The 60,948-nt window shown below is 52.6% G+C and overlaps 1 protein-coding gene and 1 long non-coding RNA gene across 7 annotated transcripts; one reads left to right on the forward strand and one right to left on the reverse strand.

The window, feature by feature from the left end:
- Positions 1–7,129: 7,129 nt before the first annotated feature.
- Positions 7,130–29,661, reverse strand: LOC116586866. Of its 2 annotated transcripts, XR_004284179.1 has the most exons (4): positions 29,406–29,661; positions 17,279–17,380; positions 14,806–14,944; positions 7,130–11,133 (listed from the first exon to the last, which is right to left on the reverse strand). It is a non-coding gene; the product is annotated as an uncharacterized LOC116586866 (long non-coding RNA). The 2 variants fall into 2 exon arrangements; XR_004284178.1 differs by lacking the exon at positions 7,130–11,133 and having other exon boundaries at positions 13,481–14,944; positions 29,406–29,660.
- On the forward strand, positions 20,705–59,063 carry IL17B (interleukin 17B). 5 transcript variants are annotated; one of them, XM_032337363.1, is made up of 5 exons: positions 20,705–20,811; positions 23,885–23,963; positions 52,727–52,981; positions 55,876–56,165; positions 58,740–59,063. In XM_032337363.1, exons 1-5 carry the CDS (start codon positions 20,795–20,797, stop codon positions 58,969–58,971), a joined length of 873 nt encoding a protein of 290 aa, XP_032193254.1. In that variant the 5' UTR covers positions 20,705–20,794; the 3' UTR covers positions 58,972–59,063. The 5 variants fall into 5 exon arrangements, with proteins under 5 accessions (XP_032193254.1, XP_032193255.1, XP_032193258.1 ...); XM_032337364.1 differs by lacking the exon at positions 52,727–52,981; XM_032337367.1 differs by lacking the exons at positions 23,885–23,963; positions 52,727–52,981.
- The last annotated feature ends 1,885 nt before the right edge of the window (positions 59,064–60,948 follow it).

A 60,948-nucleotide genomic window follows, 5' to 3' on the forward strand; every position in this document is an offset into this window, starting at 1 on the left:
CAGATGAGAGAACTGAGGCCCAGAGGTACTAAGTGATTTGCTCAAAGTCCTATGCAGCATCCTGCCCCAGCCCATGGCCTTCCCACTCTCCTAGATGGTAGGGTTTGCCTGCTCCTGTCCTGTGAGCCCATGGGCTGTCCGCTGCCTTTAAATTGCTTTTTCCCACCCTTCTCCATCGGGGCCCAATGGTCTTCTGTTCTGCTCTCACTTCAGGCTCCTTCCGGGACCTGAGCAGTGCCTGGCAAGGCTCTGTCTGGTCTCAATTTGCCTGGCGGTGACCGAGCCTGGAGTGTGTGGGTTCTTTAGAAAACAGGAGCACACCTGCTCTTTCGTGTGTCTAAGTGAGATTCAACAGGTCTATTTTAGGTCCTGAGACTCAGGTTCCCGACGTGAGCTTGAACCCGATGCAGCCTTGGTGAGGCTGGCCTGGGAACTGGGGCCCATGGACAATCGCTCTCACTCTGTGGCTTTGAGCAAAGGCGCTGAGTTTTGCTGGGCCTCAGTTGCCCCATCTGGACAATGGGCATGAGAATATCGACCTCACGGTATCACTGGGAGGATTAAACATGAGCTAGCAGGGGAAGGGACTCCCTAGAGGGCAGAGCTGCTAATGGTAGGTGAGGATCCAATGGGCTGGGGTCAACAGTGCCTGGTTTGAAGGCTGTGAAGGGGAAAGGGAGGATGAATGGTGCCGGGGCCAGGCACGGCTCTCCAGTGAGGATGTGTGCAGTGGGGGTAGAGGGGGACAGGAGGAACATGGGCTTGTGAAGTTAGGCAGGGCCCCTGCTGAAGCTGCTGGGGATCCCACAAGAGCTGCTGAGTCCCCTCTTCCTCGTTATGCTTCTCTTTTTGTTAAGTCTTAATTGCTCTTTCTGCTTACAAAAGCAGTCTCTGCTCACTGTGTGAAGTTCAAACACCACCAAACTGTATCATGTAGGAGGTAGACAGTTTCCCAGATTCATGTGCCCCAGATGTAACCGCTGTTGACATTTCCATGGATGTTCTTCCAGATTTTTGATGACTAGATGCATATTTTGTAATTAAAGGAGCATGTTCCTTGAAGAGGATTGAAAGCAATGCAGAATATATAATATGTACTCCCTCCTACACCCTCATCAGACCCAACCAGTATTAACAGCTTTGGAGGGATCTCCTTGCACTTTTTTTTTTTTTAAGATTTTATTTATTTATTTGACAGACAGAGATCTCAAGTTGGGGGAGAGGCAGGCAGAGAGAGAGAGAGAGAGAGAGAGAGAGAGAGAGAGAGAGAGAGGAGGAAGCAGGCTCCCTGCTGAGCAGAGAGCCCGATGTGGGGCTCCATCCCAGAACCCTGGGATCATGACCTGAGCCAAAGGCAGCGGCTTAACCCACTGAGCCACCCAGGCGCCCCCTCTCCTTGCACTTTTAATATGCCCCGTGGTCCACAAGCGGGCATAAATGAGGAGGTAGAACAATGATTACAGACACCAGTGAAACAAAGCTGTAAAATACGTCAGTGAGGACTTGCGATCATTCTATACACACATAAAGAGAGTTGTTGCTCCCTCCCACAAAAATGGAATCACACTGTGCATATACTGCCCTGTCTGGTTTGGGAGGCAGGATTATGTGGAAAGATTAGTCACAGGGATCCTGAAATTTACATGAAATTTACACTGGAGATGGGAAGTCTTGCATTTAGATGAAAAGAACTGTTTGCGTAAGTGTAGGACAAGAGAAACCTACATTCCCAGGCTGAGTCACAGCCGCCTGTGGGACGTGGCTGCAGCCCAGGCTTGCACGAGTAGATGCTGAGCTTTCAGAATGAGGGAGATGATGGGGTTTGTGTAGCCTGGGCCTGTCCTCTGTCCGCCTGAGGCTTCCCTTCCCTTAAAGGCTTTTGTAGCCCTCACCACGGTCCATCCAGTGACCTATATGGTGTCTTCTCTCTTGAAAAGTCTGAAACTTCTCCCTTCCATGTCTTATTTCCCACCTCCCTGGAGCTCCCATGTCTTCTCGGCTTCAGTGAAAGCAACAAAGTTTGCCTATTTGCTCAAGCCATCCCCAGGAGGGTGGGTGGGGGGAATGCTGCTCTCTGACCTTCCCTCCCCTCCCACCTCAGATCCCTCTGCAGTCCTATGGGCCTTTGCTCCCACACATACCCATCTCTCCCCACCTCCTTCCTCTCCTGCTGTCTCCACCCTGACATCTGACAGTCCAGTAGCCACCCCAGAGCCAGAACAGAGATTTAAAGTCGACTCTGATCTTTTCGAATAGGTATTGTGATGAATGGAATGGTGGTATCCCAAAAGCTACGTTCAGATCTGTTCTTAGAATCTGTAAACATGGGGCGCCTGGTGGGCTCAGTTGGTTAAGCATCTGCCTTCGGATCGGGTCATGATCCCAGGTCCTGGGATTGAGCCCCGCATGGAGCCCTGCATCAGGCTCCTTGCTCTGAGGGGAGCCTGGTTCTCCCTCTCCCTCTGCCCCTTACTTTACCTGTATACTCTCTTTCTCTCTTTCAAATAAACAAATAAAATCTTAAAAAAAAAAATCTGTGAATAGGAACTTATTCAAAAAAAGGGGTTTTGCAGATGTGATTAAGTTAGGATCTTTTTTTTTTTTTAAAGATTTTTAAAATTTTGTATTTGACAGAGAGAATGAGCACAAGCAGGGGGAGCAGCAGGCAGAGGGAGAAGCAGACTTCTGTTGAACAGGGAGCCAGATGCAGGGCTCGATCCCGGGACTCTGGGATTGTGACCTGAGCCAAAGACAGACAGCTGACTGACTGAGCCACCCAGTCACCCCCAAGTTAAGGATCTTGAGATGAAGAACTTATCCTGAGTTTTCCGGATGGGCCCTGATTCAGTGATAAATACCCTGACAAGAGACAAGCATGCGCAGCGGAGATTGGACAGAGAAAGAGGAGGAGGCAATATTGGGCAGAGATTGGAGTGATGTGGCCTCTGGACAAGAAAACCACCAGAAGACAGAAGAAGCAAGGAACAGGAGCTTCTCTAGTGTCTTCAGATGGATCGGGGCTCTGCTGTAGCCTTTATTTCAGCTTTCTGGCCTCTGGAACAAGGCGGGAGGACATTTCCATTGCAGTGGGCCTCCTGGTTTGCTGCCACCTGTCACTGCAGGAAGCCAGGTGATACACAACTGTGGTTACAATAATATAAAATGTAAATGCTGGGGGGGTCTTGCTTTGCTTTTCTAGGTAACCCCTGTTCCTAGTTTCTTTTCTATTTTCCTAGGATTTCTTCATAAAGACAGAATTCTGTGAAAGGGGAGGGGCGCCTGGCCGGCTCTGTCCGTGGAACACGTGACTCTGAATTTAGTGCTTAAAAGAAAAAAAGAAAAAGAAAAAAGAAAAAGGAAGTGGGAAAGGGGAATGCATTTTGATCCCCCTCCCCCCCCATTTAAGCATTTAAGAGTGACCTTTCATAATGTATCCGGCTGTGTCACTCACCGCACTTAGGTGCAGTGGCCACACCTCCACCATGCCCCTTGAACCCAAATCTCACGCCCCCCTCCCCTCCAGGCTGCAGCCTTCCTGGTCTCCTGGTGTGAAGATCCCACCTTGTTCTGCCTCAGGGTCTTCACACCCATCCTTGCCCCAGCCTAACCCCTAGGCCCTTCTGTCCCCAGTGTCATCTGACCTCTATTCAAATGTCATGCCCCGCCCCCACACCCTCTTTGGCAGTCCTCATCCTGCCACTTCTTATTATACCACTCCATTTCATTTTCTTCCTTGAATTTGTCACAATATAAAATGGACTGTGTTGGCTTTCTTGTTTTTGTCTATCTTCTGCTCTAGACGGGAAGTTCTTGGAGCTGTGATTTGGTGTGTTCACACTTCCATTCTGGGCCCCTGGAGCGGTGCTTGGCACATAGTAGGCCCTCCCTAAACATTTGTGAAATACATACATTAACCCTGAAGGCCAACCACTTTCTAGAAACTATGACATTAAGGAAAGGGTTCTTAGAGTCCATGGAACCCCTAACATAATACTTAATATTTTGTGTGGATGTGCATTATTTTCCATGGAGATGGTTTGACAGCTTTTATTAGATTCTTGAAGGGGTCCTGATCCCAAAGATGTGAAGGGGGTCTTAAAGTCAGGGCTTGATTGTGCAGGAAGAAAAACAAAGTTAAATTCAGCTGCCAAGGTCCACTGGGAGCCCCGGGCATGTTTAGTCTAGAGGAGAGAAGCCCAAGGAAGCCAGCTCCATTGTTTGTGAATCTCTGTAGGCAGTGAAGAAACTTGGAGAAATAAGAATTTCTCCCCAACAAGGGAAGGCCCTTCTGACAGTCAAAGCTGACTTAGGGCTGACTGTTAAAGTAATGAGGTTCTTGACACTGGAGGTATGCAAGCAGATGTGTATACCCTTTTGTCAGAAATTGTTCTGGGATGAGCAGGCCAAGGAAACACACAGTTCTGGGATGCAGGAGTGGCAGATGGCTTGAGTCAGAGGGGAAAGTCTCTAAATTAATGTCGCTGTGGTTCCTTCTAGCCTTCCACAAGCTGGAGTGCAACTGACATGCCCCTGCATATCCCAGAGTGAGCCAAATTAGTGACATCCCCATATTCCATAAGTTGGTGTCCACCGTGCCTGGTCCCATGACCCTGAGAGGGACTGTCTGGATCTGAAATGCAGAGACAGGCCTAGGTGCTCTTTTCACAGCAATGACCTTGGCCTGTATAGGCTGCCAGCCAGGATCACAGGACTGCTGGGGTGTGTTATCCCCTGCAGCCCAGACTGTCCTCCTCTGGGGTTCCTCAAGCTCCCTCAGTCTCCCTCAGGGTCAACAGCTTTCTTTCAAGCCCTTTCATTTGGGACCAGAGCATTCCATTTCACTTCCTTTGTCTTGATCATCCGATCACCTCCTGCAGCAATTTCGGGGTGACTTTCTATTGTCTCCATAGGAGAGAAGCAGCTCTCAGGGAGCCAGGGATCCCTTCTCCAAGCAGGATGTAAAATCTCTCTTTGTGGAGCCAAAGATCATTTTCCTCAGGGCACACCAGAAGGCAGATGATATGGTGCTACAAGAAGGGCTCTTGGCTTCAAGGTCAACAGGATGATGGGGCGCCCCAGTGGCTCAGTGGGTTAAGCCGCTGCCTTCGGCTCAGGTCATGATCTCGGGGTCCTGGGATCGAGCCCCGCATTGGGCTCTCTGCTCAGCGGGGAGACTGCTTCTCTCTCTCTGCCTGCCTCTCTGCCTACCTGTGATCTTTCTCTGTCAAATAAATAAATAAATAATCTTAAAAAAAAAAAAAAAAAAGTCAACAGGATGCCCTTGGAACAAATAGCATGTTGGGATCTGTAGCAGGGTCAGTCCTGGTGGGCAAAGTCTCCCAGCGCTTTCTTCCCACCGTGAGGCAACTGGGAGCTGGAAGACCAGATTGGACACTCCTCTCTCCAAGGTTATATAAGAAATGATTGGCCTGGCTGTGGGGCAGGTGCTAGATGGTCCCAGGTCCTGACGGAGCTCTTTCCCAGCTATGGGGCTCTGGACACATGTCTAATGCTTGAAACCTGTTCTGTGGCTGTACTGTAAGGGACCATCACAAACTCACAGATGTGACAACACAGTATAAAACAAATTCACAGGGACCCGCACAGAGTAAGGGCTCAATAAACCAGGCACTATTATTCTTATTATTGTTAGTAATAGTACTCTTTTAATAAGTATTGCTTAAACTCTTTGGGCCTCTGTGAAAGTGAGATGACAACATGCACCTCATTGCAAGGATCAAATGAGGTCATGGAATGGAAAGTGCATTTTGAAATGCAAAATCCGACGTAAATGTGTCACTGATAATTGAGCTAATGGTCAGTGAGAATTAGTAACAGAAGTCCTTCTAAGCAAGGAGGCCTGTCTTTCCAGGGTAGGCCACGAGGGGGCACCGTCTCTCTCTTGCCCCAGTCATGTCCCCTCAGCCTCTCCTCCAGGAGGGACCAGGTCCAGGCTTCCCAGCAGGAAAAGGAGGTGTACACTGTCCTGCCAGAAGAGCCTGAGCCTATAGTCCTTGGGATATGTCACCAGACTTGTTCCCAGGGGTGCCAATTCAGTCTCCTCACAGGATGGAGGCCTGTGGCATTTAGGGATGCGTTAAAAGCTGTTGCTGCTTGAGGGTAGTGTTCAGAAGTGGTCTCAGCACTGACCTTTGGCGAGAGAAGGCGGGATCTCATGCTTCCGTGTGTGTGTGATGGAGTCTCAACATGGAAGACTCACAACATAGGAGTCCTCTGGTTGCCTTGTTGGCTGCTGTAGACCCCGCGCCCGATGCACATACGGGGTCTCCCAGGGAAGGCCGGCAGAGTTCACTGAGGTGAACAGAGAGGGTCGTCCTTCTGTTGGATACTTGCTGTTACTCCTACGCACCCCCAGCGCCCGGCCACCTCAGCCCACAGTGTGCGACCCTGTCAGGAAGGCCCACCTTAGCTGGCGATAAGTTCCCCAGGGGGTGCTGTGGGAGTTCTAGAAGGACCCACCCCAAGGACAAGGCCAGTGAGCATCTGACTGGGTCCTGTTTCAAAGTGAACAAACTGGGGGTAGGGATGAGGAGAGTGGAGTGCACAGCGACAGGGGCTCACCCTCGGCCTGCCTCTCCCCACAACTCCCTACGGCTCTCAAGTGGCCACAGGGACATCCGGCTCCTCAGAAGAGGAGGGCAGACGTGCAGGCGCTCCTCCCAGCCTGTGCTGGAGGGCAAAGGAGAGACATGAAGAGGCCGTGTGGGTCTGGGAGTTGTCAGGTAACTGGTTGTTTGCCAGGTGGTTGGACTTGTTTTCCCTCCAAATGTAGCAGAGCTTGGAGGATTGTGCTAAAGGGGAAGCGACTGCATTTAGAACGACGCCAAGTGTTGGCGATGATGCCCAGTACAGCTGGAGTCCGGAGTTCACTCTGAACCTTAACACTTCTATGGGGTGTGATTTCCTATTTGACCTGCTCAGTCACACCTTTGGGACTCAAGGGGACAGGTTGCCGCGTGGCTAGGCTCCTCGGCTGATGCCTTGGTCCCACCCCAATGGATCTTACCTCATGGAACTCTTTCCTTCCCTAACCGGCCATAGCCGGGTGTTCCTAGACGTGGCATGAAAGCTTGCTGGGGGTCCTGCCCTGATGCGGGTCCTGATTGGTATCTCTGCTGGCCCCTGGAAATGGCTGGCAAAGTGAAGGCACTTGGGGATTATCTCAGCTGGGGGTTCGTTCTGGGCTGAAGAGTGTCCTCCCTCACCCAATTCATGTTGAAATCCTAACTCCCAGTAACTCAGACTGTGGTTGTGTTTGGAGAGAGAGTCCTTAGAGGTAACCAAGGTTACATGAGGTCATTGGGCGATCCCTGATCCTATAGGACTGGCTCACAAGAGGAGGAGGTTTAGGCCACAGACACAAAACCGAGTGAGAACACGGAGAGAACACAGCCATTTACAAGCCAGAGAAAGAGAGAGAGTTCTCAACCTTGCTGACACCTTGATTTTAGACTTCTGGCCTCCAGAAGTGTAGGAAAATGTACTTCTCCGGTTTAAGCCCCCCGGTCTGTGGAACTTTGGCAATGGGCCAAACAAACTAAAACTGGCTGTTGGGTTCTCCCCTGCCTTCTCCTCCTCCCCCTTCCCCCATGTTCCCAGGAAGAAACAGGACACAAGGCAAGGGTCCATCACTTTATTAGAACCACAGGGCACAGGATGGACCACTTGGGTCTCAGTGAGGGATTGTTTTACCCTCTCCCCCACAGGAAGCCCCAGGCAGACTGCCTGCAGGTAAGACTGCTTGGCGATAAGTTCCTCAGGGGGTGCTGTGGGAGTTCTAGAAGGACCTGCCCCAAGGACAAGGCCAGTGAGCACCTTCTGGGTCCTGTTTCAAAAGTGAACAAACTGGGGGTGTATGGTAGGGATGAGGGGAGTGGAGTGCACAGCAACAGGGGCTCGTCCTCGGCCTGCCTCTCCCACCTCCTCCCTGCAGCTCTCAAGCGGCCACAGGGACATCCGGCTCCACAGAAGAGGAGGGCAGGTGCGCAGGGGCTCCTCCAGCCTGTGCTGGTGCCAGGCCCATGGGAGGGAGGGCATGAGGGTTAAAAGCATAAACACAGACTTGATGTGATTCCAGCTTATTATTAGGTGGGTGACCTGGCAAGTCTCTGAACCTCTCTGCGCCTTGGCTTCCTGGTCTTTGAAGTGGAGTGAGTGATAGCAGCTCCCTTGCTGGGCTGTAGTGAGGACTGAATGAGATGGTGCCTGGGAAATGTCTAACATAGTGCCTGGGAAATTGTAAACGTTGAACAAATGGACGCCATCATCATCATCATCATCATCATTATTATTGTTATTATTATTTATCGAGAGCAAGTCAGCTGTCTCTGTGGTCAGGCCAGCTCCACTGTATATAGAAGGAGGAGGCAGGGACCTCATCCTTCATTAAGGTCCTCAGTATGGTCTGTTAGGAGGACAGCTAGAGCCCCATGTGAGAGCCGTCTTGTTCTTCGGAGTATGGGGACCAGACCCGCAGGTGAGCATTCTGGGGCTGTGGCACCCGCCTACCATGAAGGCGGAGCTACCTACCAGCTCCATGAAAGCACTAGGAAGGGTTTTCGAGAAGGTCTAGTTCAACGGCAGGTCTAGTTCAACGGCAGGACCTCGGCCTGTGGCATCGAGTTGTCCGCACTCCTTGTGTCTATTCAGACAGTTTGTTTGTTTGTTTGTTTTGTAGTTTTTGCTTTTGGCTAAGGAATTGCCACAGGCCGCTGAACTTGGAATCAATTCTGGCTCTGCCTTTGGTTGCCTGGGTGACCCTGAGGTGGTCACGTCACCTCTCAGCCTCACCAACCACACTGACAGCTGTGAGGACAGAGCCAGGCTATAGAAGCCGGACTGAACTCTAAGTGATGGAGGCATCATAGGTAATGAGATGGTGGGTGGGAGACCGCGTTCACGGGCGCAAAGTGCCCGGGGCAAGGGGAATGGGGTGTGTGTGTGTGCTGTGTGTGTCAGAGAGGCTGCGGGGCTCCGGGAAGGAAGTAGAGGCAGGTGTCACCACAAGAGGGCGCTCTGAGCTTTTTTTGTCTTGGGGCTTTGATGAACAAAGTTATTTTCATTTTTCTGTGGTTGCTTTGCAAATTGAGCTAAGACTTATGGGTTTTAGTTTATCTAACTGCTTTAATAAACTACTAAAATAAACTCGTGTGTGTTTATTAGTTTATCAATAATGTAGATACCATATCCTGTCCCCCATCGCAAGGCATGCTGGGAAGTGGGGTGAGGGACAGGGGTGGGGACAGGAGGAAGCACATACTTTATGGTGACCTGGTTCAACCACGCCTCTTCTGAGTGCCTGCACAGATTTCCCAAGAGTACAGCCGTGGTGAGGTTCCCTCATCCAGTCTCATAGGAATGTTACGAAATGGACAAAATGGAAAGAAAAAGCAGCTTAAAGGTCAAGAACACCGTGTGCAAGCCCTCTTACCTCCAGTGTATGGCCTCTGCTTGAGCCTCATCCCGAGCTTGAGCGGAGGTCCCACGGGGACAGCTCGGGTTGGGGCAGGTGAATCCAGCTGCTAAACCATGACCTCAAGAACAGTATTTCCAGGAATCCCCATCTTAGCATCTAAGGGATTCCTGGGAAAACTGGACCGTGAGGACAAGGTGAGAGAGGGGCCTTCAGCACCAAGGCACTGCCGAGTCCCTAAGGACTGGCGACAGTCTTCTTCTGCGCCCAGCCCCATCTGCAGGAGTCAGTGTGGACGCCGCGGGGTGCAAGACCGTCTGATTGCTCCAGCAGGAGCACTGACTGGAACTTCAAGCGCCCTGGAAAGTACCTTTCTTGTAGTCAGAGGCCGTGTTGTTGACCAGAAACCATCTGGTGGCATCCCAGCCCCCCGTATCCCTCCCATGACTGCCGGGACTGTGTATGTTCTGGAGTCTCCAGCCAGAGGGAGGGTTTGAGTCTAAACCCTGGGCAGATCAGTTCGCAGTGTCCAGCAGATTCCTCCCTGGGGATCTCCAGCAAGTCTCTAGTCTCAGCTTTCCTCAGCTGTCAAATGGGAGAGGAAAGGACCTCCCGGATAAGGTGTGACAGATGCAGTCTGGGACTAGGGATAGGAGTAAGGCCGTCCATGGGATTAGTGGAAACTCCCTAGATCGGTCTTTGTGAAAAGTGACCCAAGATGAAAGGAGAAGACCAGATTTCTTTAGTATGTTCTCTTCCCGCTCTCCCCCCTCTCCAGTTCTAAAATCATATGCACTGGACTGGGTAAGAACACAAACCTGAAAGCAGGCAGGTTAGGCTATAACCTTGGCTGACACAACCATAATAGCTTTGGAAGAATGGCTTTAACTGAGCCTCAGTCTCCTCATCTGTAAAATGGGTCAATAACACTGGCCACCTCCCAAGCTCATAGGGAGGTTAAAGAAGATGGCACTTAGCCTGGTGATTCTCTGCTATTTCTTGCTTGTCAGAAACCTCTGAGACAGGCCGGTCATTTGTGTAATGTCAGGACTGGCTCAGGCAATAACCTGGAGCCAAGATTAAGCATCCGAAGAATGAGGAGCCCGACTCAAAGTTCAGGACTTTTGTCTTTAGGGACGCAAGTGTTTTTAGGAATTGTCCAATCCACAAATGACAAATAGCTTTCAGTTCTGAATCATTAGCAGCAGCTCTCCACGACTTAGTGTCGAGGAGGATTCCAGAGGCACCTCTGAACTCTTCTAGAAAGGATGCCGTGACTGATGGACAGTGTCCACCATGGGCTCGGAAAGAGAAAGCACAGGCAGGGTGTCGCGTACCAGCCCCCGGAGAGTCCCCCAACACCTCAGTTACCGATGGACCCACTGGGGTGCCCAGAGGAGTCAGGAGTCAGTCAGAATCATGAAGCCGATCATGGCATGGGTCAGACTTGAGTCCAGAAACTTCCTCGGCATGAGCGGCCCGGCGGTGTCACAGAAACTGGAAACGCTTCTATCCTTCCCGATATCCCCAAGCAACGTCACCACTTACCACATCCAGGGTGATGGTGGCAGACCAACTTCTCCCTTCCCGAGCTACAGTGCTTCATCTCAGACTCCCAACTGACCAGAGATGCAGCACTGCACCTCAGGCTGGGAGACAGGGCGCGGCTCAGAGCCGGGAGCTGCTGGCGGGGTTCCACCCTAGGCAGGAGACGGGGTGTCAGCGGGGCCGCAGCCCCATTCTTCCCAATACTGCTGTGACTTGGCTTCCCAGCCCTCTGGGACCAGCCCTCCACCTTCCCTTTCTTTTCTTTTGCTAAAAACCAGCTTTATGAAGAGGTAACCCCCCCTCCCAAAATGTACAATGAGACGGTTTTTCATACATTTGCCACTTGTGCGAACACCGCCACAATCAGTTTGAGAACACTTCATCACCCCAGCCAGAAACCTCTTATCATTCAGCCCCTCCCATCTCCCATCTGCCCCTCACCCCCACCACCCTCGGCTCTGGGCAGACCGCTTTCTGTCTCAAGAGCAGCCTGTTCTAGACATTCCAATAAATGGACTCACCCAATATGGTGACCCCGTGCCCCACCTTTATGCTCTGTACACTTGAGCCAAACATCACGTTCACAGTGCTTGATAGTTTACACCATCAAACATTAGCCTTGGCCTCCCACCTGTTCTCCCTGCTTCCACTGCCCCCTCCCCAACTTCCCAGACACCCTTCCAGAGTGAGTTTTCAAATGTAAGCATGGTCATTTCTCTTCCATGCATAAGTAAGATCGTGAAAGTGCTCCTCTTCCTTCTGGTTCATTTCTGAAACTCTCACCAAAAACTCCGATGCCTCTTCCTCTTCCCCCATACCCCTGCCTCTGGGCTTTCAGGGGCTGTGCTGTTCCCTCTTGTGCCCCCTGCCCGTCTCTTTGTGAGCTCAGTGTCTACTCAAAAGGCCACCTTTTTTGGGAAGCCCTCCTTGATTTCCTCAGACATCGGGACACCCTGGTCCATGTCCTCATGCATGCTGGGCTCTCTTTCTAATCCTGCACTACACCTGTAGGCTGCATAATCCCCCTGGGAGGGAAGGGACCCGGCTGCTGGCTGTGCTCACCCCTGAAAGCAGCTTCCAGCCGTATCCAGGCCTGACTTGGCTAGTATGCATTTCCCTGGGGATAGCGCCCACATTTGTTAATTTGGGGGTATCCTTGGGGCTTGCTGAGGTCTTTGTACATGGTGATGGGCCCAAGGGAATGCCTTTTGATGGATGACTGAATGGTCCATGTAGATAATTCATTTTCCTTTTGAGACCTGGCTTGTGTGGGAACCTCTGAGTGAGCAAGCAGAACTCCCTCTGCTCCTCCCGCCCCACCAAGCTCCCAGGGCACCCCCGGAGGACCTTCCTGCTTTGCTGGATGTCTACTGCTATGGCCTTGATAACAGATGACAGATACTTTCAAAGATATCTGAAGGCCCAAGGAGGGGTGTGTAGACTTTTCCTAGGGCTGGAAGAAAGCAAAAACAAAAAAACAAAAAACAAAACAAAACAAAAAACACCTCCTTAAAAAGAAAGTGTCTCTTAGGCCTCTACCAGAAATCTGAAATCTGGCCTTGATCCGAAGAGTGTCTCTCTTTCAGGTCTGCCATTTGGGGCAGGTCAGTCCCCATGTGCCCCCTGAGCGAGACAGCCCCTTCCTGAGGGAATCCCAGCCAAAGAAATGCCTTTCTCTAATAAGGAATTCTCTTGTAGGAAATCTTTCCAAACTGCATCTGTCTGGGGAGTGGTTCCAGTCGGGACCCACCAGGCCCACAGCCTGTCCACTCCACTCTTGGATGCCCCCCACCAACAGCCCCGTGAGAAAAAATGCTCAGCCTGCCCCACTCAGAGGTTTCAGTAAGAAGCCGGGGTCGGGGGTAGTCCCAACAAAGTGAACTTTCATGACCAGGAACAGAGCTGATAAAGCTAGTCCTGCATTCCTTGGTGCACAACGGTCTCCAAAGCCTTTCTCAGCCTGACTTTGGCCTCCCCCATCCCCAGCACCGGCAGATGGGGTCACAGAGAGGGAACAGCTCTGTGGGGTACGTGGGGTGGGGCGCCGCACTCACTGCCTGTGGAAGGCAGTGATCCGACTTACTACCTGTCAGTTTGCTTTTCCGTTTACCCTGGGGACAAAGCCTGTTTGGTGCTTTCCTGTCTCTGACACTTTGCTCGCTCCTGCTTCTTCCTCTCAGGCCTCAGGCCTCAGGCCTCAGGCTCAGGGCCTTCCAAGGCCCTGGACCAGGGGGGGAAGTGGGTTAACACTGTTCCATTTTCGCTCCGTTTCCTCTAACCTTCATCTCCTCATGATGGGCAGTGTTACAGGTTTTCACGGGCAGTACAAATGACTCATCTTAAATGTACAGGTACTGGGGTGCCAGGGTGGCTTGGTGGGTTAAAGCCTCTGCCTTTGGCTCAGGTCATGATCCCAGGATCCTGGGATCGAGCCCCGAATTGGGCTCTCTGCTCAGCGGGGGAGCCTGCTTCCCCCTCTCTCTGCCTGCCCCTCTGCCTACTTGTGATCTCTCTCTCTCTCTGTCAAATAAGTAAATAAAATCTTAAAAAAAAAAGTTATTAAGTGTACAGATACTAAGACCATTTGCAGAGAAGGGAAGAATACCGAAGCCGGTGTCTGAGAGGTGGCGGTTGGGGAAACCTCTGCGTTTAGCCTTCAGCTCAGCCAGGGAGGCTGCTGGGGCAGTGTTGTCACCTCCACGTGGAGGACCGAGGTGGAGGGGAGATGGTGCCACTGTCACAGCCCGGCTTGAAGCAGGGATGTTGAGGGCTGTTTCCAGCATACCCCACTAGGCTCCCAATGTTGTAGCAAAGATGGCGCCTCTCCTGGGTATGGCGATGGGAAGTAGATGGGGAGGCAACCCCACGGTCCAGTGGGAGAAACTCTGATGCAGGGAGAGGGGCTCCATGAGCAAACTTTGACCGGGAGAATATTATTTAGCTCCCTCTCCTCTGGGTATAGGCTGCACCGTCCTGTTCCCTTGTATCTAGAAAAATCTGGGGATGTTGACTGTTATAAGAACAGTCATTTATTGACTATTTTAATTGTGCTAATCCCGTGTCTCCAAGTCTCTGTGGGAAGGGAATTTTCCAAGGCCATGGAGTTAGGAGCTGAGCTGGGTTCCTAACTCAGAACAGCCACCCTCGGCGCCCTCATTTTAACCTCTATGCTGAATGTCTCCTCCCCCAGCCACGTCAGCAATCCTTTGGGTTTGGGACAGGGTCTAAATATTTCACTGGGACATTCAGTCAACTTAGGGCATCTTCTACCTGCCAAGGGGAGGTGGGACTGAACCTGACTGGGTCCTTGCCCTGGAGGAACGCAATCAGGCTGAGATGGAAGGAAAACATCCCTGACAAGGTCAATAGGGGGCAGACCCAAGTGGCACAAGAGAGAGCCTGAGAAAGGACTGCCAAGGTCTTAGAGGACAAAGAGTTTCCTGTCCCAGGGGGAAACTGGGAGGGCTTCCCGGAGGAGGAGCTGGTGGGTTGGGAGGGGAGGCAGAGATGCAGGAAGGGTGCCCTCTTGGCTCTCTTTGCCCTGGGAACTCTTTCTTTGAATCTTTCTTACGTGCCCAGCAGGCAGACAGTGCTGGCCCTGACCCCTGGTCTTCTTGGTCGGTAGCCCTCCTATTCCACTTGCCCCACGAGAGGCTCCTGGTCCCCAGTCAGGAGATAGGGGGCCACTTGGGAGACCTGAGCTCTATCACCAGCTGGTGTGGTCACTTCTCCCAGGTACTTCCCCTCTCTGTGGCTCCATATCCCCTCTGTCAAAGGAGATGGTCGAACAGGTGGCCTTGGTCTCTTATAGGGCAGATTCTTACCTGGTGCTGGCTGGTGGCAGGCTGGGGGGGTTGCTCCCAGAGAATGGGCCAATTTGCCCTCCCTTCTCTCCACTGTCTTCAGGAAATATCGTGAAGCTGAGACGGGGGAACCTCTGTCTTCCTGGGAAGCTCCGGGAGGCTGGGAAGGAGAAAATAAACAGTGGCTGTCTGGGTTTTCTCGCCAGGCCCGAGTGAGGAGGCCTCCTTGGCTTCTTCCCTTATATGGCCAGGCCGCTCTGGGCTGGGAGCCCGTCCCTGTGCTTCCCCACCTCCACCACCACTGAGGGCTGGGGGCCACGGCTGGTCACCTGGGACTCTGGTGCTGCAGAGGTCAGGGCAGGGCTGAAGGTGTTGGGTGGATCCCAGGACATGTCCCCAGAGTCGCCTATATAGGCTGGCCTGGCCTCTGGGTTACTTGGGGTGGGGCCAGTGGGGAGGATTTATATTGGGAGGACGGGGTGGGGGCGGGTGGGTCTCAACCTGGTCCTGACTTTATCCCCAACTCACTGTGTGACCTTGGCCAAGCCCTCTCCCTCTTCTACCTCTGTTTCTCCCCGTGTCGAAAGGGGGTATGGAAAAATACTCATTAATCCTCACAGTCAGCCCCACGAAGGGGGAGTTTTGTACTCCATCTCACAGAAGGGAAAACAGGCTTGGAGAGGCCAGCTGGACCACAGCTACCCAGCTAGAAAGGGAGCAAGGCAGGGTTTGAACTTGGGGCTGACTTTGGGGTCTGTGTTCTGATGGGCTGATTGCTGAGGCTGCTCTAAGTGATAACACTCAGACGCTTACATGTGTCATAGGAGACCAGGGGGCCCCAGTGCCCAGGGCCCCGGCCCGAAGGAGGCTGTCCTGTTTAGGTGTCCCCCGCACCTCACACAGGGCTGGACAGCAGACTCAGCTCAGGAAAGGGAAGTCGTGGAATCATTTAATAGCAGACCTCAGTAGTCAGAACTGTCCTATGGGCATCATCTCCCAACTGCCACGTCCACTCTGAGGATTGAGCAAAACAATGGATGGGAAAGCACAGAGATGTCTCTTTTATAATTGGCATTGTCTGTTCATAAGTCCCTTTTCGCTGTGAAGTGCCTGCCTTGTCTCATCCCCAGGCCAGTGTCTCCCAACCTGAGCCATTCTCGCTTGCCCAGCTGCAGGGCTGAGGGAGGAGGGTGGATCTGCTCAGGGCCTGGGCTCTGCGCCCTGGCGGCCAAGATCTCGGGAGAGGCTGCGGGAGGGGAGGTAGGGGTGGGTTGCTGGGAACAGCTCAGAAACGAGCCTTGCACAAGCACCGACATCCTGTGTGCTCTTGAGCTAGCCCATCCATCATCCTGGCATCCTGTCCGACCCGAGGCCCTCTTCCTGGGGCCTGGGGGCAGGTCTCCAGGGCTGAGGCCGGGCTGTCAGCGTGGCCGAGAGACCGCAGCTGGCAGCTCGCACGCCTGCTCAGTGTCGGGGCTGGACAGTGGGGGCAGGGGGTGGGGGATGGCGGCAAGGTGCCTGCAGCCCTCTTAATCTAATTTGTTTAGACCCAGGCTCTGAGGCTCGCTGGCTAGGGAGGGAGCGCCGCGTGTGTGCGCTGTGCTTGGAGCACCCGCTTGCTCGCAGGTATGGGCCGTGCCGAGGTGAACAGGTGTGCTGCATTATGTAAGCCAGGCCTGGGCCTCTTCACCTGTCCTACAGGGTCAGCTTCTTGCCAGAGCCATGTGTCCTCCTCCTACTCCCAGATCCTGTTGTCCACTCTTTCCACCCTCAGGAGATCTGGTGCCGGAACCCCTCACTGCAACTGACTGTCTGTGAGAGTTCCTTCACTTACTTCCCCGTGCCTCAGTTTCTCTACCTGTCCTACGGAGACTGTACCTCACCCTGCCTGCTTCACGTGCCAGGGACTGAAACTGGCAAGTGTAGAAGAATGTGATGGATTGTTGTGGGGGGCGGCTACTGCTCTGGTTTCTTGAGCCTCACTCTTGCCCAGCGCTACACACCCCAGGCTCCAGCCTGAGCTCCCGGACCCTTCCTAACCTCTGGGAGCTGGTTCTGTTATCACCAGGCTGACCGACCTTGGATTCACCTGGTCCTAGAGCCTGGCCCTGTCTACTCCTTCCCAGGGATACTTGCTGTCATTCTCCATGTGGCCCCCAAATCTGTTCTCTGTAGCACACAGGCTCTGCCTTGCTAGTTGGTTGGGAGCCTGGGATGGGGTGGACTTTTGCCTCCTGGTTTGTTTTCCCTTCTTTGATTCCATTTCTTTTCGCCCACAACCCATGCCTAGCCACCTTGAATTGCCAGCACCCCCTCCACCAGCAGGGGCCTTCCTTCAAGTCTTCCCATTCCCAAGACCTGGTTTCTCGGTCATTCTGAGGGCTGGGATAGGGAATGTGCCCTAAGAGGCAGGGCTCCTGCCTGGGCCTCCGGCGGCAGGGGTGGGGCTATAGAGGGGGTGTGGGCGCAGGGTGGGGGCGGGGGAGACACTCACGGCTCTGTTCTTGGGGACCCCTGCTGCCGCCCTCCTCTCTGGTCCTCAGGAGGGCCCTCTCCGCAGGGTCGTAGCAGTGGCTCCCACCAGCCAGCGCCTTGCCTGTGAGAAACAAAGACACCGATGGCCTCTTAGAAGGATGCTGGGGTGCCCTCTGGCCAAAGCCTACCCTTTGGGGGTCCTGACTGGGCCTCCGGGCCCCAAGGTCCTGAGGATGGGCCTGGCCTTAAGTTGGGTCCTCAGAAGCTGCAGGCTGAAAGTGCTGGGAACTTCCAGGCCCCAAAGAGCCTGCTCCCTGGGCCCTAGGCAGCCATGGTGCCACTTTGCTTGCCTGGTTTTCAGTGGGTGTCTTGTGAGGGGCAAGAAGCCCTGAGAGCAAGAGGGGCCGCTTTCCCTTCCCTGCACACTAAGGCCCCATCACGAAAGAAGGTTCTGGAAGGAAGTTTCCCGGCAGGCCTTTGACAAATGGCTCCACCTCCAGCCTCACATGTCAGAAAGGAGCTGATTAGGGACAGGTCAAAACTTGGGGTTAAAACCATGGCCAAGGCCGAAAGGACAGCACTGGGGCCACCTGTGACCACTTCCAGCTGCACGAGGCTCTCACCCTGCAAAGGGCCTCCTTCCATAATGGCAGGTGTGCTCGCAACCATGGCCAGAGGTAGGACTAGCTTCCCCGCTTAACTGGGCTTCCGAGACGCCCTGCAACGTGCCCAGGCTCGTCACTGCTAGTGAGAACCAGAGGCAAGCTTGACCCTGGGGCTGCTCATGCTCCCTCCAGCTGTCTCTGGAGCCAGAGGGGCAGCCGGCTGGTTGACCCTGAAACAAAACTCACATCGTTACGGTCATTGCAAAAGCCACTGTGCCCTCTGCTGGCCTTGCTCATTTCCAGGGAACACAAGGGCCTGGGAATGGGCCACATCTGCGAGCCAGATGGCACCACAGTGGGAGAGGGCTAAGGTCAGGGCTCCGTGCAGGAACACGAACCTGTGCCCATATCGGCTCCCTCTGGAGAGGGCTCCCTGCCCTCAGCTCCCCTTCCTTGGCTCCCTTATGCGTGTGCATGTCCTACAGCCCATGCTCTCCTTGGGCTCAAGGGTCCTGGGGTTTCTGCCATTTACTTGCAAAGAGCAGAGAAGACAGGCCCCAGAGCCAGGTGGATCTGCCCTGAATCTCGCCCCCAGCTCTTTCAAGCTGTGTGGTTGAGAGCCGGTGGCTTCACCTCTCTGAACTTGGGCCCCAACCTCAGGCTTGTCTGTGAACGTCAGATAAAGTCAAAGTTCAGTTGGTGGCACACCGTGAGCCCACGTACATGGCTGCGATTTCCATTATGAGCCCAGGGCTGGGCCCGCAGCGAGACATAGGCATGGGAGAAAGGGAAGCAGGAAGGATGAGGGCAAAGGTCCAGAGAGGCATCCAGAGAAGATGTGGAAGCTGGGGGTGGGAGCTACCGTGTGGGGCCCCGTTCCATGGCCCCTCTGTTATGTGGCTTCTCTGGGCCTCTGTTCCCAGGACGCCCTCCCACCCCCTCGACACCCCGGCTAAGTTCACTAGCCTCACACGCTCCCTACTTCCTCCCCAGGGAAGGCGGCTGCTGGGGACTTTTGAGCCAACCCTGGGAATGCAGTTGGAGGCTGAATGGAGAGTCCTGGAGGACAAGGAGGACAGGGCGAGGAAAGGGGCCCCCACCTGCCTGGCCCAGAAGATCAGGGCTGCCTCGAGATGCTCAGACTCTGGGGCAGGGGTGGTGCAGGCAGAGGATCCCCATGCCTCTCCTACACCCTGACCTTTCAGTGAGACCAAAACCAGGGACACGTAGTGACAGTGACAATAGCCATCATATCGTGACTTACACTGGGACATGCTGTAATCATAACAATAGCTTTCAAGGTGCTAAACACTTGCCAAGTACTTTCTTGTACAGAGGATTTTGCACAGTCCCTCAGGAGTTAGCTACCATTGTCATTCTCATCTTACAGATGAAGAGACCGAGGCCAGCAGAGGTTACAACATGCCTTCAAGGTCATGTGGCAAGCCCAACACACATTTCCACGGCTCCCCTGTGAGACCGACTATTCCTGCTACCTTTTTTACAGAAGGACAACCTGAGTCAGTGTCTCATGGCATTGTGTCAGGCCTGTGTTCTTTTTTACGGAAAGGCGGTTGTGAGCAGAGAAAGCATTTTTCAGTGTAGATGGAGGCGTGTGGGTCCTGGCAAGGCTGTGCATCTCCAGAAGCAAGGAGACTTCTCATTTTGGTCTTTGTTGTGCCTGTTGTCCACAGTACTTCCCCCTAGCATGCTGTCTGTTTAAAAAAAAACACACACACAAAGAAACATAACAAAGGGAATAGTTTTCCCTTCTGTCCTGTCTACTTCCCAAAGAACTAGAACCTCCAGGGTCCCAGTTTGCTGAGACTGAGTGATGCTTTTTGGATAATACAAATGCTGGTTTCTTCTGGAATGTGCTGGAAAAAGCAGCAGGTTAGACACCAGGTCACCTGTAAACAGGCTGTGTGATTGTAGACAAGTGCCTTCCCCTCTCTGGGCCTCACTGTGATGTGGTGGGAAGGGTCTGGGCTCCACGGATAGATAGGTGGGGGGAAGGCTCGACCAGGCCATTCCTTCAGGGTTAGTGTCAGCGTGAAGGAAGCTCTGCATCGATGTTCCATGATCTCATGGAATGAGAGAGAACGAGCCTCAGGGTGGAGACTGGCGCAGTTGCCTCTCCCTTTCCCTCTTTCCCACCCCACGGCTCAGCCCAGAGCAGGCCCCAGGGACCTGGACCAGGTGGATTTTCTGCAGCAGGACTCAGTCTTAGGACGTTAGTGCTGCAGGCTCTCTAGTCACGCACCCATTGCTCAGATAGGGAAACTGAGGTTCGGAGAGGAGAAGCAACCAGCTCAAAGGGACTCAAGCAAAGGCCCAGCTGGGACTGACCCTTTCTACTCACTGAGGGAGCCTAATCAGTTAGATCTTAGCAAAGGGGCCCTGGGAGGAAGGCGGGAGAGAGGGGGCCTTTAAGTTCCTTTGGCTTTGAAGATGGAATAATCATGACTTCCTTTTCTAAATATCTTTTGGCCCTTCCTAGAACCAGATGGCGGATGTTTGGAATTTATGTTGTAAATAGTGTTTAAGAAGGGGATGGGGGTGCAGATGTCTTACTTTCTCCATCCTCCCAAAGCAAGATCTGAAGGAGGGAGTTGGGGGAGGGGAGCTGGCTCCGATACTGGGGAGAAGAGCGAAGTGAGAGGGAGGAAGAGAGAGGAGAAGGGGAGAATAAAGGAGGAGAGATTGACCGAGAGTGAGGGCAAGAGGGAGAGAAGCAGGGAGGGAAGAGGGGGTGAGGGGCGGGGAGAGGGGAGGAGGGAGAGAAGGTGGGCGGAGGAGATGGGGAAGGGGCTCTCCGGCTAAAGGCTCAGATGGACTCCATCTTGAGTTCAGGAGCAAACCCTTGAGTTTTCTAAAAATAGCTCAGCCTTTCCCCCAGCGGGGCTGGCAGCAGGGAACGGGAGAGAGGCATGCTTGCCCTTTTATGGTAAGAAAAATTCAGATCCTCAGAGGGGGAGCTGGGCCAGAGCCTGTAGTTCTGGACAAAGCCCAGCCCTGGGGTCTGGAGTGGGACAGTCTGGGTGGGGGTTGTGATTTGGTAGGATGTCCTAGCCTGGGTAGCTCCATCCCCTGTGAAGCAAGGGCTGAGGTGATTGCCCTGGAAAGCCCGGGGTCCTGGTGTAGCCCTAGTGATGGGGGTGGAAGGGCTCATAGATATCTGGTCTACCCCATCTCCCTGTTTTTAGAAGAAACTGTATCCCAGAGAAGGTAAGAGACTGCAGGTTCCCTATGGGGACAATTGAGGTGTCAAGGTAAATAGATCCCAGGCTCACAAGCCCATTATTCTAACAGGCAGTGTGGTTAGTGGAGAGAGCACTGGCCTGGGCATCAGGAGACCCAAGACCCACTTCCCTGTTTGCACACAGTTTGCTGTGTGACCTTGAGCGATCTGCTGAACCGCTCGCTCTGGTCTCAGGTCTTCTCACTGGAGTAATCTGAAGGGCCTTCTTAGCTTTTGGCCTCTGGGAATTCCAAGGCTGGATGGCAGAGCTTGGGCATAGAATATGCTGCCCCAGGCAGAGGGGAATCTGTAGGCTGTTGTTTTCTTCCTGGGCCTGGCCTACTTTCCTGCGCTGGGGCCAAAGCTCAGATGGACGGAGACAGAGACGAGGCCTCACTGGAGACTGAGGTAGATCACGAATGGATCCTCTGACTGTTTAAGCTGGTTGGGGCCAGCCCTTCCCCAGACACATTAAGACTAGGAAAGGCCTCAGGCTCATGGTCATGCTCAAGGTTATGTGGAGGGTTGGGGCAGAGCCAAGAATAGAACCCAGGGCTTCCCCTCCCAGCCTTGGGCTCTTTCCTCTGCAGGAGGCCTCCCTCTGCAGCAGCCAACAGTTTGGGGGATTCTCTCTGGCCAGCAAAAGGGCCTTCCTGGGCAAAGCTGCCAGAGCTCAAACACACCATCACCCTTTGCCTACTTTTTGGAGATAGTTCTATCCTGGCGGGGCACCTCCCTCTCCCCTGATCCCTTTCCTTGGCTTTGAGGACCATACCATCGTTTCTATCTCTGGAGAGAGGCAGGGAAGAGGCAGGGAAGGAGGTACAGGGCTGGGCAGCCACTCGGGCAGTGTGATCTTGGGCCAGGCCCTCCCTGCCTTCGGCCTCAAGGTTTTGTTTGCATCTATCACCTGAGGACGGGACCTGATGTTCTTGAAGGTGCCTTTTGGCTCTAACAGGATTATGACAGGAGGAGTTTAAAATTCCATGCCAGGAATGGTTACTAAACACCTACCCAGATCACCAGGGAGAATGAGTTGGGTTTAGTACTGCTCTGTAGCTTTATAGTCCCTTGAGATGGGGACCCAGAGCCTGAGACTCCTGGGAGCCCCCATCCGGAGACCTTCTGTCTATTCTGGGAACCCGGGCTGATTCTCTGACCCCAGCTTGAACCCATAGTTCACGGAGCTCTGGTCTTGAGTGTCCAGGCATCCCTCGTGCTCACTGCCCAGGACACCGCCCGGGCCTGGCTATCCCCTTGACTCTTTCCCACATGGCCGTCTACCTCCCCAGGTCCTGTATGGTTCCTCTTCCCATCTGCCCACACCCCATCTCTCCACACTCATTCTTTCTGTGACTCAGCCCAAAGAAGAGGCTTGCTTTCCTCTCCCAGCCTCCCGCGACACCCCCACCCACTGCTGGGGAAGAGGAGGGACAGGAAAGAAAGGGGGACCAAAAATAAAGCATCTTGTTCTAAATTGGAAGTTTTCCTGTGACCCTCCTGGAATTTCCATGCAGACTCTCCAGGGCGTGTGAACAGAACTCCCAAGGACCCCGGCCCCCTCTGCCTCATTCCCGCTCGGGTGGAAGGCCATCGGCTGAGTGTCCCCCAGGGATCCAGTCTTACAACCAGGCTCCAGGTCTCCCTGGTCAGTGCTGGCGCTCCCTGGGAAGGGCAAAACACAGCAGTGGGGTGAAAGGAAGTGGGAGGGAGGAGGGTCCCCCGAGGGCCCTTGTGAAGTCAGGGCAGAACTGATGTAATCCCTAACTGGGAATCTGACATCCCAATGGCAGGGGAACTCAGTCCTTAAGGATTGTCCCAAGACAGCTAGGGCTGTGATGCGAAGACCCAGGCTGGTGGTGGGAAAGGCCATGAGGCCCCGACTCCTCTAATGTTTGATTTGTCTCCACAGTGTCTGTGCTAAGCTTGTATAACTCTGGTGATGGGGAGCTCACTGCTTCCCAATCACCTTATCTTTCTTTCAACACAGGATTGGAGACTCCTTCCTAATATCCCACTGTCATCAGCCTCTCTGGGGCTGCATGTCCCGTCCTTTCGGGCTACAAGGAACAAGATCCTGTTCCCTAGAAAACTCTTCTGAGGTTTACAGATGGTGACTACAGCCCTTGGGTTTCTTATCCCTCTTGACCCCACCCCGAGGTCTCCTGTCCCGTGATTTGACATCTCAGAGTCACCAATGCCCAAGTCCCCAGGTCTCTCCCCTGCACTGGGGCTCTTGGCCTGGTGGTATGGAGGCCCAGGGACAAACAGGCTAAGTAAAGAAAGGGCCTCCCTCCCAGAGACAGGCGCCAGCGGGGACTTCCACCGGTCCATGGAGGTTGGTTGCAGGCTATTCAAGTCACTCCAGGGCCAAATCTTCCCCTACTTTGCCAGCCTCAAACCCCACTGAGCTGCTAGACCTACCCTGTTCCAGCCAAACGGGATCATTTGCTGTTCTGAAAATGTCCTTCCGGTCCCGCCTCCACACCTTTGTACACAGAACTCTTTACCTGAAAAGCCTTCTGCTTTCTTCTCTTTCTATCCAAAGCACACCTCTGCTGCTCTGACTGCCTCCACCCCAGATTTTCTTTCCCTGAGCGTCTGGGGAACCATCGTCACGCGTGGGATGACCCGAACTCTCTCCCTCCCATCCCAAATCATGGACCATCACAGCCCGAGAGGCCCACAGGGACAGAGGAACTTACCCGAGTGTGTGGGCTGCAGAACTGGGGTCAGAGTCTTAGCCTGAGTTTTTCCCTTTCTCCCCATCTTGTTCGAGCTTATCTCAGCAGACACCCTGGGACTCCATGAGGTTGTTGGGTCATATGCTCAAGGTCTGGCAGTCTCTGGGAAGACTGGTCAGTGCCCTCTGACCCTGGTAGACCAGCTGGGGGTGGGTGCCATGGCCACTCTGACGCCATCCTGCGATGCCAGCCTCCCTCTGGGATACTTTGCCTCCTTCCCCGTTTGCCTGAATGAGGACGAGGAGGAGGATGGTATGGGGCGGCAGCTAGTGCAGCTGAGCTGTGTCCCTGTTAAACTCACAGTATATTTTCCAGTTTGGGGCTTTTCCATCCGCCTTGGAGCATGGCGTGGGGCAGAGATGGGCCATTCAGGAGGGAACCTAGGCTTGTGGCCGTTATTGGGCACTTGACGAGGAGCGGGGGGAGGCTGCTTCTTCCAGCCTTGGTCTAGCTTACTGCCCCCTCCTCAAATCTCTGATGGGCTGTGCTGGGTCGGGGGCACCCAGGACTGATGGGGCTCCCAAAGGCACTCAGCCCAGACTAAGGGGCGCTCATTGGCAAGAAATACTGTTTGATTGAGGTTACATTTTTGAGCAAGTGTGGGGAGGGAAGGCTCTATCTATCCCCTTACCATAAGAATACTTAGTCAAGAAGGAGGCACCAGGCTTCCAACGGTGCCCTTTCTAAATGCTAAGAGTCGGTCCTATTAGACCACTAGGAACCAGGACCAGTTCTCGCTCACAGAGTCCCTGGGCCTGTGCTGGGGTGTAAGTAAGGGCATGGGTTCCGGGGTCAGCCACACCTGGGTTTGAGCTCTGGCTTGTTCTCTAACAAGCTCTGTGACTTTGCACAAGCGACTAAATCTCTCAGCCTCTGGGTCCCCAGAGAGGGGATGGTACTTACCTCAGACAGCACTGGGCAGAGGGCCCAACCCTTGGGAAGACTTGGTATATGGCAATTGTTATTTTTGAGGGGACAAGGGTCATTTATCCTCCTGGGGGAAAGAAGAGTGGAAGCCCGCTACGGCACCTCCTTCCCTCCCGAAGAAGCTGCCTGTAGTACAGCAGTCCCTGCTTCTCCCCAGCTCTGGTTCTCATGGACGGCTGTTGCCCAGAAGCAGATGACCCACCTTCTGCATTAGCTTCAGATAGTCAGGGGTGGCCCAACGCTATGTCACGGTGCCGACATGGTGACATAGGCACTTTCTCTCCCAGGAAGCATCACATGGAAAATGAGTGCAGCTCAGTAGGGGATTTTGAGAGAGAGACCACGTTCCTATAAGTTTTATCACAGTGGATTGTTGTAATTGTTCTTTATATTATTAGTTATTGTTGATGTCTTACTGGGACGCATGTGTAAATGAAACCCTATCATCGGTTTGCGTGGATGGGGAAAAGCATGGTACGCCTAGGACCCAGTCCTAAGTGTGGTTTCAGGCATCCACTGGGGGTCTCAAGACTTGTCCCCTGTGGCTGACGGGGGACCCCAGTTATCATGTTTTAGCAACTAGTGGTTGTGGAGCACTTCCTGTGCTAGCCCCTATTCTGAGGGTCTCAGGAGTCTTAACCCATTCAATCCAGACAACCCCAATCCCTGACGACTCAGGCATTCTCAGTATGTCCGACATCACAGGTGCTATGAGGATCATCTAGAATTCAACCATCAGCCTCTTGTGTCTTAGCTCTGCTCTGGCAACTCTCTGACCTGCCACCCCGGTCCCCTCTTTCCCTAGGCGCAGAGTTTCACCGGACCTCTGAAAGCCCGCTGGCTCAGGGGTCGGCCTCAGTTTCCTCATCTGGACAAAAAGGGGGCTGGATGAGTCGGTCTTCATGGGCCATGAGAATGGGAGACTGGTGCTGTGCACGAAGGCATGTTCTGAACTGGACACAAGGTTTCTGGTGGAGAAGCCTGGTTGTCCATAAGCCTCTTTTGCAACGGGGTGGGGGCCGTCTCTGTGGGCTCTTGCATGCATGGTGAAGGCCCATGGGGCCTGTCTAGACAGGCCGTCAGGATACGGCAGCCACCATGGGCTCTTTCCCCTGAATTCCAGTGGATGATCTGGCTGGCGGCCTCTGCTTGGGACATATTGTGTACTCTCAGGCTGGGGATAGGCCACACAGGCAGTGCTCGCTCCTGCCCCCAGAGTCTTCTGGGTGTTTTGCCACTTGGGGCATGCTGTGTGCATTTCTAGATACCCACATGGACCGTAGTGAGCAGCATTGTACTTTCTTACCTTTTTTTTTTTTTTTTTTTTTAAGTAATCTCTAGGCCCAATACGGGGCTTGAACTCACAACCCTGAGATCAAGAGTTGCATGCCTGACTGACTGGGCCAGCCAGGCACCCTCCTGTCATTCTTTATTATACAAATTGGAAAGAGACAAAATAAAACATATTGACGTATATACTTCAAGGAATCTGACAATGTTATGTGTGGCCAAAGACGGGGACACTCAGATGCAGCCGGTTAGAGTATAACTTGGTTTAGCCACTTTGGAAAATAAACTGACAGGCAGGTACCCCGGAACCCAGCAAGCTCTCTAGGTATCAATTCCAGAGAAACTCGGGTTCCTGGGCCCCGGGAGACATAGACAAAAATAGTCATAATGACAATAATCTGGAAAAGCCTTTATCACGGTTTTTGCATGACCCCGTGGGCCTGCGCCCTGGAGACTGTTCTCTTGGAAAGCTGTGACTGAGGCAGGACCCAGGGGTAGCCCAGTGGGGAGGACCTCAGTGACCATCTCCGTAGCTCCTTGAGGCTCACATGGGGAATCAGATACAGCCCCAAGGGTCCATTGTAGCTCTGGGCCTGAACTTTCTACTCCTCAGGGCTATGCATACCAGCAATTGCCCACAACTGGCCAGTCTGGGTAAGGGCTGATTTTGCTCAAAGAGCTGCAGGGTGGTTCTTAGGGACCAGCGACAAGCAAGGTCCTTTCCTTCCTTCGGCAGCAGCGGGACTGAAGAGAGAGCAGTGGCTTTGAACTAATACAACATGGGGGTACAACTTCTGGCGAGGTCATGCTCTTAGCTTCGTCTCCTCTCTGAAGTGGGGTTCCTCGTCACTGCTCTCAGAGGGGCTGGGCTGGGCCGGCTAAGAGCAAACATTCTGGAGTTGCAGACTGGGTTCAAATCCCCTCTGTCACGTTTTCATCGTGTGACCTCAGGAAATTCTCTGTAAATTAGGGATAAGGGAACGATGCGGATTCCTGCCTCTCTGTAATCCTAGGAAGATGGAATGAGACCACCAGCCCTTCAGCCTGATACCTGGCTCCCAGGAAATCTTCTGGGTACGTTCACAAGTAATGTTGGAGGGTCTGCAGGCAGTTCTGGGATGGAGTGGTTGAGGGGCAGGGCAGGGGGTGGGAGAGCCCTGGAGAGAGAGCGGGGGCCGGGGGGGGGGGTTGCCGGAGGCAGCTGGCACAAGACAGTGTGACATTAGTCAAGCCAGTTCACCTTGGTTCCCTCACCTGTACCATGGGGATCATGATTACACCCACGTCACAGGGTCATTGTGATGACTAAGTGAAGGAATTTCCGTAAAGGCCTTCGGGATTGCCCAGAAAGGGATAATCGCGAGAGAATGCTCTCTGTACCACTGTGGTGCACAGGGCCTGGCGGAGCGGCTGCTTCCATCCCAGCCGAGGCATCCGCTCTCTGAGGGACCCAGAGCAGTGCTCTCTGATCAGGGATGCAGTTGCTTCAGCTATGTCTGGGAAGGACCCAGGCTGCTCGACAGCCTAGCATTCCCAAAACTAGGTCTGTGTGGGAATTCTCCTGGGAGCTGGAAATGAAAATGCAGATTTCTGGGACCCCACCCAGACTCCCTGTCAGTGAATGAGGGTACTGTGGTTCAGACGCCACACCGAGGGACACATTGCCCACACCATGTGCTATAAATGCGGGAAAGGAGACCTCACCGAGCCTTGTAGGCATCTCAAGCTGATTCCACTTTGTGTCCCTTCACCTCTGACCTTTGAACTCATGCCTCCTGCCTCTTTCCAGACCCCATTCTCCCTTTAGCAACTCTGAGCACTCTCTGTCTGGGTCTCATTCCCACTTTCCTCTAAACATGGCTAAGGTCATCTTGCCCCTCAGGAGGAGTAGGGTCTGGCGGTAGCCTAACACCCACCCTATTTACCCTGCCCTTGCATGCCTATGTCCCTCACTCTCCATGACAACCGAGTGATGCTAGAACCAAGACCAGACCCATTTTATAGAGGAGGAAGCTAAGGCTCAGAGATGGCAAGTGACTTGCCCAAGGCCACTTGTCTGGTAGATAAACAAGCCAGAATGGGCCCTGGTGTTTGGATTCCAGAGTCTTTTTGGACCATTATGGCCTCAGGCCTTATGTGACCAGAGTGGGGCAGGTGAGGGTGTTGGGTGGGCTGGTGCTGGAGGATTGTGTCCACTCTGGGCCCTAGATGTGGCCAGAGCATATTCACAAGAGCTGTGTTGCCTGCATGCCTCCCAGTGTGGATCCCAGGCCTCTGCCCCCACACAGCCTGCCTCCCACGTCTCCTGCCGGCCTCGGAGGCCCCCACCACACCGCATCACCCCTCCTGAAACCCTCTGCTGTCCGTCTCTCTTCATCCCACTCTGAGGCCCTGCACTCCCTGATCGGTCCCTTCCCCACCAGAGGCTGTGGCAGGGTCAGGGGTGGGACAGGCTCATCTTGAGGCCTCAGACCTGTGGGCTGGTTCTTCCCTGGCCAAGGCCCTAGTCAGAGAACATTTAGCTCCTTTCTGTCACTTGAGGCTCAGCCTCCAAGAGCTTCCGTGGGCTTCAGGCATCTGGTTGGGCTCTAAGTCTCTGGTCAAAGGGCAGACTCAGCTCAGGGACTCTGGGGGAAACTTCCTGCCACCAGCTGTCTCTTAGGCTCCAGAAGGACTCAAGAAGCCACATCCTGCATGGAGACCGTGTTGTCCAAAGGTTTCATGATACAGATGGCCCAGAGAGGCTCGGGTGCCTCTCCAAGGCCTCAGGGCCAGGCAGCGAGAGGCCGAGCGGGACTGGAGCCCACGTCCCCGTCCCGCGGCCAGCAGCCTCACCTTCCTGCCTCTCTGCCTGTCTGCCGAAGGCTGAGCTGACATAGCTTTGCCTCCCGCTTTGCTTCTTGAAACCATTATTTGAAAACAGTTTTCCTTGCCAGAAGCCCCAGGCTCTCAGAGCTGTGAAATCAAACCTCACAGAAAAGGGAAGAAGCAGTGTCTCTGCAGAAGCCGGGAGACGGGGCACAGACCCGGGCATGGCTGTGAAGCTGGGGACGGCGGGACATTACCACCCACCGCTCCCTCCGCCTCCACCGCCATGTAATCACAGCCACCAGGAGTCCTCCCGGCTAACGGGACTGCAGGTCAGGGCGGGATGGGCACTTAGAGATCATCCAGTCCAGCCCCTGTACAGATGGGGAAACTGAGGCCCAGAAAGGTGGAAGCACAGTGCAGGTTAGCAAGAGAGCAAGGACCAGACCCTTGGATACTGCATCCCCCTGGGGAAGATGCCCCAGATGCCCCCCCACATTTGCAGACCCCGTGTCTGCCACTGGTTCTTACCTCTCCGGGGATCTGTTCCAGGTGTGGCTCCTTGCAGCCTGGATGCGGGGGCCAGCCCATTTAGGGGATTGTTGTGGGGGTGTCATAGCTTCTCAACTAACTTGACCGGGCCTCTGGCACCCCTCATTGCCACGGGGCATTTTTAAACGGCTGGCACGGGGCCCCCCTCCCCTTAGCTCCTTGCTTGTTGCTCCTTGGCCGCAGACGCCCCTCTGCCTTTTACCTTATATGAGCTGAAGAGGCCAGCCTGGTGTTGGGGTGAGGCGGGTGCTGAGTCCTCCCGGGGCCCCCCATTGGCCCGAGCGCCCGCCACGTGACCGCCTCGCCTTGACCTGCCCCCGGTGCCGAATGTTGCTTTTACCCCCTAAGGAAGGAGTGGTTGACAATTTTCATATTTCTTCTAAATTTGGAGATTTCAGACAATGCTGGGAGGCTTGGCTCCAGCTGCCAGAGGCCCATGTGGAAGTCATTAAGCCAGAGAAGGGGGGCCGGGGGAGAGAGGGAGACAGAGAGGGAGAGGAGGAGGAGGAGGAGGAGGAGGAGGAGGAGGAGTAGGAGTAGGAGGAGGAGGAAGGGGGACGGAGTTCTGAGGGTTGCCAGTTGTCAGCCTGGGAACATGAGCAAACTCCCTGGGAGTTTGCTGTGTGTGAGAATTTCCTTCCTCTTTCCCAACCCTAGTGTCCCAGGACAGGAGAAGAAGTTCTGAGACTTTCTGGGAACCCCCAGTGGGGAAGACACTAGTGCTGGCTCCTGAAGTCCTGTGGTCTGGTGGGAATGGCAGGGGACGGGAGACCATGAGGAATTAAATTGCCTCTCGGGAAAGCTGGCACCCCGATAGACCAAACCTTCATCATTGTGCAAAGGAGGCCCAGGGCCCCAGACTGAAAGGGCCTGCCTGTCCCATCACACAGGAGGCCATGATGGTGTAGGACCTTGGATCTGGCTCTCCCCGCTGGGGCACTGTCCCAGTGGTGAGAAATGGCCATCTCTCACCCTACGGCCCCTTTCTCATTATGCTTCCTGTAGATTCCTTAGCATTTTTCCTGCCCGGGGTCTTTGCACTTGCAGTTCTTTCTGCCAAAAACGCCCTCTCCCCAGAATTTCCCATAGCTGACTCCTTCTCCAGCATCTGGTCTCAGCTTAAAGTCACCTCTGGGAGAGGCTTCGCTGCTCACTGCGGTACCCTCTACCACTCGCCTCGCCCGTTGCCTTGCAGGCTGATTTTATACATTTCTTGGTGTAGGCGGCCCACAGTGCCCTTGGAGAATGCCAAGACAGCTGTCCTCCGAGGGGCAGCGGCCATCATAACATGGAAAGAGCCTCTCTGAGGCCCGTGGAGGCCTCCTGCCAGTGGCCAGCTGTGCCCCGTGTCGAGCACTGCCACCTCGTCCCTGCCTTTGTTGCTCAGAGCTTTCCCATCCGTGGCCAGGCCGGCTGGACCCCAACTACCTCTGTTCACAATCTCCTTCAGTCTCCCAGACCCCTGGCCTGTACCCATCCCGTCTCCTTCCTCGGGGCCAGGATTCCTTCCAGCACATGGCCTTGTGCCACCCCATGGGGGGTGGCTGAGTGTCCCTGAGGTGGGTGGGGTGCTGAACCTGACACTAGCCGTGACCTTCAAAGGCTCCTAATCTGGTAGGAAAATCTTCACCCCTGCCTCGTTCCTTCTGAGGGAAGAATTCGCTTCATGTCAGGAGGCCTGTGCACTTGCTGCCGGCTTTGCCACGTCCTAGCTGGGAGGTCTGGGCACAGTTTTCTAACTGCTGCTCTGAACCTCCCTTTCCTCCTCTGTGAAATGGGTCAAGCCTGCCTTGTGGTGTTGCCATGGGGGTCAGGTGGAGGAGGGGGGCACCTGCAGGCCTAGGGAACAGGACAGGCCAGGCTCTGGAATCAGACTTAGGCTATGCTCAGCACTACCTTTGCTGTTTCTGGAGAGGGTGGATGGGGGTGGGCCTGGGAAAGTTATTCCTATCTGTGAACTTTGCTTTCCTCCTTTGTAGAATGGAGCAAGAAACAGTCCCTCCCTACCTCCCAGGGTTGGTGTGAAGACAAAACGATACCCTGCTAGGAAGGGGTTAGGCCAGTGCCAGCTTGTGAGTGAGGGCTCAGTAGATCTTAGATACTATTTATTAAGGGTTATGATGCCAGATCCAACAAATGGCAGACCCGCCATCACTTTGATGTCATCCCTTTCCTTCCTGAACCAAGCACACGGGTTCCATTCACGAGCCCATCCCTGGACAGGGAAGATCTCGGACAGGGAAGGGCTTGTGACCCTCCCTCCCCACCCTGCTCACTGTTTGAGTTCAGCGCTCCAAAGCACCACCAACAGATCCCAGGGTAAAGCTAAAAGCAGCCCAATAGAACTATCAAAATTAGGGAAAATCCTCTTTGAAGACTGTGAAACTCAAGTTATACTTCTGTTCATCCTGCTACTGTATAAGGATCAAAGATTTTTTTTCAAGACAGGAAAGAAAAACAGTAAAACTACCAGTGTAAGTGGCAGAGAGACCCACCATTTCAAAATCCGAGAACCCCGGGCCTGGCTGAGCAGGGAGTTGGCTGCCTGTGAGCCAGCAGGCCCTGTTACTAGGAAGTCCATCACCAGGGGTCAGGACAAGGAATTGAAGTGACCTGGAGACAGATCCTAGGACAGGAGGTGTCCCAGCACCGCAATATTTTAGAAGGCTAACTAAAGGCAGCCGTTGGTGACTCAATCCCTATAAATCTGTCTCAGACATTTTGAAGCCTGTTTCTATTTCCTCACATATACTCTCTTGGGAGTTATGAGTGCTTTATGTGTATTAACCACTCTGTGAAGTGGCTTTTCTTTCCAGACTGTGGAAAGCAGTCTTGAAATCCCTGCACTCCCAGAGGAAACAGGTCAACGAGACTCGGGTTTGGTGTATGTGAGTAAGGCGTCCTGGGAGGGGAAGGGGGCTTCTTGTTAGGAGGTGGGTGTGAGAGTGTGCTTGGTGAGTTTGCTGTCCTCAGAGTGGGGGATGCAGCTAGGGGTGAGGGGAATCCCAGCCAGGATAGTGAAGGGTTTAGACTTAGACCGGAGACTCATGGGAATTGGAAGAGCTGCCTTATCTCTACAGGTGACCAAGGATGAGATTGAGGTGCTACAATGGGGAGCTTCGGGGAGATTGGGTTTGTATCTACATAGGAAGGACTTTTTAAGTCAGTGGAAGTACCCAAGGATGGAATGGGCTAATGAGCTGTCTTGGTAAAGGGATGAGTTCTCTGTCACTAGAAGAATGGAAGCAGAGACTGGATGGCAAGTCTCTTCCATCCCGGAGATCCTCTGACCCCCAACCTTTCTTTATCCCCCCCAGTCCTGACTTCATGTTCATCTGACCCAAAAGGCACGTCTCAGAGGTGATTGGTTAGGAGATAATCATGGAAAAGGGCCATAACCTCTGAGTTCAAAATCAAGGTTCAGATGTTTTCTTTGGTGAGCATAAGACTTTTGTGCCATTGATTGAGTTTGATTCTGAGAGGAAAGTACTAGTTAGTGAAGAAATGCTTAGAATTGTAATTAAGTCAATTTCTCAAAAACATCATTTCATACACAGCTGTCCCCAGGGTATTACTGAGGTTAAAAATCCTGGCACAGAAGAAAATATATGGTATAATCCCATTTTAGTAAAATTATGTACTACAATGGGATATCACTTCACACCTGTTAGTTTGGCAATAATAATAATGATAATAGCCCCTAGATACTTCCATACATGTGCACTGATGTTCACAGCGGCATTATTCACAACAGCCAAAATGTGAAAACAACCCACATGTCCACCAGTGGATGAAAGGATAACTAAAACATGGCACATACGCACAATGGAGTATTATTCAGCGGTTAAAAAGAACAAAATTCTGGTACTTGCAGCAACATGGATGAACCTTGAACACATTATGCTATGTGAAATAGCTCAGATCCAAAAGGACAAATGCAGTGTGACTCCACTTCCATGAGATTCCTAGAACAGACAAATTCATTGAGACGGAAAGTAGAATCGTGGTTGCCTGGAGCCCGCCAGAGGACAATGCGGATTTACTGCTTAACGGGTGTAGATTCTCTGCTTGGGGTGATGAGAAAAGTTCTGGAAATGGGTAGTGGTGATCGTTGTACAACACCGTGAATGTATTTAATTATGTACTGAAAAATGGTTAAAATGGCCAGTTTTATGCTATACATATTTTACCAGAATAAAATAAATGATGTGTCCGTTGTTGGGGATAACAGTGAATGTAGCAAGGTGCCCGCTGGAGGCTAAGTTTGTGTTTTGTCCGTCTCTGAGGCTGCTGCACAGACAGACCAGGACAGAAAGTCACTGAGGAGTGCCTGAGAAGCATGTCTCTGGGAAAGGAAGGAGGGCGAGATTCCCATTGTCCTGTAGAAGGAAATACCCAACCTCTTGTTTGGATCACCTGGGAAAAACAGTTGTGGGGAGGGAATGGCCAGGTCGCACAATCCTTCCAAACCTCTGCAACCCCCTGCCATTCTGCAAACCCTCTGCCATTCATGGCACATGAATGTTGACGGGATGTGGGAGAGGCTTGTGTTGATGGGCTCTGGGTCCTTGGCTTGGAGCCCTTCCCTGGTCTGGGAGAACATCAGCTTCTACCTTTGTGGCTGCTTTGGGAGTGTGGACTTGATGCACAACTTAGATATGACTCACCGACACCAGCTCCTGCTGGATATTCATGTCTTTCTACCCCAGTCTGCATACCTGCCCGAGACACCTGTAAGGACTTGGAGCCCCCGGACACATGTGAAGAAGGTGGTGAGAGCCTTGGGGGAGATCAGCTCTGCTGCTCATCTGATCTCCTGCTGTTACTATCCTTTGGGTCTTGGACATTTGAACCCTTGGGATCAGTTGGATCACACCGATCAATCACACCTTGAACCATGCAAAGGAACCCCTCCATAACATGTGTGAGTGTGCATGTGATTGCACGTGTGTGTGAAAAGGCACGGTTAATGTCTGAGAGAATGTAGGAATTTGAGTGATTTTGCCTTACTTCATTATTGTTTTCTGTATTTGAGATTTTCCTGATTTATACTGAGCATTTATTGTTTTTCCCTATCAGAAAAAAGGGGAATTACCACTTTTTAAAAGGCATACAACATGGAGATCCTGCAAAAAATTAAAAATAGAAATACCATTCGATTGAGTAATTCCACTACTGGTATTTATCCAAAGAAAAAGAAAACACTAATTGGAAAAGATACATGCACCCCTATGTTTAGGGCAGCATTATCTACAAGAGCCAAGATACAGAAGCAACCCAAGGGTCCCTCCATAGATGAATGAATAAAGAAGTGGTACATTTACACAATGGAGTATTACTCGGCCATAAAAGAAGAATGAGAGCTTGTCATTTGCAACAACAGGCAGGGACCTAGAAGGTAGCATGCTAAGTGAAATAAGCCAGTCTGAGAAAGACAAAAGCCATATGATTTCCCCCAAGCATGGAATCTAAAAAAAGCAAAACAAACGAATAAACAAACAGGGGAAACAGACTCATAAGTCTAGAGAACAAACGGATGGCTGCTAGCTGGGCAGGGTGGGGGGGAGGGTGAGCCAAATGGGCCAAGGGGAGTGGGAGATACAGGCTTCCAGTCAGGGAGTGAATAAATCATGGGGACAAAAGGCACAGCAGAGGGAGTGAGCCTATGGCATTCTAGCAGTGGCGTGCGATGTGCGGGGACAGACAGTAGCTCCTCCTGAGGTGGGCGCAGCTGAATCACTGTTGGACGCTTGAACTAATGTCCCGTTGTATGTCAGCGATACTTCAGTTTAAAAAAAAAGGCGCACAAGCCTTCACCAATGTATTTTGTGTTACAACTTAACAAATGCCGACTGGGCAAAATCAAAAATTGAACAGGGTGTGAGTCACCCAGGAGATTAGGACGAGTCAGGGAAACCACTCCTGCTCATTCCAGCAGAAAGGAACTCACCACAGGGAATTAGGCGCTCCTGCAGTTAGGAAGGCTGAAGAAGCTTCCAGCAGGGCCTGGAAAAAGGACTCAGCTGACGACACCACAGGGCTGTCCCTCCTGCTGCTGTTGGAAGTGCCAAGCTCCAAAAGGGCAGCTCCTGGGGGGCCGGTCAGCCTGCACAGGTGGGTCAGGTGGTCACCATCTTCCTGAGGAGTTTCACCTCCCCACCCGGGAAGTGGTTCTTCGGGTCACAGAAATGGTGATTTTTGAAGCAGAGCCCATGGCATGCAGCTCCAGAAGGGCCTGTGTCAGGTTCTTCTCCAGGACCATGCGGGCCTCCGTGGTGTCCTTGCATGTTGGAAAGTCTCCTGCAGGTCCCAGAAGAGGGCACAGCCAGTGAGCTGACTTTGTATCTTCAAGAGCTTGGTGACCTTGTACTTCTTCTAGGCCAGCTCATGGAAGTAGTGGCCCGTGTCCAGAGCCACATCGTCAGGGTTCGAAGCCGAAGCCCAGAGAGAGGTGGGTGTAGGAGGCCTGCAGGTGCGTGTTGACCCAGCAGTTGATGGAGGCCCCCGTCTTAGTGGAACATTCTAGGAAGCTCATGGCTCATTGGCAATAAGGAGTTAAGCTCGAAATACAGTGTTGGCTGGTCCCAGAGGCAGAGGATGACTGTGAAGATGGTCCCAAAGATTGTGGCTGGAAAAGAGGTTGGAGGGTGTTAGGAGGCTGAAGAAGCGGCACACTTGGGTTTGTTCTGTCCAAATACTGTTGAAGCAAGAGACAGATCCACGGGCCTATTAGGTACAATGCCTGTATTCTTTTTTTAGGGCTGCCGTAAGAAAGTACTAGAGCCGGGTGGCTCTACAATACATATTGTAGTGGCTCTACAGCATATTGTCTCCAAGCCTGGGAGGCTAGAAGTCCAAGAGCAAGGTGCTGGCAGGGCTGGCTCCTTCTGGAGGCTGCAAGGGACAATCTGTTCCCGGCTTCTCTTAGAGGTTCTGGTGGTTTGCTGGCTGTCTTTCATGTTCCTTGGCTTGAGATGCATCAGCCCACTGTCTGCCTTTATGTTCACGTGACATTCTCCCTGTGGGTGTCTGTCTCCAAATTCCACCTTTTCATAAGGACACCAGTCGAATTGGATTAAGGTTCACTCTACTCCAGTATGACCTCATCTTAACTAATTACATCCGCAATTGCCAGAGAAGGTCAAATTCTGCCACATTGGGGGTTAAAACTCAAACTTATGGATTTGGGGGGGGTCACAGCTCAGCGCATCCATGATAGAAAATTGCTGTGGAAAACCCATAGAGTGGAACTTGGCTTCAGCTACAATGAAGAAGCAGAGATAGGACATTCATCTAGAACTTTAGGAGGTCTGGGAACTGTTTCAGCCTATTAGGTTCTGCATTAATGAAGGTACTCTGGGGGTAGGTTGGAATGCTGCTTGGCCAGCCCACCATATCCCTCACCTAAATCCAAGATCCTCCACCTGAATTCTCAGTCCTGGTCATTTTGCAACTGGCAAAATTCACATCACTGAGCCCATGAACCTGGGGTACTGAAAACAGTACTATCTTTAGAAACCAGGAGATGCGAGTCAGACCCTGGCCTTACTGACTTGTTGGGTGACAGCCAGAGCTAACCAAAACCTACCACCATCCACAATTCACCCAACAAACACTGCAGGGTTCACAGTCATCACCACACTCTAGAATCTCGGGCCATACACTGGTAATTCTTTATGCTACAAGACTATCCCACTCAAATTTGCTTCTTTATTCTTTCTATCCTGAGATTTTTAAACAAAGATAATTGTCTCTATTCTCAACCATGACCGATTTCCCGCCACCACCATTTTTCCTTTTTGGGCCCTGGTTATTGTGTGTGTGCGCAGGCCAAGCCCAACATTCTCCTTTGATGACGGGTAAATGATCTAGAAGGCAGTGGAGGCAGGAGGTCAAGTTCTCCTCCAAGCCGTGCCACTAACTCACTGGGCGACTCGGACCCCAGTTTCTCCACTTGTAAGCAGGGTCATTACTATCTGCCCACCTGGCAGAACTTCAGCAGGGTTCCCAGAGCTTTAGAGGAGGGACTGTGGTGTGTGGGACTGCTCTGTTCCATCCCTAGCCTCAGGGTCTGGGTCTGTGTCTGGTGCTTTCTGTTCTCATGCAAATATAGGTAACTATTGTATCCAAAATGTTGTGGAAAGGGAACCAGACCATGTGTGGTACAGTTGAGGGTGTTCTCACACAACACTCTTTTATGGCGAGGGATGAAAAAAACTCAACTCTAGTGGCTTCAAAACAAACAGGAATTCATTGGTGCATGTGACTAAAAATCCACAGGTAGATCAGCTTTAGGCATGGCTGGATCCGGGGACTCAAACAATATTCCTGGAAACTCTCTCATTCTGAGGATGGATCCTGGAAAAGGGAGGAAGGGAGGAATCGAGCAAGAAAGGTGGAGTACAGAGCAAGATGGAGTCACTTACGTCAAGCAGTGACCCAAGCAGCCAAGGGCGTTGTAGCTAAAACCGGATATGCCAAAACCAGCACAGGCTGACCACACTCAGAACATCTGACCCTCAGAACCAGGGGAGGTCTGCAAAGGCTCAACACTGATTGAATCCTTTTAAAAAGGAAGAATTTTTACAGCAAACCATTAGACGTTCAAGATGCTGACCCTTTCACATCTGACCACATCAAAAAAGCAGCTGCCGCCAAGGGCTCTGCCCAGTTGAGGTCTGAGCAGACCCGAGATCCTCCACTGCTCAAACATAGTAAGCAGCACGCGCTGAGAGCTGCCCTGGGCAGATGGAGGCCTCATCCCTGCCGTGCACTCACAGGCTGACTTCCCATTCGGTTCGTTAACTTCCTTGTTGCATCTTGTCTGTTGCGAGACTTTGGATCGTGTTTTGTTTTGTGTAACGTGTAAAAAGCCAAGTTAAACACATAGTGGAATGTCACTGAGTTTGGAATCCTAACCTGCTTATCATTGTGCTAACCTTGCTTTATGACTGAATAAAGCTGACATTGTGGAAAGAAGACACAACTTGTACGTGCACTTTCATGGTGTGCTGGCAACAGACGGGTGCTGCGAATGTGCCCAGAAATAATGATGCTGTAGAGGACATGCTGCTGAGTGATAGGAGAGGTCTTGGGGAAGCACGGGAGGATTTCAGAAGAGGGATGAATGCAAGCATTCTTATGGGCTTTTACTCATTCATCCAGGTCGTCAGCACTAAACTCCCATGCTGGGCTTCGCACTGGGCCAGGCCTGGGGCTCTCAAGAAGCTCACACTGGCCAATGGAGAAGACAGGGAATTTGGACAGGACTGTGCACAAGGCACGCTTGAAGGTCATAGCTGGTCTGGGAATCTGGGGAGCTTCTCGGAAGCAGGCCGTCGGACTGGAAGAGTGAAAACAGGAAAGGGCATTTGGAACAGAAGGAACAGCATGAACAAAGGCACTGGGGCTGGGTTCAGAACTGCACGGAGGCTGACTTACTGGGTGGCACTGGCCACACGACTTTCCCAAGCTGGGCCTCAGGTTTTCTCTTCACACAGTAAAGGGCTTGGACAATTTACTATGGAGGTAGGGAAGGGGGAAGGAATGACTTGTGCTGGTTGGGGCTGCTCCTCCCTCTGCTGGGTGAGACCTGACTCACTTCAGGTGGCTTCCCTAGCTTCCTGAAGGCCACACCCCTGGGGCCCAGCCCAGAGGCGAGGGAGGGGGGCGAAAGGACACACATCCGCAGTAACCAGTATTTAGTGTTTGAATAGGGGATATCTGCACGTCGTGACCATCGGAAAGCTCTAGGTGCCTTCCCAAGCCCACCTTCTCACCCCACCCCCCAGCTTCCCTCCCCAGAGCAAATCTGTTACTGGGTTTTGCTCATTGTGGTGGCAATGGTCTATGCAGATGCTAGCAAGCTCCCCTGCCACACGTGCATCCCAGCCCTGGCATGTTGTATACACATAGGAGCACACTATTCACACTGCTGGGCACCTGCCTTCCTTTCCTTAATCGCGTATCTCGGATACTGCAGCCTATCGTTTCGGAGAGGGCTGCCTTGTTTTTTCAGTGGCTGGAGAGGGGCACTTCGTGGATGGGCCCTGCTGCAGGCCATTAGTCCTGTGTGAATGTAGGGCTGAACCTTTTGAAGGTTTGCAGTCCTTTGATAGCATCAACAATGCTGCAAAGCCTGTCCTGGTACGCGGGGTGTTTTTGCGTGGCGGTGGGGGGGGCGGATTCTCTGTCACAAGAAGGCCTAGAGGAGCTGTGGTTGAGCCAAGGTCTTATGTGTTGGTGGTTCCCACATATTGCTCGAGTCCCCCATGCCCCCCATAGAAGCGGTAACTGGTCTGTCCTTCCTGCAGATAGCCTGGGTGGGGGTAGGGAGGTATGAGACCCTGGGGAGGAGCTCAGGGCCAGCTCCCAAAGGGGTGAAATCTGGAACCCGAGGAGAGACAGGGCCGGTGAGAAGTCCCTGGGGTAATGACAGTGACACAGGGGCTTGAAAAGCCAGGGGTGAGGTGTGTGAGCCCTGTCAGTTGCCCCCCCCCTCCACCAACAGTTCAGTGAAAGGCCTGCTTACCGTTGCAGACTTGCATTTCCAGGAATGGTGCTCAGGTGATGAAGGAATGGGCGCCGGTGTGTGTGTGTGTGTGCGTGTGTGTGTGTGTGTGTGTGTGTGTGTGTGGACAGGAGCTCAAGTTAGGAGCCGGTGCCTTGGAGAAGCAGGTGTGCCAAGTGAGGACTAATTTGGGAGGAACTTAAGTGCCCCTAACACTCAGTGGATGAGGGAGAATTCCCTACACCTGCCAGAAATGTGGGGAGGGAGCTGAAGCCACTGGATCTGGACATTAAAGAGAAGTGACACTGTGGTGCCTGGGTGGTTCAGCCAGTTAAGTGTCTGCCTTTGGCTCAGGTCATGATCCCAGGGTCCTGGGATCGAGCCCCACATTGGGCTCCCTGCTCAGCAGGGAGCCTGCTTCTCCTCTCCCTCTGCCTGCTCCTTGGTCTGCTGCTCTGCCTACTTGTGCTCTCCTTCTATCAAATAAATAAATAAAATCTATACAAAGAAAAAAGAAAAGTGACAGTGGACATGGACTTGGCTGATGCGCCCAGTGACTGACGTTCTCAGCACCTCTAAGACTGGGTGGTGTCCCCCTGTCTCCCTGCTGTTCTCGGTCCGCTAGAACTGCAGTGTCTCCTTCCCTTGCCTTCCTGTTTTGAAAGGGCATGAGTAAGCAATTTGACCTTGGTTTCTGGGGGACATGAGAAAGGAGGTACTCCTGAAGTGTTTGGTGATGGTGGTGGTGGGGGGGGGTGCTTCCCTGCTGCTGGTCCATCACCAGCTCATCTTTTGACTTGGGCAGTAGAGATCCTGGACCCAGCTCGCTGGGGTCTGAGACCATTGGAACAACACTCCTTCCCCAGCACTATTTTTTACCAGACCACCTGCCCCCAACAGCCCCTGCCCTTGACTCTGTTCTGTACACTGTGGATCCTCCCAAAGATTCCCAAGGCAGGCAGACAGGTGGGACTTTTTGCCCCACTTTGCCAAGGAGTAAACCTGGGGTCTAGAGAGCAGCCTCCCAAGGAGGTGCTTCCTGCCCCCCAGCATTGCCTCAGGGAACTTCCTGCCTCCAGGAGGGGATGTGCGAAGAAGCAAAGCCTGAGCTCTCCCACACCAACAGGACCCCAGAGGTGATGGGCTGACTAAGGGGACATTAGGAGACATAGGAGGTGGACTGGCCCTCTGCGCCTTTCATGCTGTTGACCCCATATTACCAACAGCAAGTCCCACAGGGCTGGGTCATGCTGTTAAGTGTTCTGTAAATGTGTCTGATGGTTATTCTGTGCAAAAGTACTGAGTGAGGGGCTGGAAGTAGGGACAACTCTATGTCACTCAACTCTGTCACACCACAGTGTTTGGAAACCAGCACAGCTCTGGAACCCATTGGACCTGGGTTTGAATCCAGGATTTACTATAGTTTAATAATGAATTTAGTGGTGCCTGGGTGGCTCAGTGGGTTAAGCCTCTTCCTTCAGCTCAGGTCATGATCTCAGGGTCCTGGGATCGAGCCCTGCATCGGGCTCTCTGCTCAATGAGGAGCCTGCTTCCCCCTCTCTCTCTGCCCGCCTCTGCCTACTTGTGATCTCTCTCTCTCTGTCAAATAAATAAATAAAATCTTTTTAAAAAGGATGAATTTACTATTTACTTGCTATCTTTGTGTGTCTAAATGTTTAAGCTGCTCAGAATGTGGAAAAATCGGAAAGAATGAGAGGTACTTTTGTTTTCCAACTCAGAAGAGCAAGCAGGAGTCAAAATCCTGGAGGCTGGGGGTCCCCTTACTCTACCCAGAGTTGAGGAACACTAAGTTCCAAGTCTGGGTCCAGGGCAACTCAACATTTTTTATCATAATACCCTAGAAGTAAACAACAGTTTAAAAAAAATAAATGTATTTTATTTTATAAGTCATTTTTCAAAGATTTATTTACTTATTTCAGAGAGAGAAAGAGACAGCAAGTGAGAGAGCACAGGGGGCATGGCAGAGGGAGGGGGGAGAGAGAATGTGAAGCAGACTCCCTGCTGAGCTGGGAGCCTGATGCCGGGCTCAATCTCATGACCCTGAGATCATGACCTGAGCTGAAATCAAGAGTTGGGTGCTTAACTGACAGAGCTGCCCAGGTGCACCTTAAGTAAGTTGTTTTTTAAAGATAAATATCTATAAATTCTGTGAAGTACTATTTTACGAATATATCATATTCTCTTAGAAATAAAAAACAGAAATGAGAGGAGAGAGAAGTAAACATAGAAGACTCTAATATTTTCCCTGAGCTTTGAATGACTCTCCATGGTGGAAACCATGAACCTAGCTTTTTTTGTAAGATTTTATTTATTTTATTTGACAGATAGAGATCACAAGTAGGCAGAGAGGCAGGCACAGAGAGAGAGGAGGAAGCAGGCTCCCTGCTGAGCAGAGAGCCTGACACGGGACTTGATCCCAGTACCCTGAGATCATGACCTGAGCCAAAGGCAGCGGCTTAACCCACTGAGCCACCCAGGCACCCAACCATGAATCTAGCTTTAAGAAAGCACAGGCCTGGGCTGTCCAGGGGACTTAGAAGGGTGTGTGTGTGCACACACACACACATGCACGCGCATGAGCACGTGTGCTAACTCAGAACTGAGGCACTGAGACATTTGGGACAAGGTGAGGGTTTGGGGGGTTTCCTGCTTGGTGGGGGCCTGGGCTGCGCTTGCAGTGGAGGCCTGTGTGAGGAGGAAAGTGTGTCTATATGGTAGGTGGGCTGGACATTTCGTGTCTTGGCCTGGGAGCAGCATGGCAAGATCCCTGTACCCCGACTTGGGCTGCATTAGTGGTGGGGGGACTTTCCCTCCCCGCCCCCGCAGAACCTCCTTAGATAACCCCCTTGCCTCCTTAGATGGTGAGCTTAATCAGAGGGACCTAGTTACATATTATATTATATTATTAGTTATATATAACATGAGGGACTTCTCTTTTACCTCTATCTTTGCTAATTTCTATCTGTGTTAAGGGAATAAATATATTCATATAATAGTATTTTACAGAATTTATAAAGATTTATTTAAAAAAATAACTTACTGAAAGGTTATTTATTCATATAAGCAAGGAGCTCGAGCCAGCCTCTAGCCCATGTCCCCCGGCTAAGAGTGCTAAGAATGACCTGCTGTTGCAGAGGTTCAGTTTGACAGAGCACCCAACAGTAATGGGACCCCTGTTCCACCTGCTTGCCCTTGAGCTCATTCATATTCGTAGTCCCTGTATGAAAGGGTTATGGTAATGGTTATTGGAGATAATTTTCAACTGGGAGCAACCTGGCTGGGGGGATTAGGGCAAAATTAATGCCCCTAGGCCTTGGCTTAAATTGACCTTGCTTGTCATCTCTCCCTCTGCCACTGAGGCCTCTCGCTGCCTCCTGGCCTCCACCCTGCCTCTGTCTCTCCGGCTGACACTCCTCCGGGCGGACGCTGATCCAAGCCTTCGTAAACCATTCAGGACTGTTAAACAAATCCTATAATTAGAAGCCAGGTTTCCTAAACGAAGTGAAAAATGTAACGTTACCCTTTGTTTGTTCACTGGATGCTCAACGCAAGTCCCATGACCCAGAGGAGCTGTGACTTTGGGTTTTCAAGAAGCCTTAATAAGGTAATGTTTATAAAGTTAACTTCACAGCTCTGCTGGAGCACAACTCCATGAAATGAGGACAAGCCGTAATTCCAAGGAGCTTCTACTCTCACCACCCCTCCATCCCAGCAGTGAGGAATGTTGTCCCCTCGTCCTCTTCTGTGGTGTGTGGAAAGGCCCAAGACTGGGACTCAGGGCAGTGGGTTCAGAACTCAACTCTGACACTGAATGGCTGTGTGACCTTGTGTCAGTCTTCTTCCGACTCTGAACGTGTGTTTCCCCATCTATAAAAGAGAGGAGGAGCTGACGAGACTTGCTTATTTTACATCTCTTCTAACTTGGATAGTCTACGGTTTGATTTCCATGTCTCTCCACCATTGGGTTTTATCTGAAGCAAGGATTCATCTCCAAATTTGACCTCCCTTCTCTGGACTTTCCAAAAGGTCTTGGTATAATGAACCTTGGGAAGAGAATAAATCTAGTTTGGGATTGGCAAGACTTGTAGGTATACCTTTTCTGCCTCAGCTTTGAACCCTCAAGCTCCTCCCTCAGGAAGTGAAATGCATGACAAAAAATGTGAAAATAACCTGTGGAAGGAAAAAGAACTCTTCAACTCTTCCAAGGAATTCACACTGGCCAAGATGGGGAACAGTAGAAAGAACAGGGGTTGCACTGTCTGGAGATGGTAGCCACTAGTAAGTTAACAACTTATTATGGTAACGTCATAACAGCTGACATTCTTGGAGTTCTTGCCATGAACCAGACTCCATGCTGAGGGCTTACATCCATCCTCTCAGTTAACCTCACAGCAAATCTGTGAGGTAGGAGTTTTATCATTGTCTTTATTTTACAGATAAGAAACTGACACTTAGGGGCACCTGGGTGGCTCAGTTGGTTAAGCGTCTTCCTCTGGCTCAGGTCATGATCCCAGGGTCCTCGAATGGACCCCCAGTCGGGTTCCCTGCTCAGCGGGGAGCCTGTTTCTTCCTCTGCCTGCCCTTCCCCCTGCTTGTGCTCTTTCTCTGTCAAATAAATAAATAAAATCTCAAAAAAAAAAAAAAAAAGAAAAGAAACTGACACTTAGAGAGGAAAGAATGTGCTGGAAGAAAATGGTTGCAAAGACTCCAGAACCTATTCTTGACTCCTGTCAATGCATGGCCTCCAAACCTCTGATCCTGTTGGGGTACTTGTGGAAGCGTCCATTGCTCTGGGTCACTGAGAGATTCTGATGAGCAGAGCACACTCTGACAGCCTACGTGGAACTTGTGACAGAGGCGAGAAGGACACCTTTGCTGGAGTGAGCCTCCAAGGTCTGAGGGTTGCTTGTTACTGTAGCACAATGTGGCACATCCTGACTGACACTGCTTGTCATAGGGCAGAAGGAGCAGCTTTGTTCTGTATGTTCTCAAAGAACAAATTTGCCATCAGCAGATGGAGGGAGCGGGGCGGGGGTTTGACATTTAAATCAAGCAAAGCCTAATAAGAGACTTGGGAACATTTGCTAGGAGTATCCTTGAGAAGCCAGCAAAAAGACTGTAAAAATCCTGCTGATCCTGAGGTTTGAAGAGACAGTCTAAAACATGCAAAGGTTTGTAGGGAATTCTGGAAAGATAGTGTCAGAGCTAGGCCTGGGGTTGAGATAATGGGATAGAATGCAGTGGAATCCCAATATGGAAGACAAACACTGTGGACATAGCTATGTAATCACCAGACTGAGGAGCCAAACAATTCCAGTTTTTCCAAGAGCGCCCTACTGGGAGAGAGAGAGACTGGGGTCAGCCCCACCCTAGAATTCTCTCCGGAGCTGACTCAGAAAACATGTCCGCCTGGCACTAAGCCCTCTCACCAGACACATCTCCCTTCAAGGTAGGCTTCTTCACAGAGCACAGCCTGGCCACGTCAGAGAGAATTTGGGTGGACTTTGGTGCTCTGTGTATACTCCTACTGACCTGGGGGGCCCACCTCTAACCACTGCCTTGTTCCAAAGCTCATGCCCTAAATTGGGGCAAAGGTTAGGCTGGTGGTCAGAAGTGGCCTTGGGGATCCAGGCCTTCATCCTAAGCTTTGCCTTTTTTCTCTATGCTTCCCTTCCCTGGGCCTCAGTTTCCTCTTCTATAAGAATCTTTATATTAACATGGGATTGATACAAGGGTAAATAAAGTCAAGGATGTAAAGGGCTTTGTAAACTGGAGAGTACTATTTACACACAAAAGCTATCACTCTTACCACCAGGCAGTTATCGGCAGCTTCTGACTGGATCCTAAGGCTGCATCACCACCACCTCCTGGGGCCAGAAACCTGGCCTTGGGTTTATGTTAATAATTTGTCTTAAAAACATTTTTTTTAAAGTTTACTTATTTTTCTAGTAAGTTCTATACCCAACATGGGACTCGAACTCATGACCCTGAGATCAAGAGTCGTACTCTCTTCTGATTGAGCCAGCCAGGTGCTCCTTGACATTCTCTTCTAACATTAGAACAGTTAGGAAGGCTTCTTTCCTGGGAACCAGACTTTGGACGTGGTTGGATTCCCCACCAGCCATTTCTTCTTCCCTCACAAATACAATTTTTATGAGAACCGAACTTTCAACAGAAATTTGGCAAGATGTTGCATTCTGGAGACCTTGTACCTTCTTCCACATGCTCTGAGAGCTGAGGTCATGGGCTCCAGCCATGCTCGCAGATGCAGGAGGTATAGGAGACTGAGAGGAGGGACACCCAGGCACAGTCCCTTAGCCTGGTCCTGAAATCTCAGTATTGTTGTATCCACCATCCTCTTTCATAACATGAGCTCGGGAACCGTCTTGGCTGTTCAGCGCTGTATGCCCAGTGCTGAGCACGGTGTCTGCCACATTACGTATTTGTCAAGAAGGGAGTGGACCCTCTTCAAGGACTCTCAAGGCTCCTTACGGCCCCTACCATAAGGTCACAGCTCATAGAAACTTCTAGAGCATCCTGGGCACAATATTCAAACTCCCACCTGGGGCAGTTTCTCATTATCCTCAGGAATAGGTTCCTACCACACAGACGGGAGGTTCAGACCTCCTTCTGCAGGAGCCCTAGGAGCCTGTACATTTCTGAGGCTGGTTTCTGGCTGGGGAGGCAGGCTGGGGACAGAGGCCTTGGCTACAGCCAGTAAGGCTCCTTGCTTGCTGAAGGGCAGTGGGACAGGCCTCACCGCCTGTTCCCCAAAGTGGTGGGTACTGGGGAGCTCTCGGAGTTCCTCTTGTGCCTCCGTAAGTCCTGCCCTGGTCACAGCTGCCCTCAGGCTCCTGAATCAGGCCCTGAGAAGCATGTGGGTGAGTAGGCCACATTCGCAGTCTGCAGGGGGCTCCCACTTGATGACTCCAGAACACGCACATGTAAGAGCCCATCCACAAAGTCGCACTCACACAGACACCAAAACAAACACAATGAAAACATGGCTCTATGAGCCAGTGACGGAAGCCAGTATGTAAGACAGACTCTGATAAGTACCATGCCTTTCAGCTGTGTTTGGGGAGCAGGCCTTTGACCCTAAGCTATGAAGGAATTCCCCTCTCCACCCTGCGTCCCCTGGAGGATTCCTCTTGTATAAACAGCCAGGAGACACCAACCTCTTTCTTTCCCACCTCCCCCCAAGCCTTCTTCCGCTACCAGCTCTGGGTCCTGGGGGTCTGAAGAGAACATTTCTCATGCTGTACGCTTTTCCTGCTTCTGCTGGAGGATGGGGCCTCCCACCCAAAACAGACACAGCCCCAACCAGCAGGAGGAGGGCCTGACAGCTTTCAGGGAAAAGTCAGGACTCTGGATCTTGTAAGTCCAGACGTCCTATAAACTCTGACCAAAAGGATAAACATCCCCTGGGACGTGAGGGGAGGATGTGCTGGTGGGCAGGGGGCCCGGCGCCTCTGTCTGCCCTGGGGACAGGCTGTTTAGTCCATATTTCTCACAGGCCTCTTCGGGCTCCTTCCTGTTCCAGGTCTGGACAAGCGGAGGCGGGCAGGACAACCCCACCTGGGAACCCGGGGCCTTGGACATAGGAGACTCAGACCTCTCAGGGCTGGAGGGGAACTTCTAAAAATCAACAAGCCCAGGCCTTTCCACTTTTTATTTTATTTTTTTTTTTAAGTAGACTCCATGCCCCAATGTGGGGCTGGGGCTTATGACCATGAGATCAAGAGTTGCACAGTCTACTGACTGAGCCAGCCAAGCACCCCCCACCTTCTCCTCTTCTTAAATCTCCCTCATACCACTCCCAACGGGTCTTTGGCCCTCTACTAAAAACAACTCTGCCGATGGGGAGCTCACTTTTTCCCAGGGAAGTTCATTTTATGACTGGGACTCTGACAGTTAAAAAGTTCTAGAAGAGCTGACCAGAATTGTTCTTTGTGAAATGGACGAAGCAAGAACAAAGAATAACAGAATATACAACAGAATGATAGAGGGGCAGTTCACTGAGCACGACGCTGTGCCAGGCACGTTACCTGCATTATTTTGTTAACCCCTCTCCTTTCCAGGAGGACACACACAGACTCAGAGAAGTTAAATCACTTGCCCAAGGGAACCCAGCTGTTGTGTGCCAGGGCTAGGGGTTCAGGTCACTCTAGTTCAAAGCCCATGCTTTAAATATTAGTCTATACTGTTTTTTCACCATCAAAAAGCAAATATAGCATACACACCCACAAAAATACCATACACAAGACATAGGCACACACAAAACCAACTAAATGACAATAAAAACAGCCAAAATTCGCCAAATATTAAGTAACAATTGTAGGCCAGGAAAATAATGATTTTTTAAAATATTTATTTTAAAATTTATTTTTTTTATATGAGAAAGTGTGTGTGTGTGAGAGAGAGAGAGCACAAATAGAGTGGCAGGCAGGGGGAGAGGGAGAAGCAGGATCCCTGCTCAGCAGGGAGCCCAATGTGGGGCTTGATCCTAGGACCCTGAGATCATGACCTGAGCTGAAGGCAGCCGCTTAACTGACTGAACCACCCAGACATCCCGGCAAATCATAATTTTTATGATGAATCCACTGAAACCACCCTAGAAAGTTACTGGGTCTTTCTGATGTTAGGTGGAGAGGATGTGGCCACATCGGAGGGGCCGGGCGAGCGTCCGACCATTTCTGAAGGCAGCCATCTCCCACTACACCATATTGCATTGTAGGAGGCGACTGCCGCATAATGAAAGAGAAAACTTTCCTAATTATAATTATTATTTTCAACCATGAGAGCTTTAGAGAATAAGATGTGCGTCCTCAGAGAGAAATCATCTCGCTGCTACGAAGGTGTCCTGCTAAGATGTTTTAAACGGAGATCCTACGCAGGTAGGAGCTACACAAGACATCCCCCAGCTCGAGGGTCTGTGGATGCCGAGCGCTAACAAGAGACGAGGTCCGGGGTCGGAGTAGAGTTCATCTGTAATTCGGAAATGCGAACTTGGTGTCTTCAAGGCTGGCTGCTGGGCAGACACCCAGTCCCAGAGCACAAGCCCACCTCTTAGAGTCCTGCCCCAACTCTCATTCCCTTGACTGCCCCCAGCAGGGGAGGAAGCATTGGCACCTGGCCTGGGCAGAGGATCCTGCAGACGTGGCCGCCCCTCAGCGCATCTCAGGGGCCGCCTGTTCACCCAGGCCTTTCCCTTTTTTGAGAACTGGGAGCTTGCAGGCTGGGTCTGTTCCCACCAACAGTGTTCCCGTCCAGGGAGCTTAAAATAGTGCCTCTTGGCTGGGGCTCTGGAGTGAGCAGTGAGGCAGGCATTTGTGCAAATATGGGCCTGGGAGAAAGACTCCTACCCAGGAGGGTGGCGGGCGGGGTGGGCCGCATGGCAGGAGAGCCAAGACCTCCTGTGGAGGATACGTCCTCCTGGCCACAGCCCCCCTCCATCTTGGAGCGGAGGCGCCTCTTAGTCTCCCGCCTCCCCAGACCTTACTGGGCCCACTCGGGCAAGTCTTTAACTGCATCCTCCAGGTCCTCCTGGCTCCAGGGTGGGCCCACTGGAAACGGGGCCATTGCGTTCTTCTGCACATTCTATCCTTGTTCCCACCTCACAACGTCCTCCCCACCTAAGAACATTCCAGAAGCATCCTTAAAGGCCCAAATCAAAATGTGTTTTCACAAGAACGGTGACAACAGCAGCCCCTTTAATCGAGCATTTACTTTTGTCAGGCGCTCTGCTAACTGCTTTCACATGCATTATCTCTTTGGAGCCTCACAACGTGCTAGCCAGGCCAAGTTATTTTCTCCACTGTGCTGAAGAAACTAGGGCTCAGAGAAGTCAAGTGACTGTCCCAAGGTCACAGAGCTGTGGCTTGGTAGAGGTGATACTCAAAAACTCAGGTCTGTCAATCTCTAGAGTCTGAACCCTTAGTCCTGGACAATCCCCTGTCCTCCAGGTTCCTGCTGCTCTGGCCTCCCATTCTCCATTCCAGCAGTAACACTCCATAGTACAGACAGTGGTTTGCGTCAAGGTGTCTAATATCTTGTGAATGCCTACCAGGCATTCACTAGTTGCCAGGAACATTGCTAGGTGCTGTGCTCACAGCCTGGGAGTTCTCAGATCTCTAGAGGACTCTGGTTTGGGCCTGGGCTCAGTGACCTCCCCAGCATTCACAGTCCGGGTCATTTGAGGATGTCAGTGTGAGGCTTAGGCAAGCATAGCCCTTTCTCGGTGACAGGTGAGGCATCGCCCCTCCTCTCCTTCCCCCACAGCAGGGGACAGCATGGACAGAAATCAGACAGACTTGCTTTGACTCCGTGACTTTGGGTTCCCTGAGCCTCAGTTTCCCCATTCATAGATGAAGAATAAAATTAGGACCTCACTCCAGGGTGCCTGGGAGAGTTTAATGAGACAGTGCATGTGAAGGACTTAGCACAGTGCCGGCAGTCAACGAGTAGATATTAAGCAGTAGCTGTTATTATTACTCATTGTTCTTTTCTCAAAATTACGATATCTAGCTGACGGTGCCTAGGGCCTAGCACCTGGGAGATGCTCCATGTGCAAGGAATCACTCAGGAAGCAGACAGAGGCGCCCGGCCCCCATCACACCCTCTCACTCTTGGTGGCTGTGCCGTTCCTGCTCTGACGTGAGAGCTGTCCCTGGAGCTGGACCCTAACAGCAGGGTCACTCAGGCGGTCAAGAGCAGGCACGGGACCCATGCCTCACCACCTGGTCCCCTCATTTGCAGCTCCAGGGCCCATTCCAGGGAAAGGGGGGAAGGGCAGCTCAAAGTTCCCTCGGGCTTGCTGCGCTCTGCAGGGCTGTCTGGCTTTCTGGTGGCGCCCCCTGGTGGCGAGAACGGCACTGCTCTTGGTGGGCCTGCCGCCGAGGGCTCTGGTGGCTCTGAGCTAGCCAGCCCGCTGCCTCTGCCTCTCCAGTGCATCTGCCCCTTCCCTCATTTATAAGTGCTGACGACCCCAGCTTTGCTGTGGGGCAGAAGGCCCTGAAGCCCAAGTTCTTACGCCTCCCCCTCAGGCCTGGGTTGAGTCCCGCAGCAGTCAGCCAGCATGGTGGGCCAGGATTCACACTTAGGACATCCCTGACCACAGATGACCTTCAGTGGTTTCTAGAAACCTAGGCTGGAGGAAAGGACTGCCTTCCAGGCCCGAGATGGCCCAGGAATGGGACACCCAGTGATGGTCACTGGGCCCATCCATGACTCCCCAAGCACCTGTCTGGGTACCCCACAGATCCACCTCCCCACTGGGAGGAGTCTCCCCCCCATCCTCTCTGGAGTCCCAGCCTGGCCCGGAGCTGTAGGTGTAAACTTTGGGGAAGAACAGTAAGAGTTAGGAGACTAAGGTGTGCTCTACCCAGCCTCTCCCGGCTCTGGCACCAACAGGCCTGTGGGCCTGCATGAGGCCTACCCCTCCTGGGCCTCTGTCTCCTGTGCTAAAGTGGTGGTGGGGTGGGAGAACCAGAAGAGGACAGGTAAGGACTCCTCTAGCTCCCAGACTGGCCCCTTGTTAGGTGTGGATTCCCCGGGGCCTGCATCGTCAGAGCTCTGAGGCTGGGAGCCTAGAATCTGTATGGACAAGCCCTGAAGCTGGAAGCCGGGAAGCTAAGTCCTGACTTGGGACTACAGAGGCGAGGGTGTGTGTGGGCCAGCAGGTAGGAGAGTGTGGTGGTTTCAGGGGTCCTGGGAAACAGAGGACCCCCAGGCAGCCAGGTCCCTGCCTTTTAATTTCACATTTTGTGGGTGCCCAAGTGGGGGTGGGGTCCCCCCAGCTGTGTGCCGGTTGGACCCCCCCTACCAGCAGCAGCAGAGGGGGATCAAGGAGGCTGCCCCATCCCTGGCCTCTCACGCTTGTTCCGAGGACAGTGGTGGTGGGGCTGGGGCTGCCAGGGATGGGAGTGGGGGCCCTTGCTGCCTGAGGAGGTATTTTCAGAGTCCCCCTCCCTCCAGAGTTTCCAGTGATAGAATAGAGGCCTGTCTAGTATTTGACCAAATATGGTGGTATCTCTCGAAGAGCTCCAGCCCCAGCCGGTTTCTCAGTTATGTTGTGGAAACCTGCCCCGGACAGATTAATCTTGTGACATTCGGGAGCTCGTCGCACTCTGTGTTCTCCTCCTCAGCCGATTCCTGTAAATGGCCAGGAGTGGCCCTCAGCAGGACGGTGCCGTCCTAGATGTTTGCTCACGGTGTCCTTCCCTGTCCTCTGTGTGCTCCCTCCCACCCCCCCATCTGACTCCCTGGGCGGACCGGCTCGCTCATGTCGTAGGGCTGGGCTGTTCGTTTGAGGTGAAAGACCTCGACCCGCGGGGCTGGTCAGTTCAGCGTGGGATTCCAGGCCTCGGAGACCTTGGGGTCATCCGAGCTCACCACACTGCGGCCAGAGCCGGGAAGCCCAGAGCTCTCTTAGGAGGGTAGGCCCGAGGGGTAAGGAAGGAGAGTTGGCTGAGCAGTGAGAACCGATGCTAATTAGAACAGCTAAGGTTTATAGTAACAATTTTATGATTATTTTATCATAATCGTTTTCATCATTAAAGCTAAGTATTTACTGAGCACTTACTACATGCCAGGTAGCGTGGCAGCTGTTCAACACGGCGTATTTCCTTTACCTCTTTTAACAGCCCCGAGCAGTGGCCACTACGATGACCCTACCATTCTAGAGAGGTGGAAAGGGAGACTCGGAGACATTTCAGGAAGAAAGGGGCCAGGCCACTGTTGATTCCTGGGCATGACTCCCATTTTCCAGAGAAGGAAACTGAGAAGAGTCAAAGTCACAGACAGCCACGCAGGGACAGGCCCCTGGGGTGAAGACCCTCTCCACGGGGTGGGGAGCACTACGTTGGGAAGGCCCGAACAAGCAGCCAGAAGTCCCCACGATCTGCAACTCGGCCTGCGTGAGAGCACCCATTCAGAAACATGTCCGCGGCAGGCCGGAACCCTGCAGAAAATATCCCAAGACAAACAGCATGAGGTGGGGGATAGAGCCCTGCACCGGGACCAGGTATGAATCCCAGTTCTGTCATCTCTAACCCATTGCATCATCCCAGACAGGTTCCTTCCTTGCTCTGGCCTCAGTTTCCCTGCCCGCGAACTAAGTGGGTGGGACTCCAACCCCCAAGGTGGGGGGTGCCACGAAACTCACCTGAGGCTGGCTGAGCCTGGGGTGCCTGAGGCTATTTTCCTGGGAGATGGGGCTTATGTCCCGCTCCTGGCCGGCACACTCGAGAACATTTGCTCTCCTGACCAACGGACAGCCCGTCCCTCCTCCGCCCTCACCCCCTCGCCATCCCCAAAGCAAACGAAGCTGATTGTCTTAGCTGGCCCTGTGGGTGCTGGCCGGGTGGCTAGCCGCAGGCCACAGGCGGAGGTGCCACCCGCCAGAGCCCCGCCAGACACACAGGGCATTGTCCCCTCAGTCAACAGCCCCTGGGCACCTCGGCCCGGCTCCTGGCCCGCCCCCATGCCCCTCGCCGCCGCCTGCCCCTGCGCCAGGCCCAGCCAGCTGGGGGCCCGAGGCTCCCAGCTGATGACGAGCCCACCCAGCCACCCCCCAGCAGCCCCCTGACGAGCTATAATTGCTTCACTCCATCCTGCTGCTGCCATTCTCTTGGCGGAGGCACCTGGGGTTCCAGGCCGGCGGCAGCTGCAGACCAGCCTCGCGGGGATGGACTGGCCGCACAGCCTGGTACGTGGCGCTTCCCCACCCCACCCCACCCCCACCCCACTTTAGGGCCTGACTGTTTCGTTAACTTCTTTCCTATTGATTAATGGCTGCCTCTGTTTGGCTTGGAATCTGCGGAGGCAACTTCTCCCTCTGCCGTCTCCCCCAGGGTGAGAAAGAAACAGAGACTGGTCTCAGAGCCCGCAGCCATGGCCAACAGCTCGGGCTCCTGACCTGGGCTCAGCTCGTTCACAGTGAGGCCCTTTCAGGCCAAAGCCGTCGGGGGAGACCCTGGCCAGCTCTGTTATCGGGGGGTTTTTCCAAAGGGTGTCTGTGTCCTGCCCCCCCACCCCCGCTGGGGTCCTGAGATCCCCCGCTGTGTGACCTTGGGCAAGTCCTTTTTGTTTCTGGTTCCCAGGAAGGGGGACTTTGATTTTGTTCCGGGGGGGTTTCTCTGAGTGGAGAGCCAGAGTTTCAGAATGCCACGTGAGACGCTCAGATGAGAAAGTCAGCGGTTAAGGAGACATTTTTCTGCACTGGAATCCAGGACCAAAAGGGAAGAATTTAGCGCCCTGAGTCTCTGGCACCAGGCAGCAGTGCTGCCAGAAGGGGCTCTGCTGAAACTTGTTTCCCAGGGTCCAGACTTGCTGGGGAGCCTGGGTAGTTCAGGTGTGGGCCCTGCAGGTGGTGACGTGAGTGACTCAGGGCAGGTAGGAGCCTGCTTAGATTCAGAGACCAGATGAAACCCTCTGGAAAGTTCCTCCTTTCTGGCGAGCACCGAGCCCCATTTAAGTTCTGGTCCTTGTCTCCCGGGCCTGCTGAGGAGTCTGGCTTCTGTCAGGCCCCCCGGGGCTTCTCTCGAGCAAGCCAGAGCCTTTCCTGACGATCCCAGTTCTGTGGGAAGAGGGGGACGATGGTCGGTGATGTTGGATGCAGGTGGGTGAGGTGTGGATGGTGGGCTGCAGGCAGAGGGTTGGGCACAAAGGAGGGGAGCATAGGGGTCATGGCGCCCCACAAGGATCCTCAGCCGGGACCCGCCTGTCTCCCCACCTTTGTCCCCTTCCTTCCTCTGCACCCTCTATTTCAGCCTCGTGGTGTCCCGAGCACAGCTCTTCACTGACTCAAACCTCCTTTTACACTGCCCCGCCCCGAGATATTTAGACTCCCTCTGCCCACATCTGCCTCACTCTCATGCTTCAAACCTCACCTACGTGCCTGCTCCCCAGAAAGGCCTTGCAGGGCCAATCCATTGCCACCAGATTAAGCAGGTGGCCCTGACCTCTAGCCACAAGCAGCCCACCTCCTTGTCATCAAAAACAAGCCCCAAGAGATTAGGGGATTGTTCCTTGTCCACTGTGTGCTCCCGGTCCCAGACTGGGAGCTACAGACGGGCTGGGGTGGGGATAGCCGTTCACTGACCCAGTCATGGCGGTGAGCCACTATGTGGAAACTGCTGCAATGTCTGCCCACACGAAGTCTGTGCTTAGTCGGGATGGACATATAAAAGAGCCATACCCACACACAAACTGTAAGTCTACAGTCACACAAGGTGCGTGTGGTGTTGGGAGCCCAAGAAAGTTTACTGAGGCATCCCTAAGGGCATGACACTGGGCTGAGACACGAGGCGTAGGAGTATTTAGAAGGTGAGGGGAGGCAGGACTCTGCAGGTAGAAGCTGGTGCAAAGTCCCTGTGGCAGGAAGGAGCATGGTGGGAAAAAGGGTTTCAGAGAAGGCCAGAGAAGACCAGAGCACAGGTGTGAGAGGAGGTCGGAGGCAATCTGAGGAGGCAGAGCTCAGCAGCGGTCAGACCGTGGGGCAGAGTCAGGGTGTCGTTACCCTGAGGGTGAACGGTTAAGCTGGAGGGTGACATGATCACATTTGCCTTTCAAACATCTATCCCTGGCCATGGTATGGAGACTGGATTGAAGGAGCCAGGGAGATATGTGGGGAGCCCAGGCAGGAGGCTTTTGAGGGAAGTGAGGATAGTTGCCCAGACAGAGAAGTGGGAGTGTGGGGAGATGTTTAAGAGGTACTACAGGCAGGAGTTACTGATGACTGTGGTACATACACACATGTGTGGTACACGTGTCATGGCCTGGCGGGACCAGGCCAGGCATGGCAGGAGAGGGTGGTCTCCACAGAGCCTCTCTTCGCTCTCTCCTTCCTGGGCCTTGAGTCTTGGCCCAGAGTGACACCTGGATCTCCCACCTTTGACATGTGGCCTTCTTCCCCAGCTGCTCCTTCTCACCCTCTCCATCTTCCTGGGGCTGGGCCAGCCCAGGAACCCCAAAGGCAAGAGGAAGGGGCCAGGGCGGCCTGGAACCCTGGCTCCAGGGCCTCACCAGGTGCCACTGGACCTGGTGTCCCAGGCGAAGCCGTATGCCCGCATGGAGGAATACGAGAGGAACCTCAGGGAGATGGTGGCCCAGCTCAGGAACAGCTCCGAGCCGGCCAGAAGGAAGTGTGAGGTCAACCTGCAGCTGTGGCTGTCCAACAAGAGGAGCCTGTCACCCTGGGGCTACAGGTAGGCCTGGCTGGGCAACTGGGGGCAAACTGTACACCCCACTGTCCCCATCACTGTCGCACGCAGACCTTGGATTCAGTGACCTGAATGCCTGGTTTGAATCCCAGCTCTGCTTCTCACTGGCTGCGTGGCTTAGGGCAAGCTTAGCCTCTCTGAGCTCCAGGTTCCTCAGTGCAAGTGGTGGTGATACGGGTTTATAGTCATAGGTATTGGGTTTTTTTTTCCATTTTAAAAAATCGAAATACAATTAGCCAACATATAGTTCATCATTCATTTCAGAGGTAGCGCTCAGTGATTCATTGGCTGCACGTTAACACCCAGGGCTCGAGACATCACGGGCCGTCCTTAATGCCTGTCACCTGGCTACCCCATCCCCCACCAACTCCCATCCATTGACCCTCAGTTTCTTTCCCGTAGTGAAGAGTCGCACCTCATAGGTTTTATAGGCTTGTTATTAAATGAGCTATGGAGGCAGAGCCCAGGGATCATGGTTCATGTCCCTGCTAAGGCACCGGCCAGGCTCTCACTTCCTCCCAGTTACAGGTCTTGCAGGCGGCATTGAGCTGCTGTGTCTGCCTGGGTGTCATGTCCGCCTGGCATCTTCCCAGGGCCTCCATCAGAGTCATGTAAGGATGCTCGTGGCCCACTCAACAAGGAAGAGGCCCAGAAAACAATATTTTATATATCTTCTCGTGATTAGGGTGTGTGGTTAGGTTTGTGAGTTAAGACCTGCTATCCCTGCATGATGGGGCCGGTGTCTCACCTTGGCTGTAGCTCTCCTTCTAAGCCCAGACCCTGGCATGTAGAAGGGGCCAAATGTACGTGTGTTGAGTGAATAATGAAGAAATAGATTAACCTGTAAGGGTCCTCACTCACAAATCAGGCCAAATATATATATATATATTTTTTTTTTTGAAAGATTTTTTTTTAAAGATTTATTTGAGACAGAGAGTGTGTGTGCATGAGCAGGGAGAGGGAAGAGACACTCAAGCAGACTCTTTGCTGTGGAGCCTAACGTGGGGCTCGATCTCACAACCCTGAGATCATGACCTGAGCCAAAACCAAGAGTCTGATGCTTAACCAACTGAGCCATCCAGGTGCCCCCAGGCCAAATATTTTTTAGCTGCACACCTTAGGTCCCGAGACCCAAGAAGGGCATGTTCAATAGAACTTTCTGTGATGGTGGACAATCTAATATGGTAGGCACTAGCTTCATGTAACTGTGGAGCACTTGAGATGTAGCTACTGCAACTGAGGAACTCATTTTGCTTATTTCATTTATTTTATTTAAGTATAGTTGACTAATTTTGATTGAGTTAAATTTAAGTAGCCACATGTGGCTAGTGGCTACCGTATCTGGAATATGGCAATCGGGAAGGTCCATTAAAATCCTGCAAAGCTGGGCTTCAAACTTTACTGTGCCCTTGATTTTTTGCGGGGTGGGGGGAGCTCATAAAAATGCAGGTTCTGACTCAGGAGATCTGTGATAGAGATGAGATTTTGTATTTTTTTTCAAGATTTAATTTATTTATTTGTTACAGAGAGAGCACAAGCAGGGGGAGCGGCAGGCAGAGGGAGAGGGAGAAGTAGACTCTCTGCTGAGCAGGAGCCCAACGTGAGGCTCGATCCCAGGACTCTGGGATCATGACCTGAGCCGAAGGCAGACACTCAACCACTGAGCCACCCAGGCGCCCTGAGATTTTGCATTTCTTTTTTTATTTATTGGACAGAGAGAGAGAGAGAGATCGCAAGTAGGCAGAGAGGCAGACAGAAGGAGGGGGAAGCAGTTTCCCCACCAAGCAGAGAGCCCGATATGGGGCTCGATCCCAGGACCCTGAGATCACGACCTGGGCCGAAGGCAGAGGCTCAACCCACTGAGCCACCCAGATGCCCCGAGATTTTGCATTTCTAATAAGCTCCTGGGTGCTACAGATGTTCCAGGTCCACAGACTCCCTCCCACCCATTTAGCAGATGAGAAAGCAGAGGCACAAGGAAGGCGTGGTCACAAAGCAAGCCCCCATACTGTCAGCTCTACGAGGGAAGCGGTGTGTTGTCCATCAGTGAACACCTCATGTCTAGGACAGAGTCACTCACGTGGTGGGTGTGTGAAAGTAGGTCTTGAATGAAGAGAAACGCAGTCAGCATAGAACCCGGGCCTCCTGACTCCTCTTCTGGTGAGGATTAGACATCAATATGTTCCTATATCATTTCCTGTGGATGAAATTTCCCAAGAATATAAACACATGATGGGGAGGAGGCATGAGACACAGAAAGCTTTAGCTTCCTTGTGATCCCACAGTACAATCTAGTGCAGAGATGGGCAACTTTGGGATGAGAGAAGGGAACTGGGTGACTGACTGGTGCCCTTGAGTCTGGATAACCTTGGGGCTGGCTTGCCTTCCAAGATCTTCAGTTTTCTCACCCGGAACCCAGAGTTAATCACTGCCCATCCTCCAGCAGAGCACAGTCTTGCTGCAGGGATCAACACCCGGGTTAGGAAAGGTAGGGGTGTGGGGGATGGGTGCCCTGTCCTGAACACCTGCCACTTGGGGCTCTCTCCTGCCTTCCTGCAGCATCAACCATGACCCGAGCCGCATTCCCGCAGACCTGCCGGAAGCGCAATGCCTGTGCCTGGGCTGTGTGAACCCCTTCACCATGCAGGAGGACCGCAGCATGGTGAGCGTGCCCGTGTTCAGCCAGGTGCCCGTGCGCCGCCGCCTCTGCCCGCTGCCGCCCCGCACTGGGCCGTGCCGCCAGCGTGCGGTCATGGAGACCATCGCCGTGGGCTGCACCTGCATCTTCTGAACCGGAGGCTGCGGGGAGCCAGAGACCGCCCTCCTGGTGCTTCCACTCCAAGTGAGGCCCGTGAGCAGTAAACACTGTCTTTCATTAAGCAAGGTCTTGGATTTGCTCCTTATGGCTCCGAAGTCGAAACCAGGGTGGGGATGGGAGGCTGCGGGGTGGTAGACTTTAGACCAATGTGAAGGAGGATATCCCATATCCCATCATTCTACAGCACTGAGATGGGTTATTTTAAAATTATCATGTTCATTTCTACATTGGTCTAAACCTATATAGGAATGAGTAAGCCCTAGCTCTCCCCAAGTCAGTCAAGGACAATTGCAAACAAGCTCTTAGGAAGCAGCGGGCTCCCAGTTTCTGGTAGGGCCCAGCTAATGCTGAGGCTCTGTGGATACTGTGCAGCAAATTTCAGGTCTGGTTGGACTAAGTGACCTCTAAGGTCTCTTTCAGCTCCAAGATTCTCTGCAGGACAGCCTTAGACCCAGAAAAGAGCAGAGCCTCTGGGTTGCTGAAGAGTGGGCGTTTTTCACCTGGGCCAGCCACCCCCTGAAACTTCCACGTGGACATGGCATTTTTCCTAGCTGGGCTCACTCACTTTGAGCAAAGGGAGAATTGAGAAGCACCAGTGTAGATCATTCTTTCCTCCAGGAGGAAAGGAGATCTGGCTAGATGGTTTGCTGATCTCAGTGCTTCTCAAACCTTAGCTAGCACCAGAATCATTTGAAGGGCTGCTTAAAACACAGAGTGCTAGGCCCCACATGCTGTGGCTCTCAGTATTTTCCAGGTGGGAGCTGAAACTTGGCTCTTTCTTTCTTTCGTTTTTTTAAAAGATTTTATTTATTTATTTATTTGAGAGAGAGAGAGAGAGAGAGAGAGAGCGAGAGCACGAGAGGCCTGGAAGGGCAGTGGGAGAAGGAGAAGCAGACTCCCTGCTGAGCAGGAACCACTCCCCACCCCAACTTGGTGAGGTTTGTTCCTAGGACTCCAAGATCAGGACCTGGGCAGAAGGCAGATGCTTCACCGATGGAGCCACCAGGCGCCCCAGCAATTTGGCATTTCCAATGCAGTGATTCCCAGATGACACTGATCATTGTTTGTCACACTTTGAGAACCACTGGTTTTTTTTTTTCTTTTTTTAAAATTTAAATTCTAGTTAACATACAGTGCAATATTGGCTTCAGGAGTAGAATTTCGTGATTCATCACTTTCATACACACCCGGTGCCCATCATAACAAGTGCTTTCCTTAATGCCCACCACCGTCTTGCCCATCCCCTCCCCTCCATCAACTCTCAGGTGAGAACCATTGGCTTAGATCAAGACACTCTGCTGATCAAAAAGGCACTGGACTGACTTGTTGTAAAGCCCCTGTTTGTTCCTGCCCCCTGGATAACTCCCTGCTCCCCCCATTAGCTCCTTGCAATTCAATCCTCCCCCGACCTCTTAGTCCCCACAGCGAGCCTAAATCAGCTGTTCTAGGGTCTAAAAATACCTTCCCTACCCCCAAGACAGCTGAGGGGCTGAGGCTATTTTCTGAGGGTAAGAATAGCCGGCACTTCAGGGGTAATTTCAATAAGAAGGCCAACAGCCAACATGAGGATACTTTGCTTGGCTCCTCTACCTGCAGTTTTCGCTCTGAATGCTTTCAGAGTCGAATTCATGAAAGGGCAATGATTAGGTATGCGCCTGCCTGGGGTGGTAAGCAACTTACCTTTTTTGGTATTGTTCTAGAGTGGATACTGGTTAAAATTACCCCAGGAAGCTTTGGCCTGGTTCCAGACACATGGAAAATAGACTTCATGTGCCAACCCCGGGCTGATGCCCTCAGCAGCCGTTCCTCCTCCCCGGGGTGGTTCATCGCTGAGGCCCCCACAGCCTGCTCTTTGGGCCTTAGGACATAGCCTTCAAGCCTGGCTGTGGGGTGAGGGCGTGGGAAGAGCTAAGCTGCAGGAAAGTGGCTCTAGTCCTGGGATACCCTGGA

The sequence above is a fragment of the Mustela erminea genome, chromosome 3, assembly GCF_009829155.1.
Source record: "Mustela erminea isolate mMusErm1 chromosome 3, mMusErm1.Pri, whole genome shotgun sequence".
In the NCBI taxonomy this organism is placed as follows: Eukaryota; Metazoa; Chordata; class Mammalia; order Carnivora; family Mustelidae; genus Mustela; species Mustela erminea.

Coding starts and splice junctions, on each gene's coding strand:
- IL17B (XM_032337363.1), top strand. Junction 52,982..55,875: donor GAGCCCTGCACCGGGACCAG/GTATGAATCCCA, acceptor CTTCTTCCCCAG/CTGCTCCTTCTCACCCTCTC. Junction 56,166..58,739: donor CTGTCACCCTGGGGCTACAG/GTAGGCCTGGCT, acceptor GCCTTCCTGCAG/CATCAACCATGACCCGAGCC.